Source organism: Coregonus lavaretus, assembly GCF_964263955.1.
Source record: "Coregonus lavaretus genome assembly, chromosome: 19".
Classification (NCBI taxonomy): domain Eukaryota; kingdom Metazoa; phylum Chordata; class Actinopteri; order Salmoniformes; family Salmonidae; genus Coregonus; species Coregonus lavaretus.
Genome location: NC_140006.1, coordinates 39,886,369 through 39,958,457, shown reverse-complemented (window position 1 = coordinate 39,958,457; position 72,089 = coordinate 39,886,369). Strand labels below are relative to the sequence as shown.

At 45.0% G+C, this 72,089-nt stretch overlaps 1 protein-coding gene across 1 annotated transcript; it reads right to left on the bottom strand.

Moving 5' to 3' along the window:
• Window positions 1-23,008: 23,008 nt before the first annotated feature.
• On the bottom strand, window positions 23,009-39,131 carry LOC311146490 (BMP/retinoic acid-inducible neural-specific protein 3-like; the record flags this gene model as incomplete). The annotated part of the gene is made up of 7 exons (XM_084182995.1): window positions 23,009-24,170; window positions 26,334-26,556; window positions 27,752-27,988; window positions 28,384-28,489; window positions 30,146-30,393; window positions 30,947-31,140; window positions 38,878-39,131. The coding sequence occupies 7 exons, from the start codon at window positions 39,129-39,131 to the stop codon at window positions 23,009-23,011; spliced, it is 2,424 nt and encodes an 807-aa protein (XP_084039121.1).
• Window positions 39,132-72,089: the final 32,958 nt, after the last annotated feature.

Below are 72,089 nucleotides of genomic sequence, written 5' to 3'. Positions count from 1 at the left end.
ACACACTACACATTACACACTACACATTACACACTACACATTACACATTACACACTACACATTGCACACTACACACTACACATTACACACTACACATTACACACTACACATTACACATTACACACTACACATTACACACTACACATTACACATTACACACTACACATTACACACTACACATTACACACTACACATTACACACTACACATTACACATTACACACTACACATTGCACACTACACACTACACATTACACACCACACATTACACACTACACACTACACATTACACATTACACAGTACACACTACACATTAAACATTACACACTACACATTACACATTACACACTACACATTACACACTACAAACTACAAACTACAAACTACAAACTACACATTACACACAACCCACAACACACTACACACTACACATGACACATGACACATTACACACTAAAACTACACACTACACACTACACACTACACATTACACATTACACATTACACATTACACATTACACATTACACACTACACAATACTCATTACACACTACACACTACACATTACACACTACACATTACACATTACACACTACACATTACACACTACACAGTAAACACTACACACTACAAACTACAAACTACACATTACACATTACACATTACACACTACATATTACACACTACACAATACTCATTACACACTACACATTACACACTACACATTACAGACCACACACTACACATTACACACTACACATTAAACACTACACATTACACACTACAAACTACACATTACACATTACACATTACACACTGCACACTATACATTACACACTACACACTACACATTACACACTACACATTACACACCACACATTACACACTACACACTACACATTTCACATTACACACTACACATTACACACTACACACTACACATTACACATTATACACTACACATTACACACCACACATTACACACTACACATTACACACTACACACTACACATTACACATTACACATTACACACTACACACTACACACTACACATTACACATTACACATTACACATTACACACTACACACTACACATTACACATTATACACTACACATTACACACTACACATTACACACCACACACTACACACTACACATTTCACATTACACACTACACATTACACACCACACATTACACACTACACATTACACACTACACATTACACACCACACACTACACACTACACATTTCACATTACACACTACACACTACACACTACACATTACACATTACACATTACACACTACACATTACACACCACACATTACACACTACACACTACACATTTCACATTACACATCATATTCTATCCATCTCTGTTTCTCATTATCTTATGAAGGCAGTGAGGGGATGTGCAGATGTGTTGGAGTAATTTTTGAGGAATGTTGGAGTAATGTTGGAGTAATGTTGGCGTAGTGTTGGAGTAATGTTGGAGTAATGTTGGAGTAATGTTTTGGCCATGCTTTCCAGCTCTATCAAATCTCCCATAGCAGCAATTAAGCACCTGCATGCTGATAAGCACACGTCTTGCATGATAACTAATGTCAATGGAATTAACTGAAAGATTCCCTGTTCACACTTGTTTTCTTTCTCAAAAGGTAACTCAATCACATTGAGGATAGCAATCTCCCAAAACCCTAATGTAATTCTGACACTAAATAAATAAAGTGGCCCGCAATCTCCACAGCTATTTTTCCAATGGGACGATGTGAGGCTGTGATTGAAGCATAATGGGGATAGATGAGGCCGATGAGTGGACCTGTCTAAGCGTGATAGCTGAAAAGCATTCTCTTCTGAAATGAGAGGTGGAAATAGGGGCCGCAGTAGAGAGAGTCAATGTCTGTCTCGCCCCAGTCTCTAAATGACTCCATGGCTCAATCTCCGCACCGGTCTTTTGTTTGATTGTCATACATCTTCCTTTATAACATTATCTTGGCAGATCCATTATCGATAATTGCGATGTTGATGTGCATTGAGAAATGGAAAGCAGGAAAAGTTATCTCAAGTTCACCTGTAATGATCAACATCAGGACCCAGGGTTTCGGTCGTCACTAGCTGGCACAGCCACAAAAGTCATAAACCCTGCCTATTATCATAATTATACATTTACATTTGAGTCATTTAGCAGACGCTCTTATCCAGAGCGACTTACAGTTAGTGAGCGCATACATTATTTTTTGAATTTTTCATACTGGCCCCCCGTGGGAATCGAACCCACAACCATGGCGTTGCAAACGCCATGTTCTACCAACTGAGCTACATCCCTGCCGGCCATTCCCTCCCCTACCCTGGACGACGCTGGGCCAATTGTGCGCCGCCCCATGGGCGCACAATTAATTATTTTAATTAATTATTTTTGTAATATATATATTCAAAAGATAGCCCCATTTGGTAAAATACAAGTCCATATTATGGAGAGAACAGCTCAAATAAGCAAAGAGAAACGACAGTCCATCATTACTTTAAGACATGAAGGTCAGTCAATGCAGAAAATGTCAAGAACTTTGAAAGTTTCTTCAAGTGCAGTCGCAAAAACCATCAAGCGCTATGATGAAACTGGCTCTCATGTGGACCACCACAGGAATGGAAGACCCAGAGTTACCTCTGCTACAGAGGATAAGTTCATTAGAGTTACCAGCCTCAGAAATTGCAGCCCAAATAAATGCTTCACAGAGTTAAAGTCACAGACACATCTCAACATCCACTGTTCAGAGGGGACTGTGTGAATCAGGCCTTCATGGTTGAATTGCTGCAAAGAAACCACTACTAAAGGACACCAATAAGAAGAAGAGACCTGCTTGGGCCAAGAAACATGAGCAATGGACATTAGACTGGTGGAAATGTGTCCTTTGGTCTGGAGTCCAAATTTGAGATTTTTGGTTCAAACCGCCGTGTCTTTGTGAGATGCGGTGTGGGTGAACGGATGATCTCCGCATGTGTAGTTCCCACAATAAAGCATGGAGGAGGAGGTGTTATGGTGTGGGGGCTTTGCTGGTGAACTGTCTGTGATTTATTTAGAATTCAAGGCACACTTAACCAGCATGGCTATCACAGCATTCTGCAGCGATACAACATCCCATCTGGTTTGGGCTTAGTGGGACTATCATTTGTTTTCCAACAGGACAATGACCCAACACATCTCCAGGCTGTGTAAGGGCTATTTTACCAAGAAGGAGAATGATGGAGTGCTGCATTAGATTACCAATTGAGATGGTTTGGGATGAGTCGGAGGGCAGAGTGAAGGAAAAGCAGCCAACAAGTGCTCAGCATATGTGGGAACTCCTTCAAGACTGTTGGAAAAGCATTCCAGGTGAAGCTGGTTGAGAGAATGCCAAGAGTGTGTAAAGCTGTCATCAAGGCAAAGGGTGGCTATTTGAAGAATCTCAAATATAAAATATATTTTGATTTGTTTAACACTTTTTTGGTTACTACATGATTCCATATGTGTTATTTCATAGTTTTGATGTCTTCACTATTATTCTACAATGTAAAAAATAGTAAAAATAGAGAAAAACCCTTGAATGAGTAGGTGTGTCCAAACTTTTGACTGGTACTGTATATATATATATATATATATATATATACAGTGGGGGAAAAAAGTATTTAGTCAGCCACCAATTGTGCAAGTTCTCCCACTTAAAAAGATGAGAGAGGCCTGTAATTTTCATCATAGGTACACGTCAACTATGACAGACAAAATGAGAAAAAAGAATCCAGAAAATCACATTATAGGATTTTTTATGAATTTATTTCCAAATTATGGTGGAAAATAAGTATTTGGTCAATAACAAAAGTTTCACAATACTTTGTTATATACCCTTTGTTGGCAATGACACAGGTCAAACGTTTTCTGTAAGTCTTCACAAGGTTTTCACACACTGTTGCTGGTATTTTGGCCCATTCCTCCATGCAGATCTCCTCTAGAGCAGTGATGTTTTGGGGCTGTCGCTGGGCAACACAGACTTTCAACTCCCTCCAAAGATTTTCTATGGGGTTGAGATCTGGAGACTGGCTAGGCCACTCCAGGACCTTGAAATGCTTCTTACGAAGCCACTCCTTCGTTGCCCGGGCGGTGTGTTTGGGATCATTGTCATGCTGAAAGACCCAGCCACGTATCATCTTCAATGCCCTTGCTGATGGAAGGAGGTTTTCACTCAAAATCTCACGATACATGGCCCCATTCATTCTTTCCTTTACACGGATCAGTCGTCCTGGTCCCTTTGCAGAAAAACAGCCCCAAAGCATGATGTTTCCACCCCCATGCTTCACAGTAGGTATGGTGTTCTTTGGATGCAACTCAGCATTCTTTGTCCTCCAAACACGACGAGTTGAGTTTTTACCAAAAAGTTCTATTTTGGTTTCATCTGACCATATGACATTCTCCCAATCCTCTTCTGGATCATCCAAATGCACTCTAGCAAACTTCAGACGGGCCTGGACATGTACTGGCTTAAGCAGGGGGACACCTCTGGCACTGCAGGATTTGAGTCCCTGGCGGCGTAGTGTGTTACTGATGGTAGGCTTTGTTACTTTGGTCCCAGCTCTCTGCAGGTCATTCACTAGGTCCCCCCGTGTGGTTCTGGGATTTTTGCTCACCGTTCTTGTGATCATTTTGACCCCACGGGGTGAGATCTTGCGTGGAGCCCCAGATCGAGGGAGATTATCAGTGGTCTTGTATGTCTTCCATTTCCTAATAATTGCTCCCACAGTTGATTTTTTCAAACCAAGCTGCTTACCTATTGCAGATTCAGTCTTCCCAGCCTGGTGCAGGTCTACAATTTTGTTTCTGGTGTCCTTTGACAGCTCTTTGGTCTTGGCCATAGTGGAGTTTGGAGTGTGACTGTTTGAGGTTGTGGACAGGTGTCTTTTATACTGATAACAAGTTCAAACAGGTGCCATTAATACAGGTAACGAGTGGAGGACAGAGGAGCCTCTTAAAGAAGAAGTTACAGGTCTGTGAGAGCCAGAAATCTTGCTTGTTTGTAGGTGACCAAATACTTATTTTCCACCATAATTTGCAAATAAATTCATTAAAAATCCTACAATGTGATTTTCTCGATTTTTTTTCCTACATTTGTCTGTCATAGTTGACGTGTACCTATGATGAAAATTACAGGCCTCTCTCATCTTTTTAAGTGGGAGAACTTGCACAATTGGTGGCTGACTAAATACTTTTTTTCCCCACTGTATATATATATATATATATATATATATATATATATATTACACACAAAACATACACATACAAATGACAACATACAGACACAGATATACCCTGCCTATTTCTAGACAATTTTGACTTTGTGGCTGTGCCAGCTAGTGGAAACCCAGTGTTTATTTTTAGGCAATGTAAAGGATTTGTCACATCTGCAGAGTACGCACTCACCATCCGGACAGTAGCAGCATCCAGCGGATGGAACGAGCCGGCGCTTCGTACGCTATTCAGAAGAGGTCTGCGTGAGGAGGTCCAGATGGAATTGGCCTGTCGGGACGACAACCTCTCCTTGGACACACTCATTGCGATGGATATCCGTCTGGATAACCTACTTCGGGAGCGTCGGTACTCTCATCGCTGTTCTCCCTCCCTCAGTGAACACTCTGGATCAGAGCCTGGACCCAAGGAGGTAGGGGTCACACTCCTCCCAGCGGTGGAACAACGCAGACGAAGACAGCTGGGGCTCTGTCTGTATTGTGGTCAAGGAGGACACCAGCTCCAGCGGTGTCCGGCACTTCCTAATCCAGGATCCACAAGAGCAGAGGGACGGTCACGTGCTCTTCCACCTCTTAGGGCTGGAGTGAGTATTCCATCTTTATCACTTGCTGCTAAACTCTTTTTGGTGTCCATCACACTAGTTGACTGTCCCTCATGTATTGTGTCTACAGCATTAGTGGTTTCCGGTGCTGCGGGGAACTTTATTGACCAGACCCTTGCCTCCTCTCTTAACCTCATCTCATACCCGCTCTCCTCTCCTTTCCCGGTTCAAGCCCTTGATAATCAGCCACTAGGATCCGGAGCCATCACCCAATCACTCACCCTCATCTCCTTCTTAGGCTACCAAATCAGCCCGCAGGGAGTGAGGATGAACGACAAGAAGGTAGATGCGGTCAAGTCATAGCCAGTCCCGACCACCATAAAGGGGTTACAATGGTTTTTGGGGTTTGCCTAATTCTACCGCCGTTTCATCAGGAACTTCAGCTCCGTCGTGGCCCCTCTCAGCTCTCTCCTCCGCCCCATTGCTCAAACACCCAGATCCCACTATATCCTTTGTGGTGGAGGAGGACGCTTCAGAGGTGGGCGTGGGGGCAGTTCTGTCTCAACGACAGGGTAATCCACAGAAATTGTATCCGTGTGCATATTACTCTTAAGAAACTGTCCCCTGCAGAGAGGAATTACGACGTCGGTGATCGAGAGCTCCTGGCGGTGCAGTTGGCATTAGAGGAGTGGAGACACTGGCTGGAGGGCACCAAGGACCCATTCGTCATCCTCACCGACCATCGGAACCTGGAGTACATATGGACAGCGAGGAGGCTGAATCCGCACCAAGAAAGGTGGTCCCTTTTCTTCACAAGGTTCTACTTCACGCTGACCTATCACCCAGGTTCAAAGAACACCAAGGCCGATGCCCTGTCCCGTCTCTATGATTCGGGAGAGGGTCCTAAGTGCACCTATAATCCCATCCTCCCGAGTCGTAGCTCCTGTGGTCTGGGATGTAGATGTGGACATTCGCCAGGCTCTGGAGAGGGAGCCCACACCCACTAACTGTCCTCCCAAGCGCATCTATGTTCCCACAGGGATAAGGGATCGGTTGCTGACCTGGGCACATACAGCTGTCATCGCTGAACATCACGATATTTCTTGCACTACCCAATCCATCTCTGAGAAGTACTGGTGGCACAACTTGGCGCAGGACGTCATTCGCTATGTCAACTCCTGTTCCGTATATGCCCAAATTAAATCCCCCCCGGAACGCTCCAGCAGGGAAACTCCTGGTCCCTTCTATCCATTGACTTTGTTACTGATCTCCCCTCCTCTGACGGTATCAACAAACATTTTGGTGGTTGTGGATAGATTTACAAAATCCTGTCGTTTAATCCCTCTTTCTGGTCTCCCTACTGCTCTCCAGGTCGCTGAGGCACTATTCCAGCAGGTCTTCCGGTATCATGGCCTTCCGGAGGACATCGTCTCCGACCGTGGCCCCCAATTCACTTCACCGTTATGGAGAGCCTTTATGGAGAAGCTCGGGATCACGGTCAGCCTGACTTCCGGGTATAAGCCTCTGTCCAACGGGCAGGTGGAGAGGATGAACCAGGAGCTGGGGAGGTTCCTGAGGAGTCACTGTCAGGACCGGAAGGGAGAGTGGGCTCGATTCCTTACATTTACATTTACATTTACGTCATTTAGCAGACGCTCTTATCCAGAGCGACTTACAAATTGGTGCATTCACCTTATAGCCAGTGGGATAACCACTTTACATTGTTTTTTTTGTTTTTTTTGGGGGGGTGGGGTGGGGTAAGGGGGGGGGGGGGGGGGGGTAGAAGGATTACTTTATCCTATCCCAGGTATTCCTTAAAGAGGTGGGGTTTCAAATGTCTCCGGAAGGTGGTGAGTGACTCCACTGTCCTGGCGTCGTGAGGGAGCTTGTTCCACCATTGGGGTGCCAGAGCAGCGAACAGTTTTGACTGGGCTGAGCGGGAACTGTGCTTCCGCAGAGGTAGGGGAGCCAGCAGGCCAGAGGTGGATGAATGCAATGCCCTCGTTTGGGTGTAGGGACTGATCAGAGCCTGAAGGTACGGAGGTGCCGTTCCCCTCACAGCTCCGTAGGCAAGCACCATGGTCTTGTAGCAGATGCGAGCTTCAACTGGAAGCCAGTGGAGTGTGCGGAGGAGCGGGGTGACGTGAGTGAACTTGGGAAGGTTGAACACCAGACGGGCTGCAGCATTCTGGATGAGTTGTAGGGGTTTAATGGCACAGGCAGGGAGCCCAGCCAACAGCTGGGAGATGACAAGTGCCTGGATTAGGACCTGTGCCGCTTCCTGTGTAAGGCAGGGTCGTACTCTCCGAATGTTGTAGAGCATGAACCTACAGGATCGGGTCACCGCCTTGATGTTAGCGGAGAACGACAGGGTGTTGTCCAGGGTCACGCCAAGGCTCTTCGCACTCTGGGAGGAGGACACAACGGAGTTGTCAACCGTGATGGCGAGATCATGGAACGGACAGTCCTTCCCCGGGAGGAAGAGCAGCTCCGTCTTGCCAAGGTTCAGCTTGAGGTGGTGATCCGTCATCCATACTGATATGTCTGCCAGACATGCAGAGATGCGATTCGCCACCTGGTTATCAGAAGGGGGAAAGGAGAAGATTAGTTGTGTGTCGTCTGCGTAGCAATGATAGGAGAGGCAATGTGAGGATATGACAGAGCCAAGTGACTTGGTGTATAGCGAGAATAGGAGAGGGCCTAGAACTGAGCCCTGGGGGACACCAGTGGTGAGAGCGCGTGGTGCGGAGACAGCTTCTCACCACGCCACTTGGTAGGAGCGACCAGTCAGGTAGGACGCAATCCAAGTGAGCCGCGCCGGAGATGCCCAGCTCGGAGAGGGTGGAGAGGAGGATCTGATGGTTCACAGTATCAAAGGCAGCAGACAGGTCTAGAAGGACGAGAGCAGCGGAGAGAGAGTTAGCTTTAGCAGTTCGGAGAGCCTCCGTGACACAGAGAAGAGCAGTCTCAGTTGAATGACCAGTCTTGAAACCTGACTGGTTTGGATCAAGAAGGTCATTCTGAGAGAGATAGCAAGAGAGTTGGCTAAAGACGGCACGCTCAATAGTTTTGGAGAGAAAAGAAAGAAGGGATACTGGTCTGTAGTTGTTGACATCGGAGGGATCGAGGGTAGGTTTTTTGAGAAGGGGTGCAACTCTCGCTCTCTTGAAGACGGAAGGGACATAGCCAGCGGTCAAGGATGAGTTGATGAGCAAGGTGAGGTAAGGGAGAAGGTCTCCGGAAATGGTCTGGAGAAGAGAGGAGGGGATAGGGTCAAGCGGGCAGGTTCTTGGGCGGCCGGCCGTCACAAGTCGCAAGATTTTATCTGGAGAGAGAGGGGAGAAAGAAGTCAAAGCATAGGGTAGGGCAGTGTGAGCAGGACCAGCAGTGTCATTTGACTTAACAAACGAAGATCAGATGTCGTCAACATTCTTTTCAAAATGGTTGACGAAGTCATCCACAGAGAGGGAGGAGGGGGGGGGGGGGCGGGGGGATTCAGCAGGGAGGAGAAGGTGGCAAAGAGCTTCCTAGGGTTAGAGGCAGATGCTTGGAATTTAGAGTGGTAGAAAGTGGCCTTAGCAGCAGAAACAGATGAAGAAAATGTAGAGAGGAGGGAGTGAAAAGATGCCAGGTCCACAGGGAGTCTAGTTTTCCTCCATTTTTGCTCGGCTGCCCGGAGCCCTGTTCTGTGAGCTCGCAATGAGTCATCAAGCCACGGAGCTGGAGGGGAGGACCGAGCAGAGTGAGTAGTGTTGGAGGAGAGCGAGAGAGAAAAGGATACAAAGTGGCGCACTCCACTGGGTTGACCCCCTACTCCCGAGTGGCGGAGTGGTCTAAGGCACTGCATCTCAGTGCTTGAGGCGTCACTACAGACCCCCTGGTTCGATTCCAGGCTGTATCACAACCGGCCGTGATTGGGAGTCCCATAGGGCGGCGCACAATTGGCCCAGCGTCGTCCGGGTTTGGCCGGTGTAGGCCGTCATTGTAAATAAGAATTTGTTCTTAACTGACTTGCCTAGTTAAATAAAGGTAAAATAAAAAAAATAAAAAAGTGGTCGGAGACATGGAGGGGAGTTGCAGTGAGATTAGTAGAAGAACAGCATCTAGTAAAGATGAGGTCAAGCGTATTGCCTGCCTAGTGAGTAGGGGGGGACGGTGAGAGGGTGAGGTCAAAAGAGAGAAATGAGTCAAAGGGAAACGTAGGGAGGTTGAAGTCCCCCAGAACTGTGAGGGGTGAGCCATCCTCAGGAAAGGAACTTATCAAGGCGTCAAGCTCATTGATGAACTCTCCAAGGGAACCTGGAGGGCGATAAATGACAAGGATATTGAGCTTAAATGGGCTAGTGACTGTGACAGCATGGAATTCAAATGAGGAGATAGACAGATGGGTCAGGGGAAAAATAGAGAATGTCCACTTGGGAGAGATGAGGATTCCTGTGCCACCACCCCACTGACCAGATGCTCTCGGGGTATACGAGAACACATGGTCAGACGTGGAGAGAGCAGTAGGAGTAGCATTGTTTTCAGTGGTAATCCATGTTTCCGTCAGCGTCGAGGGACTGGAGGGTAGCATAGGCTGAGATGAACTCTGCCTTGTTGGCAGTTCCAGAGGCTGCCTGAGACCTGGAACTCCACGTGGGTGGTTCTTGCAGGGACCACCAGGTTAGAGAGGCAGCAGCCACGCGGTGTGAGGCGTTTGTATAGCCTGTGCGGAGAGGAGAGAACAGGGATAGACAGAGGCATAGTTGACAGGCTGCAGAAAATGGCTACAATAATGCAAAGGAGATTGGAATGAAATGAACTAAACATCTGGGAAAGGAGAGAGCGGGGGGGGGGGGCCTCCCTCACCACAACACCCAAATATAACTCTCCCAACTTCCACCTCAGAAACTATAATTGTTGTAAACTACAGCGGTTCAATGTTTTCTAGGAATAGACTAACTTAGTTTATTCAGCTAGCTAACTAGGTACAGTATTCTTCCGTGAGAATCGTCTAGGGCACCTAGTCATAAGACACCACAGCCAGCTAGCATGCCGGACTCCAACAACACGGTTTAGCACCAATACTCGGCCACAACAAACCACCAGTGTGTCAACACGCCAAGCAGATCGTCCGTGTCCGTGTCTAACGTTGTGGGTTAGTCCCGACAGCTTGAGCGAGTCCGTCGTCAACTTATTCAGCCAGTTAGTTACTTAGAATAGTTAGCATACTAGCTAGCCATTGCTTTCAGACAAAGAGGAAACCCCTCCTTTCATGGCACGAACACACAGAGAGAGCCAAGCTAACGTTAACTAGTCACCCATGTCCCGAATTCCTTGAAAGACCCAGGCTACCAATATGTAAAAACAAAACACAAATGTAGGTTATGACTTACCCCTAGCAGCTACTGTTAGCTAGCCAAGTGCAAAGCTAGCCACTGAATTGACTCAGCCAGTTCGCGTCTGTTCGCTAGGTCATTCCAGCTATTGTTTACTAGTAGCTATCCAGGTAGCAACAAGCTAGCTAAATTTCAAGCACAGTAACCACTTGCTACCTAACGTTAACGGTTCAGAGGTTAGAAAACAGCTGAATGGTAGGCAATTATTGTATGTAATTATTGTAGGCAGCCAGCTGGCGTAATTACAGGCACTCTCAGGCGTGAAACAACTATACCGTTGCTAATAGTTGCCAGTAGCTACCCGCCAGCTAGTCCAGGTAGTGGGTTAGCTAGCTAGCTTCGTACTTCACCGGGCTCAGCCGAATACAATACTAACCTACAATAATTACATACAACAACCCACGATAACTACCTACAATACCTAACTACAATCTAAATACATAGTTTAAGCCTTACTCGACAAAGCCCAAACTATGTATAAAGCCAAGCTTACCCGACGACCTCACCCGACAACCTCCTCCTTATCAGCATGATCCATTGGCGTAGTACGCCCAGAACTCGCCAGTCACTCCTCCACTGGGTTGACCCCCTTCCAGTGTGTTCTGGGTTTTTAGCCGGCCCTGGCTCCTTGGACCTCCGGCCAGACCGAAGCTCCTGCGGTTGATGAGTGGTTCAGGCACAGAAGTGTGGAGCGATGCCCACGTGGGACTCCAACGCGGCCGTCCACCATCAAAAGGAGCAGGCAGACCGCCACCGCAGTGCGACCCCCGTGTACCACCCTGGGGATCATGTCTGGCTCTCTACCAGGAATCTCCCACTCCGCCTGCCCTGCAAGAAGCTGAGTCCCCGGTTTGTGGGGCCGTTCAAGGTTCTCCGGAGGGTCAACGTGGTGACGTATAGGTTACACCTTCCCAACGACTACCGTATCTCACCTTCTTTTCATGTCTCCCTTCTCAGGCCGGTGGTTCCTGGTCCCCTAGCAGATACTGTCCCCCACGACACCCCTCCGCCCCCCCTGGACATCAAGGGGGGTCCGGCTTATGCCGTCAGATCTCTACTGGACTCCCGACGTCGTGGGGGTCGGCTCCAGTACCTGGTGGACTGGGAGGGGTATGGCCCAGAGGAGCGGTGTTGGGTTCCAGTGGAGGACATTCTGGATCCCAACATCATCCGTGATTTCCACCTTCGCCGCTCGGACCGGCCCACTCCTCGTCCTCGGGACCGCCCCGCTGGTTGGCGTCGTCCTGCGGCTGGAGCTGCGCTTTGCGCGGGGGGGGGGGGGTACTGTCATGTCTACTCCCGCTCCTCCCCTCCGGCGTTCGACGTCGCCGGTATACTAACCACTGGTCCTGGGATCCATCATTACGCACACACCTGGCATCAATCATTACGCGCACCTGCACGTCATCATGAGACACACCTGGACTCCATGACCTCACTTATTACCTCCCCTATATCTGGCACTCCCTTAGGTTCTTTCCCCAGTCAGTATTGTTCCTGTGGTTATGCTTAGACGCTACTACTATGTTGTCTCGTTCCAAGTTTGTTGTTTTATTAAATGTTTCACCTGCACCTGCTTCTCGACTCACAGCGTCTTGGTTACAGGATTTGTGGTGTAAACCAATTGCATGTTATTGACCTTCATATTTCATAGTAAAGCAGACACATATATATGAGACCATAAAGATTTTGAAGGATAGTTTCATTTTCAACAAGGGATTAATCAGATGACCTCAACAAGCCACTTGACCTCCTCCAAACACAAGTCTATGGTAATGTGGACATTCAACTAGCATGTGTATATAGGGGAAAATAGGAATAAGATAACACATGTTGGATAATTTAAAGGGATATTTCATCCACATTACAAAAATGTTAATTATACTGTTAGCGGTTGGTGGCAACGGCTAGTTGAACAAAACCTCTTACAAGGAAAGGAAACGTGTATATTTGAACTGTCCCTTTAGTACTACTGTTCCTTTAATTACCTTACACAAATATGTCAATCTGTGGCAAATGCTGGCTATACGCTGAGAGCTGAGTAATTAAAACATTTGAATGTTATAGTCAGAAAATGATTTGGGGAGATGCGGTATAGTGCTCTGCTGTTCGGAACAGATCTACTAAAGACAAGTGATAATGCCAAGCAGTGTTTATGCCACACTGTCAGAAAAACAATGCACCTCATTTTCTATGCGCTGTTCTGCTTAATTTAGCAGACAAGTCTGGTGTCAAGACCACATCCTGATTACTGTTTTGATTCCAGCTTTGATAAGACAGTAATTGCAAACATATGCTAATGTCTTTAGCGACAGCATCAAACGAAAAGTGCCTCTGCATTTTAGGCTTTTATACTGAATATTATGGCATTGGTGGTAACGGGCAATTTTGGCTATTTTTCCAGAAACTGCAATGATTGCATTTGACTCATGCAAAATGTGAAGCCCGACAACCATTCTTTGGTTAGGTTTAAATTAATCGGTAGATAGGCAATGTAATTTCACCATTCCCTGAGTTACGTGTACTCACATTCAACAAGGACACGTTTTAACAGCCTATTTTGTCATCTGTGATGTAACGAACGCAAAGACTCGTAAGTGTCTCAACCTACACTGTATACCTGTGGTTCTGAGGGTAAGATCTTTTATCCTTTTCGAGGGTCATTACCCATCTGCATTAGCACTAATAAAATTACTATATAGCTGAGCTTGGCTGATGTATTTCACTTGCTTTTGGTTGCGGAATTAGCATACGGTTACAGACCTCTTGGACGACCGGCTCAAATGGGAGCCAATTAATCGAGGCGCAGCTTAAAATGACAGTCATGAAATGTGTCTCAAAGGTGATAACTCTTGAGAGGTTTATGACCGTGCTGAAATCATTTATGTAAATGCATGTTCCTGTTAGTGGCTGGGGCATCGCTGTGTGACGAGGACAGGCATGTTCCTGTTTGCGGCTGGGGCATCGCTGTGTGACGAGGACAGGCATGTTCCTGTTTGCGGCTGGGGCATCGCTGTGTGACAAGGACAGGCATGTTCCTGTTTGCGGCTGGGGCACATGGCTGTGATGCTTTAGGACCCTTGAAATAGAGACTGCAGATGTTGTTTTTATGCATGCACCTTTACCCTACCCACCTTTCGCTTCCTACTCTTTCACAGGAGGCCATTTTGAGTCAGAAGCTGCTAGATGTAACATGTGACAAGGTTTATGAAGGGGATAGCAGAGAAGATGAGGGGAAGGTAGAGGGTTTTACTCCGCCACAAAATCTGTCCACAAAAATAAGACCAGGATGTGAGGAATGAGAGTGAGAATGTAATTGCTAATTTGCTACGTGAGGCTTATTTGATCTAATATAAGTTTAATAATGGTTCGGTTGTTATGAATGCACTGATATAAGTGGACGCATGTGGCATTCCGGCAACTTTGAAAAAAAGTACTTTATACTGGAGTTGTGCCTGTTGTTCACCCGCGTATCTGCCCTCTCATTGGCTAGAATGGTCCCACCTGATCTCGTCTCCTCCCGCCTGCCTTCCATCTTTGAGGACATGTATTTCCATTGTTAGAGCGGTCCCTTAACTATCTTGTCAATATAATAGATCATCTTTGGGGATAGCCAGCACAAATAGAGGAGAGCTGCGGTTATCAACCCTGTTAGAGCATCTGGTTGACTATCGATGCAACACAGCCAGGTTGATAACTATGCAGCTAGATTTCTCTGCTGTATTATTTTTGTGTTACCAAATGTCAGATGTTTTGTTTTCACCCCGTCTTGTCAGAATTATGTTATCTGTCTAAAACATCCACAATTTGCAATACAACAACTTATCTTAGCCATTCACATCTGTGAGCAGCTAATCTCGGAAAGATCCATATCTGGCGTGAAAGTGCTGGCCTCCGACCAGCTCCTAGTGAGCAGCTAACCATGCAGACAGCTGGTTCTAACATCTGGGTGAGAAATAGATGAGTAAACATCTAAAACCATGTTTTGGTGAAAGTAAATTACAAACATTTGTGAGCAGGTGGAGCGCTGTTTCAGACTAGTGCTTCATTACGGTGAGGATCAATTTTGCAGCGTTTAATTCATTCCAGCCTCTCTTGCTGATGAGGATTATTCCAAGAAAATCAAGGAGCCGGGGATAAAACCAACAACTTTCTCTGCATTCATAATTTAAGTTTTTTTTCCTCCAATTTTTTTTTTTTTTAATAATGAAGAACACCTACAAAGACCACCTTAAATACTTTTCTACCTGTTCTCATCCAAGCATTACATCTGCCATCCTAATAACTTTCTATGCATGCTTTGAATTAAATGTCTGTACATTTGTCTCAATTTGTCTATCAAAGTCATTTGGCTATCACTCTGATCCTATTAGCGGACCCCTCAAGTGGAGACTTCATTCATTCAACCGGAGCAAGGGATCTGACAGTTAAAAAGGGAGGAAAGCGGGAGGAGGAGGAGGAGAGGAGGAGGAGAGGAGGACTCTGCAGAAAGACACCTGAATTGAGAATAATGAGCCTGGAGAGAAGCAAATACATCTCTTTAATCTTCAGTCAGATTTGAAACCCTCTTTCATCATCATCATCATTTGCAAACTGGGCATGCTCAGAGCACTGCAGACACATCAACCTCAAAGGAATAAAGAGACGTTCCGCTTTCAAAGGATGCACCTCAATTTCTGCCTTTTTATCAAGTCCTATAGTGCTGCAATTGAGTTAGGGATGCATTGAGGAACGGCACACCGCACCGGCAGGGACGGAATTAAAATGGGATGGGGGGGCTGGTGATTATTTATGGAGAAACTTAGCATTGTTATCAAGGCCCATGATTTTGTGGAATCATGAAAAGTGAAAGCACGGTACAGTTAATTTATGCTGTCATTAGGTTGGGCAAGGGCATCTGTGTTGTGTTTGGGGGACTTAACAGGCTCACAATAGGAGCCCAAATCTAAACTTTAAAGGTTTACTGGGGCCTATTGAACAATTTCACCAGAAATCGTCCCAAATGTCACTGTCTATTGTGGCAGGTTTGAGATAATGATAATAATGTAATGAGGTGGTTTGCCTGAGACCTGAAAACTTGTGTTAGATCCTCCAGCTAATGCCTAGGCTTGCGCTCAGAGGGATATGCAGGAGACCCTGGTTTGAACCAAGGTCGTCATAATGAAATTCCCTCGACCCCTCTTGCCATTAATATGAAATGGACTTCAGGTTAGAATGGAATCAGGTTGCATAGCATGTTGTTGTCGGGAGGTCACAATATGCTAAATGCACGAGAAGTACAGTTTCCGGATCGCTGCATAATTTATATGCCCGGTGATGTCACCACACTATGCTGTGTGTGGTGTGGTATTCCTCTTTTGCTGAGTGGGAGGGGGGTTGATTTAAAGGTCAGTGGCCTCGTGGTCCAGAAAACAGAACACATATCTAGACACCTGCTTGGATTGAGTCTTGACCCACTTCTAAAGTAGCCTACATGGGATTTCTCTAGATGACACACTGCTTCAGTGATTTACAGCTTAACAGAAGAGATGGCTTACCGAGGTGGACAGAAAACAACTCACAGAGGGCATTTGGGTTGTTTAGTTCAAACCCCGGTGAAGTTAGTCATCAGGTGAAGTTAGTCATTAGGTGAAGTTAGTCATCAGGTGAAGTTAGTCATCAGGTGAAGTTAGTCATCAGGTGAAGTTAGTCATCAGTAGTATGACTCCTTCCCATCCACGGTACCTCTACAATCTTTCCACTAAACACAGCAACTGCAAAAGTAAGTATCACCACTGAAATAGGCTACCGATATAATCAATGTACTTGCAAATTGTATGGTGTGGTAAATAACATTCCGAATAGACAAATGACCTATGATTTGGAGACATAATTACTATATCCACTCCGCTATGCTGCTCAAGTGCCCTGGGTCGTCCTGGGATCTGCCTGTTTCCACTCAATAATTGGCTGCAGTATTTATGGGGCTGTGAGATTACAAGTCCTCCAGCTATGGCAAATCCTCTCTCCAAAGACCCCGATACCGCTGATTCCAACAGCTTTTCACAAGAATTTGTGTGCTTTTAATCGCCAAAAGGTCTCTGGACGTCAGTGGCTGTTTGATTTATGTGGAGGGGAAATGTTGCAAAATGTTGTAAAAATGTTCCCTGAGGCAGCTGCCTACCCCTGAAGCGCCACTGGACACAGCTGAGTAAATGAGATGAAATCGATGAAGTTATCGGTTCAACTCACAGAGGGGGACGGTTACTTCCTGTAGATGCTGTACATGACTGTAATACCACCTGTAAACTGGTCCAGTAGCATCACAGGCTGATGATTTAAAGGAATGTTGTGTTGCGATGCGTATTCTTTTTTTCAAATACCTTGATTGAGAATGTAACACACTTACTAACAGGTAGTATTTTGAGGTGATGTTTTGGTACATAACGCAATATGGGGATGACATTCTGTTAGCTGGATGACATGAGAGGAGTAAGGTTAGGGCAACTCATTAAAATCTACACACTGCCTGATCTATATCGCATTATGTACTTCACTACAAGACTACTGTATTCCGTATATGGGGAGCAGAACAAAATAGATGATTATAGACATTTCGGATGCCTCAGGCTTTAAATGCCAGTGTACCACTGATGTTTATCAGTAGCCTGGCTCATCATAGAACGAGTACTCTTTAAGGACTCTCAGTTTTCCCTCAAGTCCCCACCCTGGTCTGGCTGAATACTCCCTGGCACCCTGATTAGCGTAGCATTCTAAAACCATATTATGCTAATGATCTGCTCAGAGGAAGGAGAAGAAGCAGCAGAGGCTCCACAGGCGTTGTGAAGGCTCCCTGGTGTCTGTCTATGGGTTTACGCCTCCAACAGGCTTTGTACTACACTATGTAGGAAGCTAGAGACTCATTATTATTCACATGCTCAGCTTTTCGCTAATGCTAGCTGTTTAAAGAAGACTAGGCAGAACAACAGAAGAGAACCCCCACCGGAGGTTGTTTTTTGTTTGTGTTGTGCATTATCAGTGATCTGTAGATCTTTAAATCCTCTGCATCTCTCTCTTTCATCTCAGACGCCATACCTCCATCCGCTGTGAGTCATTAGCTCAGTAACTGACAGTGAGAGACGGAGATAAATAGCTGAACTGGCCTTTGTTAGAGTTCCTGGCATAGCGTGGGGCATCAAAGCCACTCGCGATAGGAAACCTTTATTGCATCCATTGTTGAGCTTTGTGAGAAAGTATAGATGGTGAAAATATCATACTCCAGCAATATTTCAAAGCCAATGATGTGATCCAGTCGATGAGAGCTCTTCTGATCTTATTGAAATAAGTATTTCTATCAGTTGCCAAGCAAATTGGTTTCTTTGGGAGGAAAGATTACACAGGTGCACCTTGTGCTGGGGACAATAAAAGGCCACTCTAAAATGTGCAGTTTTGTCACACAACTCAATGCCATAGATGTCTCAAGATTTGAAGGAGCGTGTCATTGGCATGCTGACTGCAGGAATGTCCACCAGAGCTGTTACCAGATGTCTGAATTCTGAAAAAGAGTTTTAAAGAGTGTGCAAAAATTATTGCGAGAAAGTCGAGGGAATCTGTTAACAATTAAGAAAATTAATACCTATAATAGATTTAAGTATAAGGCCCTCGGGGGTTTGTGGTATATGGCCAATATACCACGGCTAAGGGCTGTTCTTATGTACGACGCAACACGGAGAGCCTGGTTAGAGCTCTTAGCCTCGGTTTATTGGCCATATACCACAAACCCCCGAGGTGCCTTATTGCAATTATAACTTTTTTTATTTTATTTTGTTTTATTATAAACTGGTTACCAACGTAATTAGAGCAGTAAAAATACATGTTTTGGATGCCAGGGGAAGCCAGGCTTCCCCAAACATGTTCAGTCTATTTGCAAGTGGCTGAATCTCACTGGAGAAGTCATCCGAGCGAGGGAAACAGCGCTCCTCTATCTCAGTATGTGTAGCCCATGTATCTGATGCTGTCTGGAACAAAAGAGTGTAACGTGTTGCCGCCGTAGCATTTGATTGATTGATGCCAGAAAGCATTTGGTCTCCCTTGATACAAAAATTATGAAAGAATTAGCCAATCAGCGTTGCGCTGAGCTCAACTGTGGGTTGTCCTGGCGCAGCAAAACGCCCCCCAAGGAAGGCCAGTTTGGATTTGGCTTCACAAGAATCAAATCACATCCTGAGCAAAACGTCATCATTGTCAGAAAAACGTGTCAGTTTCTGGTCAGCTTGTGTTGATGTCCTGCAGTAGCTAGCTTGCTAAATTGGCCCTTTCCTAAGCCATGGACGGATATGGGGATTTGAATTGGTGGTTTTGACTTAATTCTCTGTACAGGCCAATGATTATTATGCCGATTTTGATCGAACCATACATTAATGTACTGTGCCTCTGGCCTGAGATGATTGAAGTTCAATATGTAGCCTAGATGTAGCTTAGTAGGCTCACGTTAACTAGCTAGCTAACTTAGCTGGTTCATTGTTGCCCATGCGAGGAAGTCAGGCTAGCAAGCATTTTAGCTAGGTAGTCTATGACAACAAAAACTAAAAGTGTACCGTATGACAGAGCCATAGAACATTTTGCCAACATGAAAGAGAAGAGAATGGCGTTCAACTAGTCAACAAGTAGATGTTTTTATTGCGCGCGTACGCACACACACACACACACACACACACACACACACACACACACACACACACACACACACACACACACACACACAGAAATCAGTACCATGGACAGCCACATGATATCTAGGAACATTGATTGGACTAAATTGTTTTTGGTATCTTTAAGTTTGTTTTCACTGTATTAAACTAAACATATAGATATATAGCCCTGTTGATTTGATGATGTTTCAGTTGAAACAGTGCTGGAGTAGTGGAGGCAGTGCTCCTGTTGTCTTTGTGCTGACTTGCGGTAACTCTGTGGTTCTAAAGCAGTAGTGGTTTAGTCAACTGTTTCATGTAACTGTTTGTTAACGCAGTATTTGCTTTGTGGATTTCACTGGACTTCACTGGACAGATGTTGCTCTCTAGTTTTGTGATGAAACAAATGTAGTTGAATTTATTCCGCCACTGTGTGACTGTTCTCTTTGTGTTGTCAGGGCCTTAGCGTATATCACGGTGGCGTATGAACTAACGGGTTATAGAGCAAACAACACAATTATCACAACATAGGTTGTATTATGGCTTTTTTACTGGCTTGGCTTGGCTTCCTCAGTGATATTACCCGCTGTCACGAATTCAGCCGAGGCTGCCCCTCCTCCTGGCTCGGGCAGGTTTCGGCGTTCGTCGTCACCGGCTTACTAGCCACTACCGCTCCATTTATCATCACTCCATTTGTCTTGTCTTGTCTTGTCTTGTCAATCACACACACCTGGTACTCATTCCCTCATTAGTCTGTGTATAAGTGTTCCCTCTGCCCCCTTGTCCTTTTGTGAGTGATTGTTCGTTGTGAGAGTGAGTAGCTCGGTTGAGCTACGCTTTACTTGTATGCAGCCAAGGTTGATTTTCCCTTGTGCTAGTTTCGTTCTGTCGCTATATGCGCTACATTATTGTACACTGAATAAACTCTTGATTTCGGTGTTTTACCTCCTGCGCCTGACTCCGTCATTCACACCTCATCACACCCACGCACCACTACTGCCCATTAGCTGTTGCCAAGGCATCAGCTACTCTTCCTGGGGGCCAAACAGGTTGTTACTGCTCTATTCCTGTAAGTGGATACATTTTGCTCACGTGTCCCGTTTTCACACTATTGTGAAACCTACCCTAATGGCTCTGATCATTTCTTTTTACGATGCCACTTCTTTCCAGCAAGGTTCCAGTGGTGGATAACTAACTACGTCAGCACAGTAGAGTTTGGCTCGGCTTCAACAGCAGTAGAGCTTGGCTCGGCTTCAACAACAGGAACTGCTGTTGTATGATGAATACCAAACACTCAAAGATTTCCCTTTAGACTGTCTCGATAGACTTCCAGCTCATTGTGTTCTTTCTGTGGATTGTCAGCCATTATTTTTGATGCCTCTCCTGAGAGACTCTCCATAAACTCTTGTCCTTCACCGCAGCCCGGCCTCCCCTCGGCAGCCCTCTTGTAAAACAGACACATTATATTATTAGTCTTACTCATGTTTCCTCCTAATCGCTCAGTGTGTGTGTGATCTCCTGCATCCTTCTCTCCTCTCTGCTAATCAGTCAGTCACTGTGTGTGTGTGTGTGTGTGTGTGTGTGTGTTTAAAAACTATACATTGGCAGATATAGGCCTACATGTTGTGCAATCGCACAATAAAATACCATGATTACAAACATTCTCAGTGGTCAACAACCTGGTGAGTAATGTATTGAAACACAAAACAGTGTAAAGATGAGTAATCAGGGACTTTACAACCGCACAATCAAGGACATTTTAAAGGGTTTGTTCGAGCACATTTGGCCCTTGTCACACTGGTGCGCTGAGGAGTTTACTTCAGTTGTCGATGAATGCTACACATGGGTGACATCGCTGTTTGTTTACTCAGCCTTGATTTTAATTACCTTACATTCCATTTAGATATGCAAATGGTACTAGGACCTTTTTAAAATATTAATTAGAAATCAAAATCTTACCTCACTGAAAAGGGTTCAGTCTATCGAATTTGGAAATCCAAATACTTCCAAATTAAACGACCGCATTAAAAAAATAAAAAAATACAAATACAAATAATTTAGCCCATAACCGAATTTGAGAACAAGGGGTATGTAATTTGGTAGTGCTTTCAAGTAAATTGCTTCTGTTTCTACCCACTTTCTCTTTCCCTTAAGTTAGCATTACAACAGAGGGAACAGATGGGATGAATAACCAGACAACCCTTCTTAATCCCAGGGGGAAATGTCTTACGAATGTAGATTAAGCGACGACTAGCGACTTCTGCAAGCGCTATCTAAGATGCAAGTCATACCCAAACAGTACCACTGTAGTCTAGAGACAACAGTCCTTTTGGGAGTTGGGGTCTAATTTCCCCCTTGGTCTTTGAGTCTTCAATCAACTGCCTCTTTGCTCTGTGAGATAACTCTCTGATAAAGGCCATTGATACCTAGCCTGTGTTTGATGCTATGCATGTCTCTCTGCCTCCCTCTCTCATCCATCACAGTAAGTGTGAATGGCAGCCAGACAGAGGGGGGGAGGCTACTACTCTCGCTCTCCTCACTATACCCTTGGTAATCTGTGACGAGGCCGGCTTCCTTCCCCGTTGGAGAATGGAGACACTGTGAGACACTGTGAGACACTGTGAGACACTGTGAGACACTGTGAGACACTGTGAGACACTGTGTTCTGCAGCTCCAGATGGGTAGTACTAACACAGCATTTGCAGCACCTCGCTCTCCTTCCCTCAGCAGATGAATTACATAGGCTTCAGTAGGGTGTGTGTTAGTATCAATCCAATAATCCACTGTAATAACATGGTGGTTATATACATTTGGAATAGATGCAGATTTGATGCTTGTATAAAGCAGATAAAATCCTCTCTATCCACTAATAAATTGCAGCATTTTCTGTAAAAAGGGGAAAAAGGATGCATTTTTCCAAATATTTCCAATACATTGTTTCCCAAAATTCATGAAAGTAAGTAAACCAAGGCAATATGATTCATTGGAGTGATAAAAACATCAAATTTAATGACACTTATATACAATTAAAGCCATGAACGGCAAACACCAACACAAACGGACCCGCGGACAAAAGATATAGGCTATGGGGCTGACATTGTATCTGATTGGGTTAATACAAAAAGAAACATCACATTGCCCATTATTAACTACATAGTTTGGTTGCCTCGTACTCCACAGAGTTTGGTTGTCTGGCACTGAAAGCCTGTAGAGAAGCCAGTATTCTGGTCACTTCTGAACTGGACAGTTTCAGTCTTTGACGGAGCAGACAGGAGAACAGGTCCATGGGCTGAGACCCTGGAGGGGAGAGGCGGTTGACCCTGTAGCGGACCTCTACCAGCTGCAGCAGGGCTGAGTCCTGGGATCCCTGGGTGTATGGGTAGTCCAGCTGCAGGATTAGGTCCTGGATTGCGTCTGGGTCAAAGTGCATGCTGTATCCAAACAGCTGCATGCTGTTAATCTTCATGTAGCCCATGTTCTGGGATGAATACGCCTCCACGGGTTCCACGGCGCCCTCTGGTGGTTCAAAGTACACTCTACTAGCGTTTCTGTGTCCCCCAACCTCCGACCCTGGCCCCAAATCCCTAATGCGGCTCCTCAGGTAGAAATGGACTGTCTCGAAAAAGCTCTTCCACCGGTTGCCCAGCGTCAAGGTCCAGTTGTAGCAGTCCAGGGGGATATCCAGCTTGGTCCTCTCCCAGTCGGGGTAGCCGTGCTGGCCGATGGGCATGGTCCAGCTCTCCGAGTGGCTGCCTCCGAACGGGTTGACGAACATGGACAGCACAGGCTCCATCGTGCTGTTCTTGGTCAGGCACACCTGGAGCGCCACCCCCAGGAGCATGTGCACGCGGTTGGACTTGTAGCGGTTGCTCTTCAGCGTCAGCAGCATCCTCTTCCGCCACGACGGGTCGAACCAGGCGTTGAGGCGCACGTCGCTGCTGACAAAGACGGCGTGCAGGGCGATGCGCGGGTCTTGGCGTTGGAGTAGGTAGCGCAGCTCCAGGTCCTGAAGGTCGCGGTCGCTCTCCAAACCCAGGTAGGGGTCCGTGGGGTCTGGCACGGCGGGCCGGCAGAGCCCCTGGCCCAGAAAGAAGCCCTGGTTGCAGCTGGAGCAGCGGGTGCGGTTCTCGGCGGAGCAAGAGGCGCAGCGGGGGCCGTCTCCCACGGAGCAGGGGACGGGGCCCTGGCAGGGAGGGTGGTGGTAGGGGCAGGAGCAGCTGCGGGTCTCCTCAGAGTACACGCCGATGTGGTCGTTCTCACTGCAGTACAGGAGGGACAGGATGTAGCTCAGCCAGTAGCGGAGGGGTCTGAGGACGGAGGACGGAACATACTGTAGGTGAACGTACATTTTTCATTTGTTTTTTTGTCTATGAAAATATGTGAAAAACATCTCATCAGACACAATAGGATTCATACTGCACATTCACAGCAACAATATCGGTCAATTAAGTAGGATAGGCAGAGCAGAAGCCCCATCTCCGCTCTTGTGGGCTCAGCTGCTGGAATGCAAGGCAAATCAGACCAAAATGAACATTTTAGTCTAGTTGTGAATTCCCCCTGAGTAGGCAGGTGGGTGCTGACTGAGAGAGCCAACCACACACACACACACACACACACACACACACACACACACACACACACACACACACACACACACACACACACACATACACACACATACACACACATACACACACACAGACTTTTTGTTCAATGTATGAATATGACATACTAACCACCCAGTACAATTAGAGAGCAAATAAACTATGCAAAAAAACATTTCATAGGATCACATGCAGAAAGAATTGACCAGTCTAATAATTAACCTCCATCAAATCCCCCTTTATGACCAGAAGGGTGTGATAAAGCAGTGTAATTGGATTGAGGTTTGAGGAAGCAGAGTGCTTGGCAGCAGTACTGAAGGATTGTGTAATGTAGTTAATTTCCTCCAAAGAATGGCCATCAATACAGAGATGTCATGCGAGAGGAATGCAGCACAGTGAAGTTATGTTAAAAGGAAAGCCGCTCTGGAAGACTGGAGTAACTAATAACAGGTACACCAGGTAACATTACGTAGGGCTTAACCGGGGGCTAGAGGACTTCTAGGGTCAGGTCAGGTCTCGGGGGTTCGGGTGGACCAGGTAACATTACGTAGGGCTTAACCGGAAGCTAGAGGACTTCTAGGGTCAGGTCAGGTCTCGGGGGTTCGGGTGGACCAGGTAACATTACGTAGGGCTTAACCGGAAGCTAGAGGACTTCTAGGGTCAGGTCAGGTCTCGGGGGTTCGGGTGGACCAGGTAACATTACGTAGGGCTTAACCGGAAGCTAGAGGACTTCTAGGGTCAGGTCAGGTCTCGGGGGTTCGGGTGGACCAGGTAACATTACTTAGGGCTTAACCGGAAGCTAGAGGACTTCTAGGGTCAGGTCAGGTCTCGGGGGTTCGGGTGGACCAGGTAACATTACTTAGGGCTTAACCGGAAGCTAGAGGACTTCTAGGGTCAGGTCAGGTCTCGGGGGTTCGGGTGGACCAGGTAACATTACGTAGGGCTTAACCGGGGGCTAGAGGACTTCTAGGGTCAGGTCAGGTCTCGGGGGTTCGGGTGGACCAGGTAACATTACGTAGGGCTTAACCGGAAGCTAGAGGACTTCTAGGGTCAGGTCAGGTCTCGGGGGTTCGGGTGGACCAGGTAATATTACTTAGGGCTTAACCGGAAGCTAGAGGACTTCTAGGGTCAGGTCAGGTCTCGGGGGTTCGGGTGGACCAGGTAACATTACGTAGGGCTTAACCGGAAGCTAGAGGACTTCTAGGGTCAGGTCAGGTCTCGGGGGTTCGGGTGGACCAGGTAACATTACTTAGGGCTTAACCGGGAGCTAGAGGACTTCTGGGTCAGGTCAGGTCTCGGGGGTTCGGGTGGACCAAGAGCCACATTAGTCACAGTGCATGAACCATTTATAGTCTACTTAGAAATAGTATACAGATACAGTACAAATGATAGCCTGGTCCCAGATCTGTTTGTACTATCTTGCCAGCCTGGTAAAACAGCACAAACGGATCTGGGTCCAGGCTATGCAAATTATAATTTGAATGTTCTTCAGACTGTAGTTTTGACTGTTAATGAAAGAGAGAGAGTAAAAGCGGTTACCATTATCATAAGATAAAGAGCAGCTAAACATTTGAATGCCAAAAAGTTTGTTCTTGATACTCTTTTCTGAGTGTGGACATGTGACACTATCTGAAGACTTATTGTGGCCTAGTGAGTAGGTACCACATCTTTTCCCAGGTGAGACTCAATTTCGTCCGTCAGCACCTCTTGTCTCATAAAACTTCTCCTCTTCTTTTGTTTTTTTTCAAAAGTGCCTTTCTTTAACGCACAGTGCATAAATATCATTTGCATAATTACAAGACAAGGACGTTTTTTAGGGGGGAAACCCTCGGGTTAATGAAAATATACCAAAAAAATACTCGATACCTCTCCCTGTGCAGCACTATTCTGGGCTGATGGCGGCATCTCTTAATGAGGCTGAAGAGCTTGTTAGCGGTGTGGCGCGCTTTGTCGAGGAGCAGGCCTCTCGTGGTCTCCAGCTGCCTGTAGCGCTGGAGCAGACCCCCATCCGTCCTCCACAAGTGCTCCACGACAGATTTGTTCACGGCGTAATGGGTTGGCAGCCTTCCAACGAAGCTTTGGAACTCCTCTAAAAAACAAAAACAAAAATAAAAAAACATGAATAAGTGAAGTTTGGTTCTGGCCGGGCGCCACGGGAGCCGTTGGGTAATAATTACAACATGTGAGAGCAGTGTGTCTGTTCTCATTGTTTTTGTCTGTCCCAGAAAAGTAAACAAACTACAGCACAACAACATGTTCAGAGCTACTGTTTCAGATTGCTCGTATTGTTTATTTCTTCTTAACTTGATGGATTGCAGAACTGTTGTTATTTTATTTAATATTTTTACCTTTATCTAACTAGGCAAGTCAGTTAAGAACAAATTCTTATTTATAATGACGGCCTACACCGGCCAAACCCGGACGACGCTGGGCCAATTGTGCACCACCCTATGGGACTCCCAATCACGGCCGGTTGTGATACAGCCTGGTTTCGAACCAGGGGGTCTGTAGTGACGCCTCAAGCACTGAGATGCAGTGCCTTAGACCGCTGCCCCACTCGGGAGTCCATTTCAAGAGGTTTCATATTTTATTAACCACCTGTCTGTAGTGTGCGCCATTGAATGGTTTAGTCACTAATTGGTCATTTATCAGATGGTGAGAGATGATGGTTGAAGTGGGTGCAAAAATACACTTCCAGCTGTCTATGCTATCGCAATAAGGTCATGTATATTGCCATGGTAACCTTTTACATCAAGATTTCTGGCAAAACAGGTAGCCTAGCGGTTAAGAGTGTTGGGCTAGTAACCAAAAGGATAGCTGGTTTGAAATCCCGAGCTGGCAAGTTGGAAAGAAATCTGCCCTTGAGCAAGGCAGTTACATCCAGGTGCTGTGGATGTTGATTAAGGCAGGCCCATTGCACCTTTCTGATTCAGAGGGGTTGAATGTGTTTCGTTGTGCAACTGACTATGTTTCCCCTATTTCAGAAGTGTTTCCAGGAAGTGAGAAATCCCACGAGACACTTCTGTTATGCGACTTCAGTAAGGTATTTAATCTAGTATGCACCCTTCGCCACAACCATATCTCTGGACAATGGTGCTTTTTATCATTCCGACACATATGAAAGCTTATTGAATGTGAGCCTGAATACCGTTACTTCCTGCATTCCACACTACATTGTAACAAGCTGGCTAAAGCAGAAATATCCAGGCACCCAGGCTACTCAATTGTCGCTCATCACCAAGGTCATTGAACTGTTGCACATTCAACTAAACTCCAGTAAACACCTGATTCCTCAAACTCCTGGTTGGCCAGTGTCCACGCCTCTCTGAAGCGGAGCAGGTTGTTCTCCAGGGCCTGGAGGTCCGTCTGTGGACAGTTGCACTGTGGGAAGTCCGGGCTGCACTGGCACCAGCAGTCGCTGGCCCTGCACACAAACTGGCCCTCCGAGTTGCAGCCGATGTAGCTGAGGGCTGCCTGGACGAAGCGGCTCCGCAGGTACGCTGGCAGAATGACCTGGAGTCCTGTGTAGGTCAGAGAGGCGTGGGTGAGTATTTTTGGGTGTATAAGTAGGCAAGGCAAACAGGCACTGCTGCTAAATTGCTTTTGAATATCCCACTTCTGACACCAATTACAAGTAAGTCATCCAGGGGTTTGATAAAGTTCCTCGCGGGTTAGCCTCGAGAACCAATTAGATTCCAGATAGGAACTACTGTCCCCTGTCTTTGCTGCTTTGCACCAGCTGTAGTGAGTTAATGCAAATGATTACCTCTACATTGTTGGGAATAAATGTATTAGTGTTAACCATGAAAGGCACACCTGGCTCTTTGATGTTCTTTCAGAGTGATACAACTGTTGATATTTTGGCTGCAAACTATGCTCATTGATGTTTTGTCTTTAGTTCTAGTTTCGGACATACCTTGTAACTGTATCTTGTTTTCTGGACTGTGGACCAGTACTGAGCTGACAGAGTCAAGGTTATCATAGTTACTGCATCCAAGGGGGCCTGTCCTGGTTTCAGTCACCTGGGGAGGTAGGGGAACAAATGAATGTTGAAAGTGAATTCATTTCCTGATGTGTTGTTTCATGCCTCGAACATTAGAGAAAGAACTAGGAAAATATTCTGTGGAACTTAATGAATAGTATGTGTGTTCTGGTAGGCTATCATAAAGGAAGAACATCAATCTTTGTTAGAGTGAAAAAGATCTTGCAATGTTAAATCTCTCATACTGACCATCAATCTTATTCTGGATATTGAATAATTGAAACAACAATGGAAATCAGTAAATTCATCTAAATGAAACGATAAGGGTTGGTTGAACTATTTTTTTGAAATAGCATACATTTAGTTGGCGAGTTACTGTGCAATGGTGGTGGAGAGTTCATAATTAATGGACTTTCATTCCTGCCCAGTCACCAATATTTCAGGGTGATCATGCGAATCAGTGTTTCTCAATTCGGGTCACTCACAACTGATTACAGTGTCTTACTTCAACCATTCTGTAGTGTGATAAACCATGATGTAGAGCAGGGATGGGCAACTCCAGTCTTCGGGGGCCTGATTGATGTCAACACTTTTGCCCCAGCCCCAACTAACACCCCTGACTCCAATAATCAACTAATCGTGATCTTCAATTTAGACTGTAATCAGTTTAATCAGCTGTGTTTGCTAGGGATGGGGAAAAAGGTGTGGCACCACTCTGGCCCCCGAGGACTGGAGTTGCCCATCCCTGACATAGATGAAGGGAATCCAGATAAATCATAATAAAACCTCTAGATTTATGCCTCAGTAACACTTCTCGCATATTTCATCCATATTCTCTACCATATGTGTTTTAACGAAGGATTATATGTAACTGGCAGTGCTTAACACCCCTCAACACCTATTCATAACCCCTTTCTTGACCAGTTGACGCTCGGCTCACTCCACAAAATGGCTGACAAACGTGGTTAGCTTGGACGGAAATGAATAGAAAGATAAGGGCCGATAAATCATCCTGATGGATAACTATAGGAAGGCCACTTCTCCTCATCAATATCAGGTATGCCTGTCACATTGAGAAATTAACTTATTTGAATATCAATTTTCAGATGACTGAATGGAGTATCGGGGGTACTGTAGTATGTGGGGCAACACTACAACACCACTAGCATGTCTCTTGATCATCACATACTAACAGCTGCTATTGGTGAGAGAGATCACCAATGGCCTAAATGCTTTTTCTGTTGATATTCTATACTGACAGAATCCTGTTCATCTGTCTGTATCGCTCTTGAACATATAATTAGAACACATGTGGGTACAGCCTGACGTAAATCACATGAACTTATTATGACTTGAAACATGTTCATTCTCAGCAGTTTTCATCTTGAGATAAAGGCACTCATATCTGATACACTGTGCAACAACGCTTACATACTGAACCGGCACAGCGAGACGATAAGGGACAATAATAATATGCTACACCGTGACTATTTGACATAAATAAAATGGCAACAGTAAATGTAGCCAGCAACCTATCCACTTGCCTCCCCCAACAGAAAAATCAAAAGAAAACATAACAAACATAGCAGCAGCCCTGGTTTAACACAGTTTGACCTCCTATAGTAACTATACTGTCATCTAACTTCCCCTCCGTGTGCCCAGAGGCAGAGAGAGGGCAGTCAGGGGATCTTCTTACCCTGATGGCGGTGGAGGCGATCTGGAGGTGGTGGAGCCGGCGCAGGGTGTTCTCCCTGTCGGTGAAGTAGGAGGCAGCCAGCTGGTGAAGGGCCTCCAGGGACACCGCCCCAGCCCCCGCTCCCGCCCCAGCCCCCGCTCCCGCCCCAGCCCCCGTACTGTTGTGTCTGCTGCCCTCAGCTCCAGCCCCTGGTTCCGGGCCGCTGCTCAGCTTCCGCTTATCCACAAATATCGTCAAGGACTCCTCCCCTGATTACAAAGCAACAGGAAATTAGGAAAGGGGAGACTATTAACTGAGCCAGAGACGCTAATCAATGGTGATCATCTCCCATCTCTCCTTTAGAGAGGTTCTGATTATTCATTGACTGTGTTGAAGAAAGACAATGAGCAGAACGTAATGTTTAATCTGACCCCAGTTCAACAACCATCCTGAACTGACTTCCCCGTTTTACTGTATGTATACACAGTAGCTTTTCAAGCACATAAGACACAGTACAATACATAAAATCCAAACTGTCATTTCCACGTTACATATGTTACTAAAAATCTACCGCTTATGCAGAAGTATCTGTTGTAGCTAAGTTACTGAATGTAATGTATGACTCAGACACTGGGAAACTGAGTCATACATTACATTCAGTAACAGTTTTTACAATAAAACAATAAAAAGTTATATGAAGTTCCCTCTAGAAAAACCCACTTCTAAGGAGTCTAAGGAGTCTAAGACCGTCTCCCTAGCAAACTATCCTGCTGTGATGCGGGTCAAGTAGGAACCAACGTTCGGAGCCTCTGTTTACTGTACCTCCCAGAGTGGCGGACAGCAGGAGGTGAGTCCCGTACTTCTTGATAATGGTCTCAGTGATCCTGCGGAGGGTGGGCCGCCGCCCCAGCTGCCTGACTGTGTGCATGAAGTCAGGGTCGAGGGGCGGAGCCAGGCGGCTGCCGCCTTCCCGCCATTCCACCGCCAGGCTGTTGACTTTCCATCTGCCGAACTCCCTGAAAAACAACGTCACGACAACACGTTTCATTGATTAGTTGATTGAGTTCTTGGTTCGTGGAAGGAGTTTTCAGTTTGTGAAATTGACACATTAAACTAAACAGTCTGTTTAGAACATTTATTTGAATGTAATTTATTTATTTATTTATTGTATAACGTGAAAGCGTACATTTAACACAGACAAACCCCAACGCAGACAGACACAACATTTACAGACAGACACAGGCAGAATCTCTCACACATAGCTAATACATCCAGACGGTAAGGAATTTCTCCCTGGAGGAGCTGTGAGCATCCTGCACAGATGTACTGCAGATATCTTCTCCTAAAGCCTTCTTGTGTTGGCACGCAACTTGAGGGAGGGCAAGGGAAAGTGTCGAATGACTTAAGGTTGGCTAGAATTTGCTCTGACAGATGTTGCCACTGGCTAATAAACAGTGGGTCACTCTGCCAACACTTAGAGTTGAAGTCGGAAGTTTACATACACCTTAGCCAAATACATTTTAACTCAGTTTTTCACAATTCCTGACATTTAATCCTAGTAAAGATTCCCTGTCTTAGGTCAGTTAGGATCACCACTTTATTTTAAGAATGTGAAATGTCAGAATAATAGTAGAGAGAATTATTTATTTCAGCTTTTATTTATTTTATCACATTCCAATTGTGTCAGAAGTTTACATACACTCAATTAGTATTTGGTAGCATTGCCTTTAAATTATTTAACTTGGGTCAAACGTTTCGGGTAGCCTTCCACAAGCTTCCCACAATAAGTTGGGTGAATTTTGGCCGATTCCTCCTGACAGAGCTGGTGTAACTGAGTCAGGTTTGTAGGCCTCCTTGCTTGCACAAGCTTTTTCAGTTCTGCCCACAAATGTTCTATAGGATTGAGGTCAGGGCTTTGTGATGGCCACTCCAATACCTTGACTTTGTTGTCCTTAAGCCATTTTGCCACAACCTTGGAAGTATGCTTGGGGTCATTGTCCATTTGGAAGACCCATTTGCGACCAAGTTTAACTTCCTGACTGATGTCTTGAGATGTTGCTTCAATATATCCACATAATTTCCCTTCCTCATAATGCCATCTATTTTGTGAAGTGCACCAGTCCCTCCTGCAGCAAAGCACCCCCACAGCATGATGCTGCCACCCCCGTGTTTCACGGTTGGGATGGTGTTCTTCGGCTTGCAAGCAACCCCCTTTTTCCTCCAAACATAACGATGGTCATTATGGCCAAACAGTTCTATTTTTGTTTCATCAGACCAGAGGACATTTCTCCAAAATGTACGATCTTTGTCCCCATGTGCAGTTGCAAACAGTAGTCTGGCTTTTTTATGGCGGTTTTGGAGCAGTGGCTTCTTCCTTGCTGAGGTGCCTTTCAGGTTATGTCGATATAGAACTCGTTTTACTGTGAATATAGATACTTTTGTATCTGTTTCCTCCAGGATCTTCACAAGGTCCTTTGCTGTTGTTCTGGGATTGATTAGCACTTTTTGCACCAAAGTACGTTCATCTCTAGGAGACAGAACGCATCTCCTTCCTGAGCGGTATGACGGCTGCGTGGTCCCATGGTGTTTATACTTGCGTACTATTGTTTGTACAGATAAACGTGGTACCTTCAGGCGTTTGGAAATTGCTCCCAAGGATGAACCAGACTTGTGGAGGTCTACAATCTTTTTTCTGAGGTCTTGGCTGATTTCTTTTGATTTTCCCATGTCAAGCAAAAAGGCACTGAGTTTGAAGGTAGGCCTTGAAAACATCCACAGGTACACCTCCAATTGACTCAAATTATGTCAATTAGCCTATCAGAAGCTTCTAAAGCCATGACATCATTTTCTGGAATTTTCCAAGCTGTTTAAAGGCACAGTCAACTTAGTGTATGTAAACTTCTGACCCAATGGAATTGTGATACAGTGAATTATTGTCACGACTTCCGCCGAAGTTGGTGCCTCTCCTTGTTCGGGCGGTGTTCGGAGGTCGTCGTCACCGGCTTTCTAGCTGCCACCGATCTACGTTTCTTTTTCCATTTGTTTTGTCTTTATTGTACACACCTGGTTCCCATGACATTATATTATTATATTAGGGCGGCAGGTAGCTTAGTGGTTAAGAGCGTTGTGCCAGTAACCGAAAAGTCGCTGGTTCTAATCCCCGAGCCGACTAGGTGAAAAATCTGTTGATGTGCCCTTAAGCAAGGCACTTAACCCTAATTGCTCCTGTAAGTCGCTCTGGATGAGAGCGTCTGCTAAAAATGTAAAAGTATTTCCCTATTTAACCCTCTGGTTCCCACATGGTTTTGTGCGTGTTTGATCTTTGTTTTGTGTCTAAGACTTATGTGAGCTGGAGTGTTTTCCCTGCGTGGAAATTAGTGTTGTTTATTTTTCGAGTAAAGTACGTCGTTTACTCAGTTCTGTGTCCTGCGCCTGACTCCGTCCTACCGCTGCACATTGACACTTGACAATTATAAGTCAAATAATCCGTCTGTAAACAATTGTTGGAAAAATTACTTGTGTCATGCACAAAGTAGATGTCCTAACAAGACATTTGTGGAGTGGTTGAAAAACGAGTTTTAATGACTCCAACCTAAGTGTATGTAAACTTCCGACTTCAGCTGTATGTTCACAGGTCTGTGAGACTGTACGACAGGGTTCTTCAATTCCGGTCCTGGAGGGCCGAAACACCTCTGTTTTTCATCCTCTCCTTCTAATCAGGGGCTAATTCAGACCTGGGACACCAGGTGAGTGCAATTAACTACCAGGTAGAAATAAAAAACAGAAGTGTTTCGGCCCTCCAGGACCGGAATTGAAGAACCCTGCTGTACGACCTTGTCTTGCAATTGTCTTTGTTGGTGCTCTGTTGCCTTGTTTGTAGCTTCAATCTTGCTGTTGCGATGGAAGGAAACCTCAGTTGCACAATGTCTTTGCTTAGGTAACCACAGTAACATATTGCTACTGTAGCATGATAGTCCTTATGACAGAGTCCAATGCAGCACTAGGCATAATAAGTGCTATAAATTGTCAATGTGACCATGAAACTACTGACCATATTTGCCAGAGGGCCCATAAACCAGTGCAACGTCCCTATAAGTACACTCTTAGAAAAAAAGGTGCTATCTAGAACCTAAAATGGTTCTTCAGCTGAATCCATAGGAGAACCCTTTGAAGAACCTTTTTTGGTTCCAGGTAGAACCCTTTTGAGTTCCATGTAGAACCCTTTACACAGAGGGTTTTACATAGAACCCAAAAGAGTTCTACCTCTAACCTAAAAGGGTTCTATTTGGAACCAAAAAGGGTTCTGCTATGGGGACAGCCGAATATCCCTTTTGGAACCCTTTTTTCTAAGAGTGTACAGGTAACCATGAATCACAGCTAATCCTGAACCAGATCTGAGTGACCGTGAATCATCCTATGACCATGAGCCATTTAGAACGCAATTAGAACCTCTGCATTGGAGCCTTTCAGGAAACCATAGAAATGCTTTAACTACGAGCACTTGAGGCATCCATAGCTGAGTGGTGCAGTGGTCTAAGGCACTGCATCGCAGTGCTAACTGTGCCACTAGAGATCCTGGTTCGTATCCAGGCTCTGTCGCAGCCGGCCGCGACCGGGAGACTCATGGGCGGCGCACAATTGGCCCAGTGTCGTCCAGGGTAGGGGAGGGAATGGCCGGCAGGGATGTAGCTCAGTTGATAGAGCATGGCGTTTGCAACGCCAGGGTTGTGGGTTCGTTTCCCACGGGCGGCCAGTATAAAAAAATATGTATTCACTAACTGTAAGTCGCTCTGGATAAGAGTGTCTGCTAAATGACTAAAATGTAATGTAAATGTAACCAAATATGTTCATAATTTTATCTCACAAAGCCCTTGTGAGTCACCATTAGCCTACTGTTTGTGGCGACCATTAACCGCTTCGTACACAGTGTACTGACACGTCACATCGAGCTCAAGTGTTGCGTACACAGTCACGTCCCATCTGGGGACCTGCAAGTGATAGCATTCTAAGACGCAATTCTCTCTCCAGTCTCTACAGTCAAGAGTCGTACCACTCCAGTATTACAGACACTGCCTCCCTGTCTGTTCTCGTGGGAGGCAATCAAATCACTGCCATGAGAAACGATTGGCAGATAAATAATTGAGGAATCAGGCCAGTGTAGAGGGTGTAATTACAGCCAATCATCCTAACGAGAGACAGGCTGCAGTGCCTCTCCGGGTGTCACCTGATGGCCTCTATAGATCACACCCCGGCGTTAGCCTGCAGGCTTATTCACCAGTGAGCACTTATGGATGGGAAGCAGGCATGCTACGCTAACTCTACACTGGTGGATAATAGTCTGACAGCTTCCTGTTCAAGACCCGGGGCCATGTGTAATCAAACACACGGAGAAACGGGGAATGCCCCCCCCCCGGGGACAATGGAGAATGGGTCGAGAGGAAAGACGGACGCCAGCGGTCTGTCAGTCTAATCACTTGTAACTGTAGGGGATCCGATGTTAATCCACATGGTTACGTCGCTGTGACTTTATTCCAATCCAAACAGAGGACGTTTCAAAGTGGGGGCTTCATATAATTTGAATGGACACCCCATGCTGCTTTTGCTCCCTCCTAGAGAGAGAATTCAAATCAGTAGAAGCTGTTCAGAGAGATATATTTTTCCATGAATAAAGCATGTATGACTAGGGATGGGACTCCGAGAAGACTTCAGCGTTCTCCTAGCCATTAGAAATCCTCCTTTATCTGGCGTACCACAAGGGGGAGAACAAGTATTGAGTCACAGTGGACCAGCAGGACCATATTTAGGAATGTTGTTATATTGTGGCACAAGGCCAGCATCCATCCTATACTTTCAACGGTTCATTGGAAGTTTGAGCAGCATACTTCACTTTCAAAAGAACTCCCACTTCACCTTCCATTTATTCCAAACCATTTAACAATGTTTCAGGCAATACACTGCAATTTCTAACGCAGTCTGTCTATATCCTCTATTAAACAGGGCATTAACCAGGGTGGAGAGTGAACTCCACCAATGTCACGAGCACATGACCTTTCAATTCACACCAGTTCTGAAAACAACATCAATGCGAATTGTGGTGGACATCCAGTGTACAACACATAAATCTCCGCTGTTGAAAACTAAATGTTAGTCTAAAACAAATGTGAGATAATGTCTAGATGCTTTTTATAGTGGAGATCAAGTTTTTTTAACGTCATAGATTTAGCTGAAATGCGGTTTTAACCAATCAGCATTCAGGATTAGACCCACCAGTTGTATAATTACTTACAACGTCTGTGTTGACTTCTGTGTTGACGCCACAAGCTTTCATGGATTTGCGTGTATGCTATTTAGACACTGTGCATATGTCAGTCAGTGAATACAATAAAAGGACTGAACTGAATTATAGCATATACACTACCGGTCAAAAGTTTTAGAACACCTACTCATTCAAGGGTTTTTCTTTATTTTTCCTATTTTCTACATTGTAGAATAATAGTGAAGACATCAAAACAATGAAATAACACAAATGGAATCATGTAGTAACCAAAAAAGTGTTAAACAAATTAAAATATATTTTATATTTGAGATTCTTCAAATAGCCAGCCTTTGCCTTGATGACAGCTTTGCACACTCTTGGCATTCTCTCAACCAGCTTCACCTGGAATGCTATTCCAACAGTCTTGAAGGAGTTCCCACATATGCTGAGTACTTGTTGGCTGCTTTTCCTTCACTCTGCGGTCCGACTCATCCCAAACCATCTCAATTGGGTTGAGGTCGGGGATTGTGGAGGTCTGGTCATCTGATGCAGCACTCCATCACTCTCCTTCTTGGTAAAATAACCCTTACACAGCCTGGAGGTGTGTTGGGTCATTGTCCTGTTGAAAACTAAGCCCAAACCAGATGGGATGGCGTATCGCTGCAGAATACTGTGGTAGCCACGCTGGTTAAGTGTGCCATTGGTTAAGTGTGTCGATTGTTCGTGTTTCTTGGCCCAAGCAAGTCTCTTTTTCTTATTGGTGTCCTTTAGTAGTGGTTTCTTTGCAGCAATTCAACCATGAAGGCCTGATTCACACAGTCTCCTCTGAACAGTTGATGTTGAGATGTGTCTGTTACTTGAACTCTGTGAAGCATTTATTTGGGCTACAATTTCTGAGGCTGGTAACTCTAATGAACTTATCCTCTGCAGCTGAGGTAACTCTGGGTCTTCCATTCCTGTGGCGGTCCTCATGAGAGCCAGTTTCATCATAGCGCTTGATGGTTTTTGCGACTGCACTTAAAGAAACTTTCAAAGTTCTTGAAATGTTCCGTATTGACTGACCTTCACGTCTTAAGGTAATGTTGGACTGTCGTTTCTCTTTGCTTATTTGAGCCGTCCTTGCCATAATATGGACTTGGTCTTTTACCAAATAGAAATTCCACAAATTAACTTTTAAGAAGGCACACCTGTTAATTGAAATGCATTCCAGGTGACTACCTCATGAAGCTGGTTGAGAGAATGCCAAGCGTGTGCAAAGCTGTCATCATGGCAAAGGGTGGCTATTTGAAGAATCTCAAATATAAAATATATTTTGATTTGTTTAACACTTTTTTGGTTCCTACATGAATCCATATGTGTTATTTCATAGTTTTGATGTCTTCACTATTATTCTACATTCTACATATTATTTTACATTGTATGAGTAGGTGTTCTAAAACTTTTGACTGGTAGTGTATACGAGTGTCCTTTAAAAAAACAGTCACAACGACAGTGCTCTATGTAAAAGCACTGCTTCAAAAGAATCATATGCCGAGAGTTGATAATGACATGCTATAGGAGTGACGTGTTGTTCAGAGAGGGAGATGTGCCACAGAATAGCCTCACTTGCTTGCGAGTAGGGTTGCAAAGGGAGGGTATATTACTGGAAACTTTCTAAGTTTACCAGTAAACTACCAGACTTTTGGTAGCTTTTAAGGTTTTTTGGAATTTTATAAGATGACATCTAGTAACCTTTTTGGGTACTTCAGATTATCACATGTGTCTCTAATTATTTCTGGCAATTATGTGTGGCCTTATCACATCTAAAATATACACAAGAAGTAAAATAAGATGATTTGAAAATAAAAAATTAATGACAAATCTGTAAAACATTATCCTAAATATAAACCATCAAATTAGTGATTGCCATTGGTGTTTAAAATGAGGGTTTGAGCATGAAATATCCTTTATATTTTTCACAATTGTGTTTATTTTAAAGTCAACATGTCTTTGTTGTAAATGTTTCCAAACTGGTGGCAGTTGTGAAAAAAGTCAATAGATGGACGAGTTGCAGAGTTAATTGAAAATAATACCTATGTTGATTAGATGGTTTTTTCATTAATTAGGCTATTTTCTCTTTAACCATATGGTCTATCCACTAGAAACTAATGGACAATATGTACACAGATATAACAAATGAATACTATATGAATAATTTATTTAAAAGTTATTGAAGTATAAATTACAATCGATTAGCTGTTAATTAAAACAATTGCAGAAAATTTGGTAAATTACTGGTAGCTTTGCAACCCTACTTGTGAGGCTGTCTCTACTTGTGAGGCCGTTTCTCGAGAGAGATGGGGGGAGTGGGAGAGAAGAGAAAGAGATTGACAGAGGGTGAGAAGAGAGAGAGAGAGAGAGAGAGAGAGAGAGAGAGAGAGAGAGAGAGAGAGAGAGAGAGAGAGAGAGAGAGAGAGAGAGAGAGAGAGAGAGAGAGAGAGAGAGAGAGAGAGATCACCTGAAGATCTTGTATCTTGTAGTGTAGCCCTGCTGGTGTCTCTCCACCGACTCAGTGAACTCCAAAGAGTGGTGGAAGGGCCCTTTGTCCGACAGCAGCCAGCCCATGGGCCTAGCGGTACAGCTGTCATCACTGGGTCTGACCGCGGCAGCAGCAACCCCTGTCCCCGTCCAGCAGCAGAACAGGCTCAGAGCGAGCCCCTCCCATAGGAGCAGCACAGACACTCGTCTAAGAGCGATACCCTGGCAGCTCATGCTTCACCCAACGACTCCTCATCCTCTCCGGACTTTGCCTGTGTCCCGGGGTGACAAACCATATGGGGGAATTTGCGAATCAGGGAAAGTTGCTTTTATTGCAAAATGTGATACGCCTACCTACCCCATGAGCAAAATATGTTTAAAAAACGTATTTTTGGTTGAAAAGACGTAACAAATATGTGTTGTTAACCAACATTGCTCATTGGGTAAGTACTATACCGTATATAATAATACTACACTGAGATGTTTTATATATTAAAAGAAAACATAGAAAAGGAGAGCTGTAATTAAAGTCAATATAACAAATGTAATAAATAAGTAGGCTGCATAAATAAACGTTACAATTCCTATGCAAGTTGTTGTGCATTTTCAAGTCATATTAACAGGCGCATGCGACATTTGAATACATAGTCAAACATTATGCCTGGGTCCTTACCGGATTTTTTAAATAGTATGAAGACCAATTATGTCTGATGCTTCAGTGAGATCCTGCGGTTGCCCTAATAAAAGTATGTATTTTCATGCTCTTTGGTCATAATATGAAATCAATTCATGAAATTCCCGTGTAAAAAGTGATGCAAGGCTTAAATGTATATATATAAAAAACGTTTATTTTCCTCACAAAAGTTCTTGTTCACAGGAAAATATGCATTATGAAGAGACCCCCCTGTACATTCCGGAGCATAGAAATCCAAACATTATTTGGAAGACTCCTCTGTAGATTGCAGGTGGATCTGACATTTGCCCGGCGCAACAACTTCAGCTCCAAAACAGACGGGAAGAACTCTGGGCGTAAAAATAGCGATCAATAATTCCCAAGTTGAACATGCGTTTATTCAACTTCCTTATTTTAATTGAAGACTTGCTGACTTCATTTGCAACCCCTTAAATTCCTGCTTCGGGTGCACAAGTAGCCTAATCATTCGTTCTCGGAGTTAATTGTCGTCCGCTCAGGCAGTTGCAGCCTCCCAGTTCCAGTATCAGTTGTACGTTTGAATGAGAGATGGGGTGGAATGGAATGGAGGGCGGAAGCAGATGTTTTTTAGTGCAGACATAAGGCACAATGCACGTTGATGTATTTAATTTGGAATTTGATGGTTGTAAGTGCAACTGTTCTAACAACCACTGTTCAACCGTTAATTAAAAAAAAGTGTAACTGCGTGGCAGGTAGCCTAGTGGTTAAGCGCGTTGGGCCAGTCACCGAAAGGTCGTTGGTTCGAATCCCCGAGCCGACTGGAGATACATCTGTCGATGTGCCCTTGAGCAAGTCACTTAATTCCTCCTGTAAATCGCTCTGGATAAGAGTGTCTGCTAAAATGAAGATTGTGATGGGTATAACAACTACACTGTAATTCAGCGAATTCTGTAGGTGTTCAATATCCTGCACATACAGACCAGAAGCTATAAATGTGTCATCGAACCTTTCGTGAATATTTTGAATAGATGGTAAATGATTTCTATAGAAGCAATACATCTAGATCTTTTCAACAGATATTAGTGTAATATACTTGAATATAATTTATGAGAAATGGGCAGGTATTTATTGATATCTTCCAACTAGTATGGTAGGCAGTCTACCAAAACCAAAACAATAACTAGCCTACTATGACAACAGACTCGGTTGTAGGATCTGATTGGCACCACACTGCATAGTTCAAATGAGTTTTTGCCCAGAACTCCTTTCATTAATAATGCAATTGACATGACATTTCAGTGATGGTGGAGACAGGTGTGGAGCAGATGTATGATTTTGATATTTTCTCATGACATCATCACAGCTAGCTGACGCGCCTGTCGGTCGACACCTCTCACAAGATATAGAAGCTGGAGTGACAGTAGTTGAAAGTGGATCCTCTGGGACTGAGGATTATGGAGGGGTGGGCGGGTGACATGAGCAGGTGATGGATCGCTAATTAGACTGTTTCAACTTAGAGGGAGCAAAATAATGAAAAGCTAAATGCCTGAACATGAGTAGTTTGATGCAAAGATTGTCTGTTGTATTGACAAGATATTCGAGTGACCGCTCTAACAATGGAAAAACATGTCCTTAAAGATGGAAGGCAGGCGGGAGGAGGTGAGATCAGGACTATTCTAGCAAATGATGGGGATGTAGCGCAGTTGGTAGAGCATGGCGTTTATTTTTATTTTATATATATATATTTTTTTAATGTTAATTTGTTTGGGGTGGGGGATGGATCAGCTTAATATTGCATATAGATTGTATCTTCTATCAATGTAATTGTCTGCATCACTTCCAAACCCCCATGTTTTTTATATATATACTCCCCTTTATTACTTTTCAACCCCGCCATCCTTTCCCTACTTGGAGTAAATTAGTGAACAACAATGCCCAGGCCTCTACTTCCGGTCTATACTTACTATCTACACCTTATGGACACAGTTAATTTTACAATAATTTTATTATATATATATATATATATATATATATATATATATATATATATATATATATATATATATATATATATATATATATATATTATTTTTGCTCCTGAACTTCTTCTACTCTCAACCTCTCTGATCAACCTCTCGCCAGGGTTGTGGGTTCATTTCCCACGGGGGGCCAGTGTGAAAAAAAAACACAAAAAAAGAACTATGTATGCACTCACTAACTGTAAGTCGCTCTGGATAAGAGCGTCTGCTAAATGACGAAAAAAAATTTTTTAGCAGCAGATACGAAGACATGTCTTTATATCTGTGCCAATTGGCTGATTGCTTCCAACTCTTAGGAGACCCCACCCAGTTGACTGCTTTAAAATGGTGGAAGCACACAAAAAAAAAAAATGTATGCACGCATGACTGTAAGTCGCTTTGGATAAAAGCGTCTGCTAAATGGCATATTATATTATTATATATTATTATATTATATATTATATTATTATATTATATTATATTATTATATTAATAGCATTGTCCATGCTAAAACGGGTAATATCCATGATGAGTCCTCTATCTATCTCTATGATAACAGGCACAACTCCGATATAAAGTAGTTTTTGGGTAAATTGCTGAAATGCCACGTGCTTCACTTATATCAGTGCATTTGTAACAACCTAACCATTACAAAACTTCTATTAGATCAAATAAGCCTCACATAGCAAATTAGCGATTACAGTTTTTGCTGACCAAATTCGACACTCTTGGGAGCTTTAACAGTGTGCGGGCCTTCTTGTTCTATACAAATTTGACACTCTCTCATTGACCTCCATATAAAAATTCTTCACTTCTTGGGGTTATTTTCGTGGACGGAGTAAAACCTCTCGCTTGGCCTCTTCCTCTCTGTTTGATGTCAGGTCAGTAATACCCTTTTATGTTGGTTGCTGTAAGAGCCAGCCCTTTGTTTAGGTACTTGGAAGTTTCTCATTCAAATTTCAACGAGTGATTGACTAAAAGCGTGTTAAATGGTTTGGACAGATAAGAGGACATTAGGGTAGTCTCTATTTCTGTATGCTACTGAATTAGTGGAATGCAGTCATCGATTTCTGTGTTTTAAAGTCGTTTGGCCACAGAAAGTGTCAAGGGACTTCGTATTCTCGTTCAAACTCAAATTGAAACAGTCAATTCAATAAGGGGTCATATCCATACACCCTAAATGACTTGAGTCACCACCAACGCTAGATGTGAGGATGGTACTTATCAATGTGAAATGGCTTCTTTTTAGCAATAATGTAGTCCACAATTCATTATGTTGTTTCTGTGAGGAGAATTTGCTCTTCCGGCAACTGATGGTGACTTCTAACAATGTGGAAGTCTGCAATTGCTTGTGCTGCAAATGGAATGCATTAGGTATTCCGTCTGCCCCGTAATTTGTGTGAAGAGAGGAGAGATGAAGAAGGCAAAAATTAGCTTCCCCAGGGCTGAAGACTGTTATAGTCTGCTGAAATCTAGGCCTTTGTTGTCTGTGAACGAGGTAATTGAAAAGTTCCTAAACCTCTCTTCCTCTCTCCCCAGTATCTCTTTCCTCCCCACTCTCTCTTCCCCTATTTTAGTCTCTCTGTCTATCTCTAGTCCTCCCTATCTGTTTCTCCCTTTCTCATTATCCCTCCCCCTCTCTGTCTCCTCCTCTTTGTCTCTCTATCTCTAGTCCTCCTGCTGTCCCCCTCCCCCCTCCCCCTCCCCGTTGCCCACTGAGCTCCAGGATGCAGCTAGCTGATGTTGATTATTTGTGCAGTAATCATCCCCTGGAATTCAGTCTTGGTGGCAGAGTGTGGAGAAGCTCCGAATTGCCAAGGCACAACTCGCCACCCCGAAAGGCTGATGTAACACGCCTCGACATGGCAGTGTGATTGCGCCTGGAACTGAATTCCCCGATTTGCCAACGGGGTGCCCAAGCTAATCACCGGAAAAATAAAAACAAATAACTGTTTTATTTTCCACCTCCAGCCAAAAATAAGGCTTGAGGGGTAGCAGTACCTAGAGCGTCACGGTAATCTGTTTGGAGTGGGCCGTATTGACGATGATGTGAAGACAGTGACAGTTGAGAATACGTCCTGCAATTGCGTGTTTGAGAAAACATGCGGTGCTTGGCATTGTCACCGTCAAGATGCTGTGCAGAATTTCTCAGTTAGCTCAAGAGTCCAAGGATGCCACCAAAGAGCTCTCCTGGTTTTGAGTGATAACACAAGCATATCCCCATCGACTTCAATGTTGTTTTCTTAGCAATTACTGGTCAAGGTCCTGATTGTCCATGAATTAAATGCAGTTGATACACAAATACAGCCAACGCCCCAGCTATGTGGCTTGACTTTGCATTGTTCTGCCACTGAAAGGGTGATGTCAGTTGGCAAGCTGTAGCCCTGAAAGTGAGGTTAAAATGGAGTGGATGACAGGTCTTGACTGTGTACTAACTCCATTTGGCCCCGATACACACAGACAAAAGCAAGTGCCAAAATCTCTCCAGCGATAGGCAAGGCTCTGCGGGTGGATGTTCTCAAATGAAGTAGAAAATGCCTCATGTTTTCAATTAGATTTAATTTCTAGAGTTTTTGGCAGATTCACAATGTGACATACTGCATCTTCCCGTCTCTTAAGAAGTTTGAAGCAGATGTTTTTTTAAAAAATCAGTTTGCTACTGTATGTTCATTTATTTGCTGTGTTGTCTTGCAGTATTACTTAACAGCCTTGTTGCAAACCGAAAGGATGATTTGGAGTGGATTTTTTTTTTACACAGCCTTCTTTCTTTTCACTTTGTCATAAAGCCCAGTAATATGGAGCGAATGCAATGTTGTTGGTTCCTTTGTATTTTCAAGTATTGTGGTGACAGCATCATGTTATGGGTATTCTTGTCACTGGCAGGGACTGAGGAGTTTGTTAGGATCAAAATAAATATGAAAGGAGCAAAGCCCAGGTAAAAAGTTAGAGGAAAACCCACCTCAGTCTTCTGAAAACCTAACCCTGGGATAGGGTTATATTTTTCTGTGGGATAATTATACACATATTTATGCAAAAGACACACCAGAATGCCTTTCCAAGAGGTGTTAAGTATTCCTGTGTGGTCTAGTCTCAGTCCTGACTTAAATCTACTTTTTTTTTTTTATCAGAGAAAAGGTTTAAATATCGCTGTCCATCAATGATCCCCAACCAAATGTAATGAGCTTTAGCAGTTTTGACAAAAACAATGAATATATGTTGCCCTAAGTGTTGTGCAAAGTTAATAGAATCTTAATAAAAATGATTCACAGCTGTAATGGCTGCCAATGATGCTTCCACCAAGTATTAACTAAGGGGGGTGGAGACTTATCCAATTATGATATTTCCGTTTTTATTTTTGGAAAATGTTATATAACATTCTTTCACTTTGAAAATGTGGAGTAGGTTGTGTAGCTCTGTAGGAAGAAAATCATCTAATGTAATCCTTTTTTAGATTTATATTTTCGAGGGAACACTTTTGGCTCATGAGTACTACTTTCAGAACTACTGGCTAAAAAGTATACAAAAGTACCGGAGAATCTCTTTAATTGTCTTATTGGGAAAACCAAATTAGTGGTTGAGGAGACCCATGAATAGAGCTTTAGTGAATCTCCATAATATAACACTATGCCACAGTTATTGTCAAATAAATGGTTCAGTTTAAAATCAATAACAACATTTTGTTATTGCGAAAAGATCGACCTCTCCACACACCATGAAAATAACAATGCTTTTTATATTCAAAATGACTGATTCATTTTACATCTCCCCCTTTAGCAGTTCTGCAGAAAGCAACATAAAATGTACCCTGGCCAGTGCTTGTCATTGCAGGGTCATTACTCCAGCTAACTCATCATTTTGTTTATGGGACCCATGACGATACAATGCATCTTTCATTCATTTTTTTTGGTAATTAATAAATAACTTCCCAAAACTTCGTCTCCTCTTTTTAAAACTCTTTATAGTCCTAAAAAAGCATGAGAGACATGAATCATTTGAAGAGACATAACCACTTGATCAATTAAAGTTTAAAACAATATTGTTTAAATTTTAATTGAAGAAGTGGTTCTCTTCAAATGGTTAATGTCTCTTGATATTATCATCCCATGTTACATATTTCTATCAGACATGTCACACACACAGAGGTGGTCATTTGAAATGAATAAACGTGTCAAGTGAGGCTATTGCAACAGATCCATACATACCTAATCCCAGGTACCAGCGGGTTTTCCCCGGTTTTTGCCACGTCATGCCGTGTATCAATAAAAACAGTCAATAGGACTGTGATGGGTGATTTAAAGGAGTCAGGAACAGGAGGGTAAATCACAGAATACACAGTTTATTCCGGAATACAGAGTTACGCTGGATAGCGTCAAACAGTCCAGTGCGCAAAACAGGCGCACTGGAGCAACAACAGGCACACAGGGAAAATATACCCCGGCAATACAAAATACACATAGCTCAACCGCCCTACTCTCTCCTCTCATTGAACAATCACCCACAAGGACAAGGGGGCAGAGGGAACACTTATACAAGACTAATGAGGGGATATGAACCAGGTGTGTGTAATTGACAAGACAAAACAAATGGAATGATGAGATGTGATGCGGCAGTGGCTAGAAGGCCGGTGACGACGAATGCCGAAGCCTGCCCGAACAAGGAGAGGAGGCAGCTTCGGAGGAAGTCGTGACAAGGACTAGAGAGTTTAAATCTCTTCCCATCATTATTTTCTCCTAGCTGCAACTCCAACGCTAACGAACCATCGGGTGCCATGCTGGGCTGGACCATTGATCTGCCTGTTTAGCCTCCATTTTGAGGCTGGAGCACACAGGGTGGTCAGGGCTGGGAGAGAAGGATAGGGTATACAGGCCACCTTGAGGAATTACAAAGGCAGAAATTATACAAGTACATATATTTTACTGAATAGTAAATATTCAGTTCAGGTATGCGGTACTAACACATGCATACAAATTGCAATGTAAGCATAGCTGCTCATGCTTCATAATTGCCCAATTAGCTCACGCTTCATAATTGCCCAATTTGACATACTTGTGATCTTTAAAGATTGTTCAATTTAATGCAGACGTCGCAATGCAGAGCACTCATGGAAAATAACCCTGGGGTCAACACAAACATCATGAGGATTGTTACATGGGAACTATGACATTATTAGCTAATGGTTAGTGCTATTATCTGGTTGAGTTAAAACCACTGCCTTTAATGCATTTCAAAACCATTTTATACCTCAAGAACATCCAGTATTTCTGAGACTGGCCCACATTACATCCATGTCACATGTACTGGAATCAGCTACATTTTCATGCCATGTGCTGGAGTTAGATAAACAGCTAATTAACCTCTGTGCTACTGGAGTTAGCTAAATTGCTAACTACCCTCCAATGTCTCATGTGCTCAGAACTTTATGCCACATGTTCTGGAGCTAACTGGCCTCCATGTTACACATGCTGAAATGAGCTAGACAGCTAACTGACCTTGGTTCCCATGGGCCATGCCATATGTACAAGAGTTAGCTAAACAGTTAACTCACAAATAGGTTCCAGGGGCTGATTAAAAAGTCTGCCCTGTAGCCCTCGGGTCGCCAGCACTTCTTCAGTAAACACGACAGACTTACAGAACTCCTGTCTCTGCTCCGACGGATGTAAACATAGCCACAGGCTCATTACGCTCAAATGAGCCCCAGTGTGAAATGATGCAAACACTGGAGAGCTTATCCAGGCCATTAGTAGGAACTCCTATGTAAGCTCTGGATGCCGCTATATGGATGGATTTGTCACGGAAAAGATAACGAATCAAAGTGTGCAATTTTAGTTGCGTGTTATGTGTAGCGATATGCTGATATCTATATACTCAATCTATCTATTGATGTAAGGCCAAGTATGCGCTGATAGACATGTTCAGTAACATCTACAGTATCTATTGATGGAATGCCAAGTATGCGCTGATAGAGATGTTCAGTAACGTCTACAGTATCTACTGAAGGAATGCCAATCATGCGCTGATAGACATGTTCAGTAATGTCAACAGTATCTATTGATGGAATGCCAAGTATGCGCTGATAGAGATGTCTAGTAATGTCTATAGTATCTATTGATGGAATGCCAAGTATGCGCTGATAGAGATGTTCAGTCATGTCTACAGTATCTATTGATGTAAGGCCAAGTATGCGCTGATAGAGATGTTCAGTCATGTCTACAGTATCTATTGATGGAATGCCAAGTATGCGCTGATAGAGATGTTCAGTAATGTCTACAGTATCAAGTTCCAAGATGGCGTAGCAGTGTGTTCGTGTTTTCTGTAGTGTCCTCATGTAAATAGCCTGTTTTTTAGTTTTTTTGTCTTTTTCGTATATATTTCTCAATCTCACTTTCCATCCTTTAACTAAATATACTTTCCTGCAGCCCGCCTCACCCAATGTGGAACAGATTTTATTATTTCTTTATACCTTCTTATCTAGAACCTCCGGCTGAAACTAGCCAGCTAACTAGCTACTTGCTATTAGCCACCGTTAGCGGTCTTCACCATTGTCCGTGGCCTGCACTACCTACCAGCCAGCTCTATCCTGGACAATTATCGGCCAGTCTGCACATCGCGCTATCGAGCCAGAGCATATCGGATTTTCTGCTGGAATCACTGAATCACTGGACCTTAACACCAGATCATTGCAACTAGCTAGCTGCAACCGAATGGCTGTTGTTGTTGTTGGCTAATCACCACTGTCCCGAAGCCAGCCCCAGTTAGCCTTGAGCTAGCCTCGAGCTAGGCCCATCTCCCGGCTATCTATCTCTCTGTCAACCGGACGGGACCTCCTAGTGTAGTAGACACGGAGCCCCGCCGATCCATCACGACTGGTCTGCCGACGTAATCATCTGATGTGGTTTCAACAGGCTTCCCGCTGCGACAACCACAAAGATCCATCTGCTAGCCCAGGCCCGCTAGCACACGCAATCAAGAGCCGTGCCTCCTGCTCACCTGTGCCGTAGCAGCCACTGAACTGCTCCCGGACTCACCTATTGCTGTTCACTGGACCTTATGATCACTCAGCTACACAGCTGATGCCTGCTGGACTGTTCCTTTATACGGTACCCCATCCTGTTTATCTGTTTAGCCTCAGCTCAAACTTTCGTTGCCATTACCAGCTGTTGTCTTAGCTCTCTCGAATAACACCTGTGATTGCTTTATGCCTCTCTCCCATGTCAATATGCCTAGCCTATTGCTGTTTCGGTTAGTTCTTATTGTACTATTTCACTGTAGAGCCCCCAGTCCCGCTCAACCTGCCTCAGCTCCTTTGTCCCACCCCCCACACATGCAGAGACCTGGTCATCCCCAAAGCCAACACCTCCTTTGGCCGCCATTCCTTCCAGTTCTCTGCTGCAAATGACTGGAACGAACTGCAAAATTCTCTGAAGCTGGAGACTCTTATCTCCCTCACTAACTTTAAACATCAGTTGTCAGAGCAGTTTACCGATCACTGCACCTGTACACAGCCCATCCCATCTGTAATTAGCCCACCCAACTACCTCATCCCCATATTGTTATTTATTTTGCTCAATTGCACCCCAGTATCTCTATTTGCACATCATCTTCTGCACATCTATCATTCCAATGTTAATTCTAAATTGTAATTATTTTGCACTATGGCCTATTTATTGCCTTACCTCCATAACTTACTACATTTGCACACACTATATATAGATTTTCTATTGTGTTATTGACTACATTTTGTTTATCCCATATGTAACTCTGTGTTGTTGTTGTTTTTATCGCACTGCTTTGCTTTATCTTGGCCAGGTCGCAGTTGTAAATGAGAACTTGTTCTCAACTGGCTTAAATAAAGGTTAAATAAAAAAATAAATAAAAAAAAAATGTAAGGCCAAGTATGCGCTGATAGAGATGTCCAGTAATGTCTACAGTATCTATTGATGGAATGCCAAGTATGCGCTGATAGAGATGTCCAGTAATGTCTACAGTCTCTATTGATGGAATGCCAAGTATGCGCTGATAGAGATGTCCAGTAATGTCTACAGTCTCTATTGATGGAATGCCAAGTATGCGCTGATAGAGATGTCCAGTAATGATCCACGTAATAGATAGCTCCTGGCATGTAGTTTGATTCATTAGATTAACAGTTTATACAGTTAAATAGTAAGACAGCGGAAATCCACATTATGTCTATGAGTAGGCGACATTAATTGCATTGTGTAATGTGGAAAATAATAGAAAATTGAAGGACACATTTTTTAAACATTGTGGTTGAGCATAATAGAACGTGACATGGAATGTTTCATTTTCAACAGTGAGCTATGTCACGGTCTTTTGTACATTTGGTGTGTGGGATTGTTGCGTTTCGCATTCCATGATCATCATTCTCTACCGTCAGTTTTCCTAAAGAACAGAGAGACTTTGTAACGTATTCAAAACTAGGCTCTTACAGTTTTTAATTGAATATTCAGCAAAGTCATTACTCTTTTTTAGTTTGCTTTACTACAAAGCCAAATACTTTCTCTCAGGCTGAAATGGTTGAAAATTGCCCAGCCCTTTTTCTTTTTGGAAAGCAAAAAACCCACTGAGCGATTGTAAACATTGTCATTTCAATTTGGCCTCGAGGGGCTTGTTACATTTATGTAAGCATCTGTGCGCTTCGTGAATCAGAATCCGACTGAGAGCATGATGTTTTTCCACTTACGGTCATTGGGTTCTGCACTGCTCATTTGATAGACAGACCTCTTTGCCTGACACTGTGACTTGTGTCGGGGCCCGTGGTCCTCATTAGCCTCTGCACTGGTATGGTGTTTCATGTCAACATCCAGCATCGGCGTCCATTTTAAATAGATGTTTGTCTCGGGAGGAGACGTGTTTGTGATTGTGCTGTATAGCGGATGCACTGCTGAATCGATTCATTCTTCAGACACTTGGTTTGACGTCTACTGGCCCCCGAGCAGTTCCTCGGCTCTCACTAGGCTCAAGATAATGAGTCATGAGGAGGCTGGAATGTAACAGCCTCCCCAGCCATCTGTAGGGTATTTTGAAGTTTTATTGACAGATATGTATTAGAATATGAGATGGAACGGATACAGTGCAGAAAGTGTGTAGCAGAACGAACCGCTGCCTACAGGGGCAAATGTGGTCCGAGGGCAGCACTACCACTAGACCAGACCCCGACACCTGCATCCATGTTTTAATACACGTCAAGCAGCTCTGTCACATTTAGTTTTTCAAATCCTGCATGTACGTTTTAGTAATGTTATGTTAATTATTACAACATAGTTATACTTTTGGATGACATCAGAACCAGTGGAGGCTGGTGGGAGGAGCTATAAGAGGATGGGCTCATTGTAATGGTTTGAATGGAATTAAAGGAATGGAGTCAAACATGTGGTTTCCATATGTTAGATGTGTGTGATACCGTTCCATTAATTTCATTCCAGCCATTACAATGAGCCCATCCTCCTATAGCTCCTCCCACCAGCCTCCACTGATCTGAACCTTTGATAACCAATATATTTCAGCTAAGAAATTACATAATAGGAAGTTCCTTTGGTTGCTTTGGGACATTGATTGGGGCTGGCTCAATTCCATAGATTTAAATAGGATGGCTTTATTATGAGAGCTTCATACACTCTGGTACGGTTACCACCGCTGGCTCGTGCCCCTCTTTCTACTAATCTTCTGCAATAAGCAGTGGCCTTATAGTACATGATGGATGTCAGGCATCCACCCACTCATGGCACAGAGACAGTAAGCATTTAATTTATTTTTTGAAAATTACAGTTTCCAGGCTTAATCTCAGCCACCCCGCTGGGCTCATTGGGTATTGGCTGGTCATGTGAATTATCATAACTAATGTCTTTTTAATACTGAACAGCTTTTGAGTCCCGCTGAGAGGGCTGGCTACATCGGACGCAGGTCTGGGACTGCCAACGCAGTGTCTGTGGAAATGTAACAGGGATTCATCATCTTCTGCTGACAGAGGTAAGGACACTCATTTAAAAACCCTGGCTGAAATATTAAAGAGCGATATTTCTTCTCTTTAGCCTCCTGAAGTTTAAATTGGGTTGTCAGTCAGTGAAAATGGGTTTGGAAGTGGCTCCAATGTTTCATTAGAACTAGATGTTTTTAAGGGATCTACTCAGGGACTGCTTGATTACAAATAAACTGTTAAAGGGTGTTATTTCTTTCATAATCAATAACTTGTTGTTGCCAAGTTGACTACAAATTAAGATATGCAAGAGGAAGAACCGATAGGGTAAACTTAAAGGTACACCTACAGCTTTTTGGAATCAACTTATTTCCAATTCAAGTCATACAGACTTGGAGTTAATGTAAAACTCAAACAAGTCAGATATTGTGAGTCAAATAGCTTTGTAGCAACACTGTCCTTGCGTTTCTTCCCATAATGGTCTGTAAAGGATGGCGAGATCCGAAAATGTCTGAAATATCTTGAATTCAAAAACATGAAAGGATGTTTCAAGGACTTTCGCAGTTACTGCATATAGACAGTTTGTGGTTTAAATTCTACTCTGAGCAGGGCCTGAGGGGAGAACAGTGAGAAGCTCTGACAAGTCAGCCATTGTTTTGGGAGGATCATTGATCCCCCTTGGAAAGGGGGACATCTGAGAGGTGAACAGGTCCAAGAACCCTCGTAGGGAACACATGCTCTAATAATATTATTATTATTATTTGTTATATAATGTATATATTCTTTGTTATTACTATTACCAATAGAACCAGGTAGAATGACCCCCCCACCTCGCCTGATATGGTAGATAGAGAGCCTCAAAATAGAAGGTGGGGAATGGGGATCCTCTCAGGCAATGGGGCCTTGGGGTATTGCTTATCCCAAAGGGGAGGGATTTGGTCAGTTGTACAGCAGCCGGGCTTATTTTGTTGTTTGCTTATTAAATCAAGGGAGACAAACAAACATTCACTCATGGCGCAGTATTACTTTAGTGCCTTGTTGCAAACAGGATGTATGTTTTGGAATGTTTTTATTCTGTAAAGGCTTTCTTCTTTTCACTCTGACAATTAGGTTAGTATTGTGGACGAACTACAATGCTTTTGATCCATCCTCAGTTTTAGTTGTTGTACCCATCTACCAATAGGTGCCCTTCTTTGGAAAACCTCTCTGGTCTTTGTGGTTGAATCTGTGTTTGAAATTACAGATAATTGTATGTGTGGGGTACAGAGACGAGGTAGTCATTCAAAAAATTATGTTAAACACTATTATTGCACACAGTGTGAGTCCATGCAACTTATTATGTGACTTGTTAAGCACATTTTTACTCCTGAACGTATTTAGGCTTGCCATAAAAAAGGGGGTTGAATACTTATTGACTCAAGACATTTCAGCTTTTCATTTTTAATTAATTTGTAAACATTTCTAAAAACATAATTCCACTTTGTCATCATGTGGTATTGTGTGTAGGTCAGTGACAAAAATAAATCTAAATGTAATATATTTTACATTCAGGCTGTAACACAACAAAATGTGGAAAAAGTTAAGGGGTGTAAGTGTAGCTAAATCAGGAAATCCCAATTCAAATATATATATATTTTTTGTCATTTAGCAGACGCTCTTATCCAGAGTGACTTACAGGAGCAATTAGGGTTAAGTGCCTTGCTCAAGGGCACATCGACAGATTTTTCACCTAATCGGCTCGGGGATTAGAACCAGCGACCTTTCGGTTACTGGCACAATGCTCTTAACCACTAAGCTACCTGCCGCCAATCAAATCAAATTGTGCCGAATACAACTGGTGTAGACTTTACAGTGAAATGTTTGCTTACAAACCTTTCCTAACGATGCAGAGTTAAAACAGTAAATACAATTTTTAAAAATAGTAACTAACACAAGAGGAATAAAATAAAATACACAAGAATGGAGCTATATACAGGGAGTACCAGTACCAGATCAATGTGCAGAGAGACGAGGTACTTGAGGTAGATATGTACATGAAGGCAGGGTAAAGTGACTAGGTATCAGGATAGATAATAATAAGGTATTTGAGGTAGATATGTACATGAAGGCAGGGTAAAGTGACTAGGCATCAGAATAGATAATAATAAGGTATTTGAGGTAGATATGTACATGAAGGCAGGGTAAAGTGACTAGGTATCAGGATAGATAATAATAAGAGTAAAATAAAGAACAGAGTAGCAGCAGCAAATGATGAGTGTAAAAGTGTGTGTGCGTGTGTGTATGTTTGTTTGTGTTGTGTGCGTATGTAATGTTTGAATGTGTGAGGGTTTTGTGTGGGACTGACAGTGTAGTGTGTGTGAGTGAGTGTGTATATGGTGTGTATATAAAGTCTAGTGAGTGTGCATAGGGTCAGTGCAAGATAGAGTCAGTGCAGATAGTTCGGATACCATTAATTGACTATTTATCAGTCTGGCTATTTAGCAGTCTTATGATTTGGGGGTAGAAGCTGTCTCAGAGCCTGTTGGTCCAAGAGTCAATGCTCTGGTACCGTTTGCTGGACGGTATCAGAGTGAACAGTCTATGGCTTGGGTGGCTGGAGTCTTTGGCAATTTTTCGGGCCTTCCTCTGGCACCGCCTGGCATAGAGGTCCTGGATGGCAGGGAGCTCAGCCCAAGTGATGTACTGGGCTGTCCGCGCCACACTTTGTAGCGCTTTGCGGTCAAGGGTGGTGCAATTGCCATATCAAGCGGTGATGCAGTCAGTCAAGATGCTCTCGATGGTGCAGCTGTATAACTTTTTGAGGATCTGAGGGTCCATGGCGCTCCACCAAACTGGAAGTCTTCCTACTAGCTTGGAAAGAAAGTACAGAGCAATATCGAAGAGCCCTCACTGCTGCACGATCATCCTATTTTTCCAACCTAATTGAGGAGAATAAGAACAATCCAAAATGTCTATTTAATACTGTTGCAAAGCTAACTAAAAAGCAGCATTCCCCAAGAGAGGATGCCTTTCACTTACATTTACATTTTACATTTTAGTCATTTAGCAGACGCTCTTAACCAGAGCGACTTACAGGAGCAATTAGGGTTAAGTGCCTTGCTCAAGGGCACATTAACGTCATTTAGCAGACGCTCTTAGCCAGAGCGACTCACAAATTGGTGCGTTCACCCTATAGCCAGTGGGATAACCACTTTACAATTTGGGGGGGGGGGGGGGGGGGGGGGGGGGTTAGAAGGAATACTTTATCCTATCCCAGGTATTCCTTAAAGAGGTGGGGTTTCAAATGTCTCCGGAAGGTGGTGAGTGACTCCGCTGTCCTGGCGTCGTGAGGGAGCTTGTTCCACCATTGGGGTGCCAGAGCAGCGAACAGTTTTGACTGGGCTGAGCGGGAGCTATGCTTCCGCAGAGGAAGGGGAGCCAGCAGGCCAGAGGTGGATGAACGCAATGTCCTCGTTTGGGTGTAGGGACTGATCAGAGCCTGAAGGTACAGAGGTGCCGTTCCCCTCACTGCTCCATAGGCAAGCACCATGGTCTTGTAGCGGATGCGAGCTTCAACTGGAAGCCAGTGGAGTGTGCGGAGGAGGGGGGTGACGTGAGAGAACTTGGGAAGGTTGAACACCAGACGGGCTGCGGCATTCTGGATGAGTTGTAGGGGTTTAATGGCACAGGCAGGGAGCCCAGCCAACAGCGAGTTGCAGTAGTCCAGACGGGAGATGACAAGTGCCTGGACCAGGACCTGCGCCGCTTCCTGTGTAAGGCAGGGTCGCACTCTCCGAATGTTGTAGAGCATGAACCTGCAGGAGCGGGTCACCGCCTTGATGTTGGCGGAGAACGACAGGGTGTTGTCCAGGGTCACGCCTAGGCTCTTCGCACTCTGGGAGGAGGACACAGCGGAGTTGTCAACCGTGATGGCGAGATCATGGAACGGGCAGTCCTTCCCCGGGAGGAAGAGCAGCTCCGTCTTGCCAGGGTTCAGCTTGAGGTGGTGATCCGTCATCCATACTGATATGTCTGCCAGACATGCAGAGATGCGATTCGCCACCTGGTTATCAGAAGGGGGAAAGGAGAAGATTAGTTGTGTATCATCAGCGTAGCAATGATAGGAAAGGCCATGTGAGGATATGACAGAGCCAAGTGACTTGGTGTATAGGGAGAAAAGGAGAGGGCCCAGAACCGATCCCTGGGGGACACCAGTGGTGAGAGCACGTGGTGCGGAGACAGCTTCCCGCCACGCCACTTGGTAGGAGCGACCGGTCAGGTAGGACGCAATCCAGGAGTGAGCCGCGCCGGAGATGCCCATCTCGGAGAGGGTGGAGAGGAGGATCTGATGGTTCACAGTATCAAAGGCAGCAGACAGGTCTAGAAGGACAAGAGCTTCAGCAGTGATGAATTCATTAACTTCTTTGACGAAAAGATCATGATCATTAGAAAGCAAATTACGGACTCCTCTTTGAATCTGCGTATTTCTCCAAAGCTCAGCTGTCCTGAGTCTGCACAAAACTGCCAGGACCTAGGATCAATGGAGACACTCAAGTTTTTTAATCCTATATCTCTTGACACATTTATGAAAATAGTAATGGCCTCTAAACCTTCAAGCTGCATACTGGACCCTATTCCAATTAAACTACTGAAAGAGCTACTTCCTGTGCTTGGCCCTCCTATGTTGAACATAATAAATGGCTCCCTATCCACTGGATGTGTACCAAACTCACTAAAAGTGGCAGTAATAAAGCCTCTCTTGAAAAAGCCAAACCTTGACCCAGAAAATTAAGAAAACTATCGGCCTATATCAAATCTCCCATTCCTCTCAACATTTTTTGAAAAAGCTGTTGTGCAGCAACTCACTGCCTCCTGGCGCCGACGAAGATGGCGGCCTCGCGACTAGCTCTTAGGAAACTTTTCAGTATTTTGTTTTTTTATGTATTATTTTTAACATTATTTTGCATCATTACATACAGCCGGGACCGCAGTGGAGAAGGTGGAAAGCTTCAAGTTCCTTGGCGTACACATCACCGACAAACTGAAATGGTCCACCCACGCAGACAGTGTGGTGAAGAAGGCGCAACAGAGCCTCTTCAACCTCAGGAGGCTGAAGAAATTCGGCTTAGCACCTAAAACCCTCACAAACTTTTACAGAGGCACAATTGAGAGCATCCTGTCGGGCTGCATCACCGTCTGGTACGGCAACTGCACCGCCCACAACAGCAGGGCTCTCCAGAGGGTGTTGCGGTCTGCCGAACGCATTACCGGGGGCAAACTACCCGCCCTCCAAGACACATACAACACCCGATGTCACAGGAAGGCCAAAAAGATCATCAAGGACATCAACCACCCGAGCCGTTGCCTGTTCACCCTGCTATCATCCAGAAGGTGAGGTCAGTACAGGTGCATCAAAGCTGGGACCGAGAGAATGAAAAACAGCTTCTATCTCAAGGCCATCAGACTGTTAAATAGCCATCACTAGCGCATTAGAGGCTGCTGCTGCTGCCTATTGAAATCACTGGCCACTTTAAGAAATGGAACACTAGTCACTTTAATAATGTTTACATATCTTGCACTACTCATCTCATATGTATATACTGCATTCTATTCTATAATAGTCTACTGTATCTTAGTCCATGACGCTCTGTCATTGCTTGTCCATATATGTATATATTCTTAAATCCCATTCCTTACTAGTTTTGTGTGTATTGGGTATATGTTGTGAAATTGTTAGATATTACTGCACTGTCGGAGCTAGAAGCACAAGCATTTCACTACACCCGCTATAACATCTGCTAAACACGTGTATGTGACAAATAAAATTGTATTTGATTTTAAGACAAAAAATGTATACGAAACACTTCAGTCTGGTTTTAGACCCCATCGTGAAGGTGGTAAATTACCTTTTAATAGCGTCAGACCAAGGCTCTGCATCTGTCCTCGTGCTCCTAGACCTTAGTGCTGCTTTTGACACCATCGATCACCACATTCTTTTGGAGAGATTGGAAACCTTAATTGGTCTACACGGACAAGTTCTTGCCTGGTTTAGATCTTATCTGTCGGAAATATATAAATTAGTCTGTGGATGGTTTGTCCTCTGACAAATCAATTGTAAGTTTCGGTGTTCCTCAAGGTTCCGTTTTAGGACCACTATTGTTTTCACTATATATTTTACCTCTTGGTGATGTCATTCGGAAACACAATGTTAACTTTCATTGCTATGTGGACGACACACAGCTCTACATTTTGAGGAAACATGGTGAAGCCCCAAAATTGCCTACCCAGACATAAGGAAGTGGATGGCAGCACATTTTTTACTTTTAAACTCAGACAAAACAGAGATGCTAGTTCTAGGTCCCAAGAAACAAAGTGATCTTCTGTTGAACATTACAATTAATCTTGATGGTTGTACAGTCGTCTAAAAAAAAAACTGTGAAGGACCTCAGCGTTACTCTGGACCCTGATTTCTCTTTTGACGAACACATCAAGAATATTTCAAGGACTGCTTTTTTCCATCTTCGTAACATTGCAAAGATCAGAAATGTTTTGTCCAAAAATGATGCAGAAAAGCTAATCCATGCTTTTGTCACTTCTAGATTAGACTACTGCAATGCTCTACTCTCCGGCTACCCGGATAAAGCACTAAATAAATTTCAGTTAGTGCTAAACACGGCTGCTAGAATCTTGACTAGAACCAAAAAAAAAAGATCATATTACTCCAGTGCTAGCCTCTGGCTTCCTGTTAAGGCTAGGGCTGATTTCAAGGTTTTACTGCTAACCTACAAAGCATTACATTGGCTTGCTCCTACCTATCTCTCTGATTTGGTCCTGCCGTACATACCCACACGTACGCTACGGTCACAAGACGCAGGCCTCCTTATTGTGTCTAAAATTTCTAAGCAAACAGCTGGAGGCAGGGCTTTCTCCTATAGAGCTACATTTTTATGGAATGGTCTGCCTATCCATGTGAGAGACGCAGACTCGGTCTCGACCTTTAAGTCTTTACTGAAGACTCATCTCTTCAGTAGGTCCTATGATTGAGTGTAGTCTGGCCCAGGGGTGTGAAGGTGAACGTAAAGGCACTGGAGCGACAAACCGCCCATGCTGTCTCTGCCTGGCCAGTTCATGTCTCTCCATTGGGATTCTCTACCTCTGACCCTATTACGGGGGCTGAGTCACTGGCTTACTGGTGCTTTACATGGCATCCCTAGGAGGGGTGCATCACTTGAGAGGGTTGAGTCACTGACGTGATCTTCCTGTCCGGTTTGTCGCTCCCTCAGGCTCGTGCAGTGGAGGAGATCTTCGTGGGCTATACTCAGCCTTGTCTCAGGGTAGTAGATTGGTGGTCTGTTGATATCCCTTTGGTGGAGTGGGGGCTGTGCTTTGGCAAAGTGGGTGGGGTTATATCGTGCCTGGTTGGCCCTGTCCGGGGGTATTGTCGGACGGGGCCACAGTGTCTCCCGACCCCCCCTGTCTCAGCCTCCAGTATCTATGCTGCAATAGTCTATGTGCCGGGGGGCTAGGGTCAGTCTGTTATATCTGGTGTAATTCTCCTGTCTTATCTGGTGTCCTGTGTGAATTTAAGTATGCTCCCTCTAATTCTCTCTCTCTCTCTCCCTCCTATCCCGGAGGACCTGAGCCCTAGGATCATGCCTCAGGACTACCTGGGCTGATGATTCCTTGCTGTCCCCAGTCCACCTGGTCGTGCTGCTGTTCCAGTTTCCACTCTTCTGCCTGCGGCTATGGAACCCTGACCTGTTCACCAGACGTGCTACCTTGTCCCAGACCTGCTGTTTTCAACTCTCTCTCTCTACCGCACCTGCTATTTCAACCTCTAAATACCCGGCTATGAAAAGCCAAGTGACTGATTTATTGACCTGTTGCATCCTCTACAACCACTGTGATTATTATTTGACCCTGCTGGTCATCTATGAACGTTTGAACATCTTGGAGAAACATCTGGCCTTAATGGCCATGTACTGTTATAATCTCCACCCGGCACAGCCAGAAGGGGACTGGCCACCACTCAGATCCTGGTTCCTCTCTAGGTTTCTTCCTAGGTTTCTGCCTTTCTAGGGAGTTTTTCCTAGCCACCGTGCTTTTACATCTGCATTGCTTGCTGTTTGGGGTTTTAGGCTGGGTTTCTGTATAGCACTTTGTGACATCTGCTGATGTAAAAAGGGCTTTATAAATAACATTTGATTGATTGATTGATTGATGGCAAATCTTTTCAGCCTCCCATAGGTCCCAGTTGTGTATGTTCCTCTGCAGTCGGCATATCATCCCAAAACAACAGAAAACCATTCACCCATTCTCATTACCACAAAGCCAAACAGCCAGTACTACAATATCCGTCCTGAAACCACATCTGCATTCCAAATGTGCCGTACAAATGAGATCATGAAGTGAACACCAGGGCGTGAGCTTCCATGGTTTTGTCTCACACTCTGAGCTGTACGTGGATTAAAATGGGGGGCCATTATAGAAGTTCTTAATAGCCACTCTGTGCTTCAACGGCAGCCAGAATCACAATCAATAAAAAGCCGGCGAGCCATTTAAAATGCCAGCAAATAATAAGAGCCTGAAGGAGGTGACAGCTGAATTACTTCAGCGACTTCGACAGTTTCCGATGAGGGCAGCGCTTTTAGTCCGATCTTAAGATTGATCGAGCCCGAGCGGTGCTCATTAGGGCTCCTTTACTTGATCAATTATTCAGGAAATGTAGCAAAAGTTTTTGGGGAGCATTAGATTTATTTCCATCAATTGGGCTCATTTTCCTCTTGTCCGCAATCGAAAATATAGACGGTCCTTGCCTGATCAAGAGTTGTGCAATGCTCTTGTGATTTATTTTCAATACCCCAAAAAGCTTGTGGTATTGGAAGCCTTCCACATTGCCTTTTTAAAAACCTTGTACTCCTTCTGAGTTTACCATGGTGGATGACCTTAGGCTGCGTGTAAACACAGCTCTCCATCATTTCACTGATTGGCCTTTCTTTGTCATTCACCCTCTGCACAACAAAGGTTTATCTTTCAGATAAACAGACACAGACTAAATAAAAGGCTCAAGATCAACATGCTGAATGAGCTACGATATCAAGGTAGGCAGAATAATTCTAATAGTCTGAATGACATCAGCAATATAGGCCTCTTTCGCTTCATCGATGCGAGACTAACAATAGGAAGACAAAGAGACTATTCGGTGACTGGAGATGTATGCAGCAATCTGAACAGACACTGCTAATTAAAGAAGCACAAACAGATGCTTCTGTGAGAGATAATGCAATGCAATGTATTTTCCCTGCCAATACAACTCCGTTAAAATTCATCTGATTCCTTTCACACATTCTGTTGTCTATTAGATATACAAGGGACTTTCATAATTGGAACTGCGATTAATACAAGGGACTTTCATAATTGGAACTGTGATTAATACAAGGGACTTTCATAATTGGAACTGCGATTAATACAAGGGACTTTCATAATTGGAACTGCGATTAATACAAGGGACTTTCATAATTGGAACTGCAATGAACAGAAGGGACTTTCATTATTGGAACTGCGATTAATACAAGGGACTTTCATAATTGGAACTGCAATTAATACAAGGGACTTTCATAATTGGAACTGTGATTAATACAAGGGACTTACATAATTGGAACTGCGATTAATACAAGGGACTTTCATAATTGGAACTGTGATTAATACAAGGGACTTTCATAATTGGAACTGCGATTAATACAAGGGACTTTCATAATTGGAACTGTGATTAATACAAGGGACTTTCATCATTAGAACTGCGATTAATACAAGGGACTTTCATAATTGGAACTGTGATTAATACAAGGGACTTTCATCATTAGAACTGCGATTAATACAAGGGACTTTCATAATTGGAACTGTGATTAATACAAGGGACTTTCATAATTGGAACCGCGATTAATACAAGGGACTTTCATAATTAGAACTGTGATTAATACAAGGGACTTTCATAATTAGAACTGCGATTAGTACAAGGGACTTTCATAATTAGAACTGCGATTAATACAAGGGACTTTCATGACATTCACTATATTGTTACATAGCCTGATTATACAACTGAAGATATCATATATTTCTGTATATTCATTACATACGGAGCCAAAGCGCAGTACAATTTTCAACACTTTTCTGTACAGTGTTGGGATTAGTTACTTGAAAAAGTAATTGATATATTACATATTAATCATTACATTTAACAAAAGTAACGTGTTACTTTACAAAATTACTTTGGGTGGAAAGTAACACGTTATATTACTAGATAGTAACACGTTACATTACTCTTCGTGTGCTCTACCAAAGGTAGGCTACTTACTAACTCAGGTTTGATTACTAGTTTCACCTTTCATCTGTGGCGCTGCCTTCCTGTGCTAGTATACAAGTGCTGCGCTATCATATGGGCTGGTTAATTAGCCATATCAAGTGCATTCGTAAAGTATTCAGACCCCTTGACTTTTTTCACATTTTGTTACGTTACAGCCTTATTCTAAAATGGATTTGCCAAGAAAATAGATTCATATAGTATTTGTTGCAGCTTTATTGTGCAGCCGGTTAAAGCCTGGGGAGATTAGACATAAATGAAACTGCACTGCATTAATTGACAGTGAAATCCCTTCTCTAATCTGTTTTTTTACGGCCAACTATAAACATGATAACGCGATAGAAATAGCTGCTGTATGACAGCCAGTGAAAAGACAATTGTGTGATGATTGCAATAATTCTGAAAGTCACCAGCCATGTGACTGTGATTATATGGGTTGGGAAATTGCACAGTTAAGGGGATTGATGTCAAAGTTTCATCATTAATGTGTATTTGGCTTTTACGGATTTAACTGGGTGCTTGCCAACACTGGGTGTTTGATTATACCATATGTTCAGTTTTGAGATCTCATGATTGCTTCATAGTTTAGAGTGTGCAATAACCTATAATGACGAATCATCATGCAGTTTTTGGTAAACATGCCTGTAAGCTAACGTAGCAGGCGTAAAATACACTCTTGAAACTAGATCCCCCTACATACTGGTCTTGACCAGAAGAAGAAAAAAAAACTCTCAGGGAGGTTCTCGTTCTGCAGTGTTCAACCAATCCAGTAAATGTGGAGGAGGAGTTACTATGGAGTGTCGCCTTGTTAACGTCCATAAGCGGAAGCCACGTCACAAGCTCTCTTTCTATTTCCCCTGAAAACCGGAACATCTGGGTGTTGGGGACTCGGCACATGCTACCTGGCCTCAAGCGGCTCCTTTTTATGGTCAAAATGGCCATTCGTGAGCAGGCTTAAATAGTTCAGTAGTGTTACACGGTAACACACAAGGACCTGCTAGGTAGGTTGTGTACATCCGCAATTTGACATTTGATTTCCACACAATAAACTTTGTTTATGAAACATACAGTAACTCCTCCTTGACAACACTGGGCAATATCGACTCTATTGGACATCTTGGTGGGCTCAGCACTTAGTAACATAAAGACACCATGGGGGGTTGGGCTCAGTAACATAAAGACTGGGGGGTTGGGCTCAGTAACATAGAGACTGGGGGTTTGGGCTCAGTAACATAAAGACTGGGGGTTGGGCTCAGTAACATAGAGACTGGGGGTTTGGGCTCAGTAACATAGAGACTGGGGGGTTGGGCTCAGTAACATAAAGACTGGGGGGTTGGGCTCAGTAACATAAAGACTGGGGGTTTGGGCTCAGTAACATAAAGACTGGGGGTTGGGCTCAGTAACATAAAGACTGGGGGGTTGGGCTCAGTAACATAGAGACTGGGGGGTCGGGCTCAGTAACATAGAGACTGGGGGTTTGGGCTCAGTAACATAGAGACTGGGGGTTTGGGCTCAGTAACATAAAGACTGGGGGTTGGGCTCAGTAACATAAAGACTGGGGGGTTGGGCTCAGTAACATAGAGACTGGGGGGTTGGGCTCAGTAACATAAAGACTGGGGGGTTGGGCTCAGTAACATAAAGACTGGGGGTTGGGCTCAGTAACATAAAGACTGGGGGGTTGGGCTCAGTAACATAGAGACTGGGGGGTTGGGCTCAGTAACATAGAGACTGGGGGGTTGGGCTCAGTAACATAAAGACTGGGGGTTGGGCTCAGTAACATAGAGACTGGGGGTTGGGATCAGTAACATCGAGACTGGGGGGTTGGGCTAGGTAACACAGAGACTGGGGGATTGGGCTCAGTAACATAAAGACTGGGGGTTGGGCTCAGTAACATAAAGACTGGGGGGTTGGGCTCAGTAAAATAGAGACTGGGGGGTTGGGCTCAGTAACATAAAGACTGGGGGGTTGGGCTCAGTAACATAAAGACTGGGGGTTGGGCTCAGTAACATAGAGACTGGGGGTTGGGATCAGTAACATAGAGACTGGGGGGTTGGGCTCAGTAACATAGAGACTGGGGGGTTGGGCTCAGTAACATAAAGACTGGGGGGTTGGGCTCAGTAACATAAAGACTGGGGGGTTGGGCTCAGTAACATAAAGACTGGGAGTTGGGCTCAGTAACATAAAGACTGGGGGGTTGGGCTCAGTAACATAGAGACTGGGGGGTTGTGCTCAGTAACATAGAGACTGGGGGTTGGGATCAGTAACATAGAGACTGGGGGGTTGGGCTCAGTAACATAAAGACTGGGGGGTTGGGCTCAGTAACATAAAGACTGGGGGGTTGGGCTCAGTAACATAAAGACTGGGAGTTGGGCTCAGTAACATAAAGACTGGGGGGTTGGGCTCAGTAACATAGAGACTGGGGGGTTGGGCTCAGTAACATAAAGACTGAGGGGTTGGGCTCAGTGACATAAAGACTGGGGGGTTGGGCTCAGTAACATAGAGACTGGGGGGTTGGGCTCAGTAACATAAAGACTGGGCGGTTGGGCTCAGTAACATAAAGACTGGGGGTTGGGCTCAGTAACATAGAGACTGGGGGGTTGGGCTCAGTAACATAAAGACTGGGGGGTTGGGCTCAGTAACATAGAGACTGGGGGGTTGGGCTCAGTAACATAGAGACTGGGGGGTTGGTCTCAGTAACATAGAGACTGGGGGGTTGGGCTCAGTAACATAAAGACTGGGGGTTGGGCTCAGTAACATAGAGACTGGGGGGTTGGGCTCAGTAACATAGAGACTGGGGGGTTGGGCTCAGTAACATAGAGACTGGGGGTTTGGGCTCAGTAACATAGAGACTGGGGGTTTGGGCTCAGTAACATAAAGACTGGGGGTTGGGCTCAGTAACATAAAGACTGGGGGGTTGGGCTCAGTAACATAGAGACTGGGGGGTTGGGCTCAGTAACATAAAGACTGGGGGGTTGGGCTCAGTAACATAAAGACTGGGGGTTGGGCTCAGTAACATAAAGACTGGGGGGTTGGGCTCAGTAACATAGAGACTGGGGGGTTGGGCTCAGTAACATATAGACTGGGGGGTTGGGCTCAGTAACATAAAGACTGGGGGTTGGGCTCAGTAACATAGAGAATGGGGGTTGGGATCAGTAACATCGAGACTGGGGGGTTGGGCTCAGTAACACAGAGACTGGGGGGTTGGGCTCAGTAACATAAAGACTGGGGGTTGGGCTCAGTAACATAAAGACTGGGGGGTTGGGCTCAGTAAAATAGAGACTGGGGGGTTGGGCTCAGTAACATAAAGACTGGGGGGTTGGGCTCAGTAACATAAAGACTGGGGGTTGGGCTCAGTAACATAGAGACTAGGGGTTGGGATCAGTAACATAGAGACTGGGGGGTTGGGCTCAGTAACATAAAGACTGGGGGGTTGGGCTCAGTAACATAAAGACTGGGGGGTTGGGCTCAGTAACATAAAGACTGGGAGTTGGGCTCAGTAACATAAAGACTGGGGGGTTGGGCTCAGTAACATAGAGACTGGGGGGTTGGGCTCAGTAACATAGAGACTGGGGGGTTGGGCTCAGTAACATAAAGACTGGGCGGTTGGGCTCAGTAACATAAAGACTGGGGGTTGGGCTCAGTAACATAGAGACTGGGGGGTTGGGCTCAGTAACATAGAGACTGGGGGGTTGGGCTCAGTAACATAAAGACTGGGGGGTTGGGCTCAGTAACATAAAGACTGGGGGGTTGGGCTCAGTAACATAAAGACTGGGGGTTGGGCTCAGTAACATAGAGACTGGGGGTTGGGATCAGTAACATAGAGACTGGGGGGTTGGGCTCAGTAACATAGAGACTGGGGGGTTGGGCTCAGTAACATAAAGACTGGGGGGTTGGGCTCAGTAACATAAAGACTGGGGGGTTGGGCTCAGTAACATAAAGACTGGGAGTTGGGCTCAGTAACATAAAGACTGGGGGGTTGGGCTCAGTAACATAGAGACTGGGGGGTTGGGCTCAGTAACATAGAGACTGGGGGTTGGGATCAGTAACATAGAGACTGGGGGGTTGGGCTCAGTAACATAAAGACTGGGGGGTTGGGCTCAGTAACATAAAGACTGGGGGGTTGGGCTCAGTAACATAAAGACTGGGAGTTGGGCTCAGTAACATAAAGACTGGGGGGTTGGGCTCAGTAACATAGAGACTGGGGGGTTGGGCTCAGTAACATAAAGACTTAGGGGTTGGGCTCAGTGACATAAAGACTGGGGGGTTGGGCTCAGTAACATAGAGACTGGGGGGTTGGGCTCAGTAACATAAAGACTGGGCGGTTGGGCTCAGTAACATAAAGACTGGGGGTTGGGCTCAGTAACATAGAGACTGGGGGGTTGGGCTCAGTAACATAAAGACTGGGGGGTTGGGCTCAGTAACATAGAGACTGGGGGGTTGGGCTCAGTAACATAGAGACTGGGGGGTTGGTCTCAGTAACATAGAGACTGGGGGGTTGGGCTCAGTAACATAAAGACTGGGGGTTGGGCTCAGTAACATAGAGACTGGGGGGTCGGGCTCAGTAACATAGAGACTGGGGGTTTGGGCTCAGTAACATAGAGACTGGGGGTTTGGGCTCAGTAACATAAAGACTGGGGGTTGGGCTCAGTAACATAAAGACTGGGGGGTTGGGCTCAGTAACATAGAGACTGGGGGGTTGGGCTCAGTAACATAAAGACTGGGGGGTTGGGCTCAGTAACATAAAGACTGGGGGTTGGGCTCAGTAACATAAAGACTGGGGGGTTGGGCTCAGTAACATAGAGACTGGGGGGTTGGGCTCAGTAACATATAGACTGGGGGGTTGGGCTCAGTAACATAAAGACTGGGGGTTGGGCTCAGTAACATAGAGACTGGGGGTTGGGATCAGTAACATCGAGACTGGGGGGTTGGGCTCAGTAACACAGAGACTGGGGGGTTGGGCTCAGTAACATAAAGACTGGGGGTTGGGCTCAGTAACATAAAGACTGGGGGGTTGGGCTCAGTAAAATAGAGACTGGGGGGTTGGGCTCAGTAACATAAAGACTGGGGGGTTGGGCTCAGTAACATAAAGACTGGGGGTTGGGCTCAGTAACATAGAGACTGGGGGTTGGGATCAGTAACATAGAGACTGGGGGGTTGGGCTCAGTAACATAGAGACTGGGGGGTTGGGCTCAGTAACATAAAGACTGGGGGGTTGGGCTCAGTAACATAAAGACTGGGGGGTTGGGCTCAGTAACATAAAGACTGGGAGTTGGGCTCAGTAACATAAAGACTGGGGGGTTGGGCTCAGTAACATAGAGACTGGGGGGTTGGGCTCAGTAACATAGAGACTGGGGGTTGGGATCAGTAACATAGAGACTGGGGGGTTGGGCTCAGTAACATAGAGACTGGGGGGTTGGGCTCAGTAACATAAAGACTGGGGGGTTGGGCTCAGTAACATAAAGACTGGGGGGTTGGGCTCAGTAACATAAAGACTGGGAGTTGGGCTCAGTAACATAAAGACTGGGGGGTTGGGCTCAGTAACATAGAGACTGGGGGGTTGGGCTCAGTAACATAGAGACTGGGGGGTTGGGCTCAGTAACATAAAGACTGGGCGGTTGGGCTCAGTAACATAAAGACTGGGGGTTGGGCTCAGTAACATAAAGACTGGGGGGTTGGGCTCAGTAACATAGAGACTGGGGGGTTGGGCTCAGTAACATAGAGACTGGGGGGTTGGTCTCAGTAACATAGAGACTGGGGGGTTGGGCTCAGTAACATAAAGACTGGGGGTTGGGCTCAGTAACATAGAGACTGGGGGGTCGGGCTCAGTAACATAGAGACTGGGGGTTTGGGCTCAGTAACATAGAGACTGGGGGTTTGGGCTCAGTAACATAAAGACTGGGGGTTGGGCTCAGTAACATAAAGACTGGGGGGTTGGGCTCAGTAACATAGAGACTGGGGGGTTGGGCTCAGTAACATAAAGACTGGGGGGTTGGGCTCAGTAACATAAAGACTGGGGGTTGGGCTCAGTAACATAAAGACTGGGGGGTTGGGCTCAGTAACATAGAGACTGGGGGGTTGGGCTCAGTAACATATAGACTGGGGGGTTGGGCTCAGTAACATAAAGACTGGGGGTTGGGCTCAGTAACATAGAGACTGGGGGTTGGGATCAGTAACATCGAGACTGGGGGGTTGGGCTCAGTAACACAGAGACTGGGGGGTTGGGCTCAGTAACATAAAGACTGGGGGTTGGGCTCAGTAACATAAAGACTGGGGGGTTGGGCTCAGTAAAATAGAGACTGGGGGGTTGGGCTCAGTAACATAAAGACTGGGGGGTTGGGCTCAGTAACATAAAGACTGGGGGTTGGGCTCAGTAACATAGAGACTGGGGGTTGGGATCAGTAACATAGAGACTGGGGAGTTGGGCTCAGTAACATAGAGACTGGGGGGTTGGGCTCAGTAACATAAAGACTGGGGGGTTGGGCTCAGTAACATAAAGACTGGGGGGTTGGGCTCAGTAACATAAAGACTGGGAGTTGGGCTCAGTAACATAAAGACTGGGGGGTTGGGCTCAGTAACATAGAGACTGGGGGGTTGGGCTCAGTAACATAGAGACTGGGGGTTGGGATCAGTAACATAGAGACTGGGGGGTTGGGCTCAGTAACATAGAGACTGGGGGGTTGGGCTCAGTAACATAAAGACTGGGGGGTTGGGCTCAGTAACATAAAGACTGGGGGGTTGGGCTCAGTAACATAAAGACTGGGAGTTGGGCTCAGTAACATAAAGACTGGGGGGTTGGGCTCAGTAACATAGAGACTGGGGGGTTGGGCTCAGTGACATAAAGACTGGGGGGTTGGGCTCAGTAACATAGAGACTGGGGGGTTGGGCTCAGTAACATAGAGACTGGGGGGTTGGGCTCAGTAACATAAAGACTGGGGGGTTGGGCTCGGTAACATAATTGACTGGGGGGTCGGGCTCAGTAACATAAAGACTGGGGGTTGGGCTCAGTAACATAGAGACTGGGGGGTTGTGCTCAGTAACATAGAGACTGGGGGGTTGGGCTCAGTAACATAGAGACTGGGGGGTTGGGCTCAGTAACATAAAGACTGGGGGTTGGGCTCAGTAACATAAAGACTGGGGGTTGGGCTCAGTAACATAAAGACTGGGGGGTTGGGCTCAGTAACATAGAGACTGGGGGGTTGGGCTCAGTAACATAAAGACTGGGGGGTTGGGCTCAGTAACATAAAGACTTGTGGTTGGGCTCAGTAACATAAAGACTGGGGGGTTGGGCTCAGTAACATAGAGACTGGGGGGTTGGGCTCAGTAACATAGAGACTGGGGGGTTGGGCTCAGTAACATAAAGACTGGGGGTTGGGCTCAGTAACATAGAGACTGGGGGTTGGGCTCAGTAACATAGAGACTGGGGGGTTGGGCTCAGTAACATAGAGACTGGGGGGTTGGGCTCAGTAACATAAAGACTGGGGGTTGGGCTCAGTAACATAAAGACTGGGGGGTTGGGCTCAGTAACATAGAGACTGGGGGGTTGGGCTCAGTAACATAAAGACTGGGGGGTTGGGCTCAGTAACATAAAGACTGGGGGTTGGGCTCAGTAACATAGAGACTGGGGGTTGGGCTCAGTAACATAGAGACTGGGGGGTTGGGCTCAGTAACATAGAGACTGGGGGGTTGGGCTCAGTAACATAAAGACTGGGGGGTTGGGCTCAGTAACATAAAGACTGGGGGGTTGGGCTCAGTAACATAAAGACTGGGAGTTGGGCTCAGTAACATAAAGACTGGGGGTTGGGCTCAGTAACATAAGACTGGGGGGTTGGGCTCAGTAACATAGAGACTGGGGGGTTGGGCTCAGTAACATAAAGACTGGGGGTTGGGCTCAGTAACATAAAGACTGGGGGGTTGGGCTCAGTAACATAGAGACTGGGGGGTTGGGCTCAGTAACATAAAGACTGGGGGGTTGGGCTCAGTAACATAAAGACTGGGGGTTGGGCTCAGTAACATAGAGACTGGGGGGTTGGGCTCAGTAACATAAAGACTGGGGGGTTGGGCTCAGTAACATAGAGACTGGGGGGTTGGGCTCAGTAACATAGAGACTGGGGGGTTGGTCTCAGTAACATAGAGACTGGGGGGTTGGGCTCAGTAACATAAAGACTGGGGGTTGGGCTCAGTAACATAGAGACTGGGGGGTTGGGCTCAGTAACATAGAGACTGGGGGTTTGGGCTCAGTAACATAGAGACTGGGGGTTTGGGCTCAGTAACATAAAGACTGGGGGTTGGGCTCAGTAACATAAAGACTGGGGGGTTGGGCTCAGTAACATAGAGACTGGGGGGTTGGGCTCAGTAACATAAAGACTGGGGGGTTGGGCTCAGTAACATAAAGACTGGGGGTTGGGCTCAGTAACATAAAGACTGGGGGGTTGGGCTCAGTAACATAGAGACTGGGGGGTTGGGCTCAGTAACATAGAGACTGGGGGGTTGGGCTCAGTAACATAAAGACTGGGGGTTGGGCTCAGTAACATAGAGACTGGGGGTTGGGATCAGTAACATCGAGACTGGGGGGTTGGGCTCAGTAACACAGAGACTGGGGGGTTGGGCTCAGTAACATAAAGACTGGGGGTTGGGCTCAGTAACATAAAGACTGGGGGGTTGGGCTCAGTAAAATAGAGACTGGGGGGTTGGGCTCAGTAACATAAAGACTGGGGGGTTGGGCTCAGTAACATAAAGACTGGGGGTTGGGCTCAGTAACATAGAGACTGGGGGTTGGGATCAGTAACATAGAGACTGGGGGGTTGGGCTCAGTAACATAGAGACTGGGGGGTTGGGCTCAGTAACATAAAGACTGGGGGGTTGGGCTCAGTAACATAAAGACTGGGGGGTTGGGCTCAGTAACATAAAGACTGGGAGTTGGGCTCAGTAACATAAAGACTGGGGGGTTGGGCTCAGTAACATAGAGACTGGGGGGTTGGGCTCAGTAACATAAAGACTGAGGGGTTGGGCTCAGTGACATAAAGACTGGGGGGTTGGGCTCAGTAACATAGAGACTGGGGGGTTGGGCTCAGTAACATAGAGACTGGGGGGTTGGGCTCAGTAACATAAAGACTGGGGGGTTGGGCTCGGTAACATAATTGACTGGGGGGTCGGGCTCAGTAACATAAAGACTGGGGGTTGGGCTCAGTAACATAGAGACTGGGGGGTTGGGCTCAGTAACATAGAGACTGGGGGGTTGGGCTCAGTAACATAGAGACTGGGGGGTTGGGCTCAGTAACATAAAGACTGGGGGTTGGGCTCAGTAACATAAAGACTGGGGGTTGGGCTCAGTAACATAAAGACTGGGGGTTGGGCTCAGTAACATAGAGACTGGGGGGTTGGGCTCAGTAACATAAAGACTGGGGGGTTGGGCTCAGTAACATAGAGACAGGGGGGTTGGGCTCAGTAACATAGAGACTGGGGGGTTGGGCTCAGTAACATAAAGACTGGGGGTTGGGCTCAGTAACATAGAGACTGGGGGGTTGGGCTCAGTAACATAAAGACTGGGGGGTTGGGCTCAGTAACATAGAGACTGGGGGGTTGGGCTCAGTAACATAAAGACTGGGGGTTGGGCTCAGTAACATAAAGACTGGGGGGTTGGGCTCAGTAACATAGAGACTGGGGGGTTGGGCTCAGTAACATAAAGACTGGGGGGTTGGGCTCAGTAACATAGAGACTGGGGGGTTGGGCTCAGTAACATAAAGACTGGGGGTTGGGCTCAGTAACATAAAGACTGGGGGGTTGGGCTCAGTAACCTAGAGACGGGGGGGGTTGGGCTCAGTAACATAGAGACTGGGGGTTGGGATCAGTAACATAGAGACTGGGGGGTTGGGCTCAGTAACATAAAGACTGGGGGTTGGGCTCAGTAACATAAAGACTTGGGGGTTGGGCTCAGTAACATAGAGACTGGGGGGTTGGGCTCAGTAACATAAAGACTGGGGGGTTGGGCTCAGTAACATAGAGACTGGGGGGTTGGGCTCAGTAACATAAAGTCTGGGGGTTGGGCTCAGTAACATAAAGACTGGGGGGTTGGGCTCAGTAACCTAGAGACTGGGGGGGTTGTGCTCAGTAACATAGAGACTGGGGGTTGGGATCAGTAAAATAGAGACTGGGGGGTTCGGCTCAGTAACACAAAGACTGGGGGGTTGGGTTCAGTAACATAAAGACTGGGGGGTTGGGCTCAGTAACATAAAGACTGGGGGGTTGGGCT